This window comes from Pelobates fuscus, chromosome 1 (genome assembly GCF_036172605.1).
Source record: "Pelobates fuscus isolate aPelFus1 chromosome 1, aPelFus1.pri, whole genome shotgun sequence".
Lineage (NCBI taxonomy): Eukaryota > Metazoa > Chordata > Amphibia > Anura > Pelobatidae > Pelobates > Pelobates fuscus.
The window spans coordinates 178,085,314-178,146,261 of NC_086317.1; the positions used below are offsets into that span (position 1 = coordinate 178,085,314).

Below are 60,948 nucleotides of genomic sequence, written 5' to 3' on the forward strand. Positions count from 1 at the left end.
ATCACTAGCAGCCATCCCCTCTCCCCCATCACTAGCAGCCATCCCCTCTCCCCCATCACTAGCAGCCATCCCTTTCTTCCCATCACTAGCAGCCACCCCTCTCTCACCCCTATCACTAGCAGCCATCTCCTTCTCTATATGACTAGCAGCCATCCCCTTTCCCTCATCACTAGCAGCCATCCCCTTTCCCCCATCACTAACAGCCATCCTCCTCCCCCCTATCATTAGCAGCCACCCCTTCTCCCCACCAGCAGCCATCCTCCTTCTTCCCATCACTAGCAGCCATCCCTCACTCACCCTTATCACTAGCAGCCATCTCCTTCTCTACATGACTAGCGGCCATCCCCTTTCCCTCATCACTAGCAGCCACCCCCCTTTCCCCCATCACTAACAGCCATCCTCCTCTCCCCTATCATTAGCAGCCATCCCCTTCTCCCCATCACTAGCAGCAATACCTCACTCACCCCTATTACTAGCAGCCATCCCCTTCTCCCCCATCACTAGCAGCCACACATTCTCCCCATCACTAGCCGCCATTACTCTCACCCCTATCACTAACAGCAATCCTCCTCTCTCTGTTACTAGTAGCTATCATCATCTCTCCCTCCCATCACTTGCAGCCATCCCCCTCTCTCCCTCCCATCACTAGCAGCCATCCCTCTCCTCCTCTCATCACTAGCAGTATATGTCTGTTTATGTATGTCTCTGTATGCCTTTCGTCTGTTTGTCTCTTTATGACTGTGTGTAAATCTCTGTATGACTGCGTCTGTATGTCTCTGTATAACTGTGTCTGTATGCCTTGTTCTGTATGTCACTGTATGACTGTATCTTTGTCACTGTATGACACTGTCTGCGTGTCTCTGTATGACTGTCTGCGTGTCTCTGTATGACCGTCTGCGTGTCTCTGTATGACCGGTTGCCTGTATGTCTGTGTATGACTGTCTGTGGGTCTGTGCATGACTGGTTGCTTGTATGACTGTGTTTGTTTGTGTTCCTTTTATGACTACGTGCCTGTATGGTTGTGCCTTTGTGCATGTATGTATTTGTACCTGTATATCTATGTCTGTATGGTTTGGGAGGAAAAAGCCAGGCAAAGAGGCTCGTGGTGGGAGAAACAGACACAGAAAGGGGCTAAGGGGAGAAAGAGACACAGAAAGTGGCCGGGGGGAAGGAAAGAAAGAGACACACAAAGGGGCTGGGGGGAAGAAAGAGACACAAAAGGGCTGTGAGGAGAAAAGAGACACACAAAAGGGGCTGATGAGGAAGTAAGAGAAACACAAAGGTAGGAAGAAAGAGATATACAAAGGGCCTGGAGAGGGAACACAGAGTTTGCTGGGCCCCCGTGTGCAGCGGCTGGCTCTCTCCACCATACCACCGGACAACCAGGCGATCTTCCCCCTCCCTGGCAAGGTAAGAATATAAACACAAATTTAAAAAAAAAATTGCTTCCCCCCTATCATCCAGCACACACACACACACACTTCATCCAGCACACACACACACCATTCAGCACACACACACTGCATTCATTACACACAATCTGTACTTACTACAAACACACTACATTCATTTTACACACTCTGCACTCATTACAAACACAGTACATTCAATATACACACTCTGCACTCACTACAAACACACTACATTCACTATACACACTCTGCACTCACTACATTCACAATGCAAACTCTGCATTCATTATGCACACTCTGCACTCACTACAAACACACTACATTCACTACACACACTGCACTCATTACAAACACAGTAAATTCAATATACACACTCTGCACTCACTACAAACACACTACTTTCACTATACACACTCTGCACTCACTACATTCACAATACACACTCTGCATTCATTATGCACACTCTGCACTCACTACAAACACACTACATTCACTACACACACTGCGTTCATTGTACACACTCTGCACTCACTACACTCACTATACACACTCTGCACTCACTACATTCACTATACACACTCTGCACTCACTACAAACACACTACATTTATTATACTCACTATAAACACACTACATTCATTATACACACTCTGCACTCACTACACATTACATTTATTATACACACTACACTCACTACAAACACAGTACATGTATTATACACACTGCACTCACTACAAACACACTGCTTTCATTATACACACTTTGCACTCACTACAAACACACTACATTTATTATTCATACTCTGCATTTACTACAAACACACTACATTCATTATACTCACACTGCACTATATGCATAGGAGATGGAGGGGGGGGGGGGGGGAATCTTGGGTGAGTTCCCACACTTTTTCCCCCAGGACTTGACCCCTGGTGGAGGGTGACAGTGTTGAACATGCAGGGGTGTATGTATTGCCACACACAGATACACGCTTACACACACAGGTGCAGGGGTGTATTTGTGTGCAGTGTTGGCATTGAAATACTGGGATGTATGCACTGCCACATGCACAGGTATGCACACACGCTCAGAAACACACAGATACACTGGAGCAAAAAAACACTGACAAATAGATACACATGCAAAAGCAAACAGCTACACATACATACAGGTATATAAACACACATGTACACATACATACACAGATACAAAGACATACATATACACACTGACACACAAGTACATACAAACACAGACACATAGGTACATACAAACACAGGTACACATACTCTGACACACAGGTAAACATACACTATGATGACACACATACACATACAACGACATACAGACACAGATACATAAACACAGATACACAAACACAGACATACGGGTACACAAACACAGACACACGGGTACACAGACACAGACACGTGGGTACACAAACACAGACACGCGGGTACACAAACACAGACACGCGGGTACACAAACACAGACACACGGGTACACAAACACAGACACACAGACACACGGGTACACAGACACACAATTACATACAAACACACATACACTCTGACACACAGGTACACATGCACTATGACACACAAATACATACAAACACAGACACATAGGTACACATACACTGTGACACAGACACACATACACTATAACAGACAGATACACATACACTCTGACACACAAACACACATACACTCTGGCACATGGGTACACAAACACACAGGTACACATAAACACACAGATATGCACAATCTCACATACACAAGTACATATATAAATAATAATACATTTTTTCTTACTTTTGCTGCAGTGCACTGGGGTCCAGTGGGGGCTGGCTGACCTAAAGTGATGGGTGTCAGCCTTCTTTAGAATACCTCTTGTGTCTGCCACCTCCTCCTCTTCCTTCTCCTACCCACGGGGCTCTCTATTAGCTGGGCGGGAGGAAGTGAATGGAACTCACTCCTCCCAGCAGGCAATGCGATTCCAGCCATGATCGCAAGGGAGAGGAGCCCGGCCGCGGGGAAACACATTGTTAGGGGCCCGGCCGCGGCCCTCATGATTAAAGGGCCCGCAGGAAATATAATGATAGGAGTCTGGCCGCGGTCTGTCTGGGAAGGGGCCCGGTCCGGTGAAAAATTAAAGGGCCCGCGGGGCTCAAGGGGCAGATGCTTTGGGCCCCCCAGGAATAAATGGGCCCGGGGCAGCTGCCCCTTTTGCCCCGCGTTAAAGACGGCCCTGGGTAGAGCTAGAACCAGCCAGCTCTAGGTAAAACAGCATGCAGTGGTATACAATCCCCACTTGCAGGATATCCCTCTTGTTTTGGTACACAGTAGAATGATGGTAAATCACAACTGGATAACGATGAGGTAGATCATATGGAATGACAACAAAAAAAACAGCCAATAGTGCTCTCTATATAGATAGGTAAGTATCAATAAGGTAAATAAATACTTACAATAGAGTGAGCAGACTAACCGCTCTATGTATCAAGCCTGGGTGGCATAATCCCCACCAAGGATTTCTTTGGTTGGTTGTCCACAGTAGGTGATGGGTCTAGATGTCAGGTAAAAGTATAAAAATAAATAATAATAGGTTCTAAAAATATATGGCTAAAAGGCAGGTAGTGAGGTAGCCAAAAAACTTTATTTTAACAACAGCATAAAAACCACTGGAGGTATATATATATATATATATATATATATATATATATATATATATATATATATCAAAATACAGTTAGAATAAAATTACACACACACACATATATATATATAATTTTGAAATTTTTCAATTGATTTTTAATTAATTGTTATTTATTTTTTATAAATATATATATATATATACACAATATATATAGTTAATGTATATATTAAATATATACGTGTGTAATTTTACTGTAAGTGTATTTTTATATTAATATATGTATATATTAATAAAAATACATCTAGTATAACGTTATATATAAGATATGTATATACATATTATATATACAAATTGTTGCTTTTAATATTTTGGCTTTGTTTAAGTCCTCAATGGTGCTGCATTTTCTAAGGACCCTGAGGTATTGTCTGGTGGGTATGCCCTGCCTCAGGTGGAAGCTATCCCAATAAATTCAAAGCTGAACCTCCAAATTCCAAAGTAAATCTCAAATTTAACTCGTCATTCAAAAGTGTTACAAACATATTGAAATCCTCGAGAGTACCCTTCCACACAACCAAAATATAATTTATATATCTTAAATGTATCTGACCTTACAATCACAGTCATAGTAGCAATTACTTTCTCTAGCCAGATTAGGGGCTGCCCTGAAGAAGCAGCTAGCAGTTCAATTGGCTCTATGCAGTTACATCTAGACAATATCTATAAGTGATGGTCTCACTAACATTGGTTCCAGCTAGCCAGATTAGGGGCTGCCTCGAAGCAGTAGCTAGCAAATCTATTGGCTCCCTTTTCGTTAACTGAGGGGCTGCTTTGCAGCAGTAAGTAATAGTTAGACTATCCTGTTATCTAACTTCTGTTTACACTTATCTGTTACTGCTCCTTACAACCAAGTGCTATAATTTATATAGCACCTAGTATCCGTCTGAGCGTAATAGATATATTCGTTTAACATCTAACTCTAATTGTCTATCACTGCTTCTTATAACCAAGTGCCATATTTTAGACAGCACTCTGCTTTTTCTCGAGCTACTGAGCTGACTTTGTCAGGGTCTGCACACTTTACTGCTATTCTTATTAATTCTGTGTATCTGACCATTTGGGATATAGTAATAGGGGTAATCTTACTTCGACTGCTAGTCTCCCGATTGCTGTTATTGTCAATTTGGGGTTTACTGCCTTGTATTCCCCCATATATTCCTTCAACCTTATCATCAGGGAATTGATTTACCCTTTCATTTTAAGGTGACTTCTAGTCAGTAACACTAGTATTATTTCTATCTATAACTGGCTTCGTGACTACTTTCTATAACTTATACTGCAGTTTTAGACTATCCCAATTTGTAGACCTAGCTTGGTTCCTCTACTTGTTATCATGGCAACTTTTGCAACATAGTATTTAATCAGGCTTATCTTCTATTATGTCTGTATTCTAAAGTGGGAGAACTTACTGATACTTTCATAAGGTTCCAATAGTTTGTCCTATTTTATTCATTTTTGTTTCTTTTTTGCACCTTCACTACACTTTTTACACTATTATGTATTATTTTTGTCTCATATTTATCCTTATAGGGATTTAATACAGTTTTGTATTTATTTTTAAGGTTTCTTTTTCCAAGGTTGGATCAGTACTTTTCATTATGGTAATGGAATTGGTGTTGGAATTGTTTTTTGCAAGTCTGCTCTAAACTTCTTACTTATTTCTACGTTAGCTTATGCCCTAATTACCCTACAACCACTAAAAACCCGGTGACAGATTTTCTCTCATTGTGTTTGTACATTTTTCTAAATGTTTGTCACGACTAGTAATGTGGTCCAGCACGCAGAAACTATGTAAACATATACATAAGTAAGAAAAGGAAAATAATAGGATAGAGCGTAAACCGGACCTTAGAATGGCCGGACTAATACGCTAGAGACAGAGAATGGTCAAAGGGAAAGCCGAGGTCAAGGAAGCCAGAAAATACTCAATACCGATTAAACAAGCCAAGTCAGGGAAACCAGAGATCAGAATAACCAGGGAAACGCCAAGGATCAGGATACCAGGAAATCAGAAACACGAGAATAGCACTTTCAGGAAACCAGGAAACTGAAACCACGACATGGCAAAGTAATGGGGAAAGCTAGGGGTTTAAATACCCCTCTCTAGGCTATGATTGGTCAGAGGGCGACCTCTGACCCCAAAACGTGCGTGTGCGTTGACGTCGTGACGTCACGCACACGTTGGTATAATTCTCGGGGGCGGGGCTAGCAATAGACGCGACCACGCGGTCGGCGCCATCTTGGATCTGGGCGCGATGCCCGGAAGAACTACGTGCGCGGTTCCCGGCTCGCCGACGAGCAGGTAAGCTCGTGTAGTCGGAGCGGTCGTGCCGGTCGGGCACGACCGTGAGGCTCGGCGGGCCGGTGACCGCAACAGTACCCCCCACTCGAAGACCGCGCACCGGGCGGGAAGGACCCGGCTTAAGAGGAAAGCGGTTGTGAAATGACCGGATAAGACGGGGCGCATGGACCCGGTCAGCAGGAACCCAACAACGTTCCTCGGGACCATAACCCTTCCAGTCAACGAGATAGGACAAGACACCTCTGGATAATTTGGAGTCCATGATAGAATGGACTTCGTATTCTTCTTGATCACCCACTACCAAGGGCGGAGGAGGAGTGGATACCCTGGTGTAGCGATTGCAAGTAAGGGGCTTGAGCAGAGACACATGGAAAGTATTCGCTATTCTCATATGAGCCGGTAGTGCCAAAGAATAGGTCACTGGATTAATACGTTGGGTAACTCGAAAGGGACCAATGTACCGAGGGGCAAATTTCATGGATGGGACCTTAAGCTTGATATGTCTTGTGGAGAGCCACACCCTGTCACCTGGAAGATAGACAGGATTAGCGCCCCGTTTCTTGTCAGCTTGGACCTTTGCTCGGAATGAGGCTTTTTGCAGAGCTGAATGGACGGAATCCCAGGTATCATGAATCGATTCTAAACGGGTGTTCAAAGCGGGGATTTCTGTGTCTGAGAATGCAGAAGGTAAAACAGCGGGGTGATAACCCTGATTAACAAAGAATGGACTGTGATTAGAAGATTCATGAGTGGCGTTGTTTCTGGCGAACTCAGCCATGGGTAAGAGCTCATACCAGTTAGATTGATTGGCATTTATAAAGCAACGTAAATAGGCTTCTAAAGACTGATTCGCCCTCTCTGCTGCTCCATTTGTTTGAGGGTGATATGCTGACGAAAAGGAGAGTTCGACGCCCAATTGTTTGCAAAAGGAACGCCAAAACCTAGAAACAAACTGGGTACCTCTGTCAGATACTATGTTTTTGGGTACACTGTGCAACCGAAAGATCCCTCTCAAGAATATTTGAACAAGATCTTGAGCAGATGGTAATTTTTTAAGTGGGACGAAATGTGCCATCTTCGTGAATCTATCAATAACCATAAGGACTGTATTAAACCCGTTTGAACTGGGTAGATCCACAATGAAATCCATGGCCAAGTGGGTCCATGGAGCACTAGGTATGGGCAGTGGTTGTAACAGTCCAGGAGGTGACCTAGGAGGAACTTTAGAAACTGCACATATTTGACATGCCCCAACATAATCTTTGATATCGTTTCTAAGAGCAGGCCACCAAAATCTCCTGGAGACGGCTGAGAGAGTTTTATGGACTCCAGGATGGCCCGCTGTGAGGTTGTCATGGAACAAATCTAGTACCTTCTTTCGAAACTGAGGTGACACATACAGTTTGTCCGGAGGTTTTCCCACAGGTGCCTGAGTTTGATCTGCTATTATGGCACAGAAGAGTGGAGAAGACACTTCGGAAACAGTAGTGGCAATGAGGCATTCAGGAGGTACAATAGGATATATCTCCTGTTCTGGTACTTCATCTGTCTCAAACTGCCGAGAAAGTGCATCTGCCTTGGTGTTTTTAGTACCAGGCCTGTACGTAATTACGAAATTGAATCGGGAGAGGAACAATGACCACCTAGCCTGACGAGAGGACAGTCTCTTAGCGTCCCCAATATAAGCCAAATTCTTATGATCAGTAAAGATCAAAAGTGGCTCTTTGGAACCTTCCAAGAGATGCCTCCTTTCCTTAAGGGCAAGTACAATGGCCAAAAGTTCCCTATTCCCTATGTCGTAATTCCTCTCTGCAGGTGTGAGTTTGCGAGAGTAAAATCCACAGGGATGTAAAGGCGTATCAGGACTTTCTCTTTGAGACAGAATGGCTCCAACTCCTGTCTCTGATGCATCCACCTCTAGGATAAATGGTTTGGATGGATCAGGATGGGTCAGGACAGGTGCTGAGGAAAATAAAAATTTTAATTGTTCAAATGCCTCTCTTGCTTCTTTGGGCCAAGATATACAATTTGTTCCTTTTTTTGTTAAATTGGTTATAGGGGAAATCACGGAGGAAAATCCCCTTATGAATTTGCGGTAGTAATTTGCAAAACCTATAAAGCGTTGAGTAGCTTTAAGGCCCTTGGGTAATGGCCACTGTAAGACTGCCTCCAGTTTGCGAGGATACATCTGGAAACCATACGGAGATATAACGTATCCAAGGAATTGTATCTCCGTTTGGTCAAACTGGCATTTCTCCAGTTTACAGTAAAGGCCGTTTTGTAACAGGGTTTTCAGTACAATTCTCACATGTTCGTGATGTGTCTCTAGGTCTGGGGAATAGATGAGAATGTCGTCCAAATACACTAGAACGAACATGTGAAGGTACTCTCTTAGGACATCGTTAATAAAATCCTGGAATACCGCTGGAGCGTTACATAATCCAAACGGCATAACCAGGTATTCGTAATGTCCCATTCTGGTGTTAAATGCGGTCTTCCATTCGTGACCGTCCTTAATCCTGACTAGATTGTATGCACTTCGGAGATCGAGCTTTGTAAAGACTCGAGCTCCCTTCAATCTGTCAAATAGCTCTGATATAAGGGGAATAGGGTAGGCGTTTTTAATGGTAATCCTATTCAAACCCCTATAATCAATACAAGGGCGTAGGTCTCCTTCTTTTTTAGAGACAAAGAAGAATCCAGCCCCGGCTGGTGAGGAGGACCTACGGATATGACCCTTTCTGAGAGCCTCCTTAATGTATTCCTCTAAACAAAGATTTTCCTGGGGGGACAAGGCATAGATTCCTCCCTTGGGAGGCATAGTCCCTGGTAATAAGTTTATAGTACAGTCATAAGGTCTATGAGGAGGTAACCCTTCTGACTGGACCTTGTTAAATACCTCTTTCAAATCCATATACTGCTGTGGAATTTGTGTGGTCAAGGGAGGTGTAACAGGAACATTAATGGTGCCAATAGGTTGTGGGATTTGCTTAAAGCAGACACCTTTGCATCTCTCACCCCAACTCACAATCTCTCCTTCAATCCAATCCAAACGTGGATTGTGTTTAAGGAGCCAAGGGAAACCGAGTATTATCGGAACTGTAGGTGAAGATATAATTTGAAAGGTCATTTCTTCAGAATGGAGAATACCCACTGAAACAGTGATTTTCAGAGTTTCATGTGTGATGAAAGGCTGGGTAAGAGGCCTTCCATCAATGGCCTCGACTGCTATAGGTTTCTCTTTATGTCTTAAGGGCAGGAGATGTTTTGCAGAGAATTCTTTGTCTAGGAAATTCTCCGCTGCCCCAGAGTCAATCATAGCCTCACATTGAACAGTAGTGTTCTCGAAAGATAAGGTTACTTTGATAAGGAAACGGTTCTTAGTCAATTTAGGGGACATATACATCACACCTAAGGTCGGTCCCCGTACGTGCCTTAGGTGTGCAAGTTTTCCGGCCGAACCGGGCATGATGACCTTAGATGCCCCTTCTTGCCACAATACATACATAACCCCTCGTTACGTCTGTGTTGTCTCTCTGCCTCAGTGAGTTTAGCACTACCCAATTGCATGGGTTCAGGTTCTGGAAGAGGCGTTTGGCTACTCACCACTGGGTTAGAGAAACGAGGAGCTATGGACAAATTAGAGCGTCTGTTACGTTGTTTGTTTTTCTCTCTCTCTCTGAGCCGGTTGTCAATGTCTATCATGTAGGCAATAAACTTGTTAAGATTAACCGGAAGGTCTCTAGCTGCAGTCTCATCTTGTATATTCTCAGCTAAACCTTCAGAGAAAGCAGCCACCAGACCGCTATTGGTCCAATCAACCTCAGACGCTAATGTCCTGAACTCTATAGCATAATCGGCTACAGAACGACTGCCTTGCTTGATTCGCATAAGGGCTTTGGCAGCGTTCTTCTCCCTGCCTTTAGGTTCAAATGTAGCTTTAAAGGCCGTAAGAAAAGTATTGTAATCACGGGCTACTGCGTCACCACTTTCCCATAAGGGGTTAGCCCAGGTCAAAGCTTTTCCAGTTAATTGGTTCATCAGATAGCCTATTTTTGATCTATCTGTTGGGAATGAACCTGGGGAGGCCTCAAAGTGGTATTCAATTTGGTTTAAAAAACCTCTGAATTCCTTAGAATCACCTCCATAGCGAGGGGGCGGTGACAAGGTTATGGACGGTGGTTTATGTGGTACGGGAACCACTACAGGTGGCGGAACCACAGGTGGTACCGGAGGGACCTCTAAATAGGCAGTCCTCTGGAGCAAGGTCTGAAATGCCTGGGCAAATTGGTCTAACCTGTGGTCCATATCCTCCACCCTACTCTCACATGCGATCATATGCTTGCATAGTTCTGCAGGATCCATGGCCATGTCGTAATGTCACGACTAGTAATGTGGTCCAGCACGCAGAAACTATGTAAACATATACATAAGTAAGAAAAGGAAAATAATAGGATAGAGCGTAAACCGGACCTTAGAATGGCCGGACTAATACGCTAGAGACAGAGAATGGTCAAAGGGAAAGCCGAGGTCAAGGAAGCCAGAAAATACTCAATACCGATTAAACAAGCCAAGTCAGGGAAACCAGAGATCAGAATAACCAGGGAAACGCCAAGGATCAGGATACCAGGAAATCAGAAACACGAGAATAGCACTTTCAGGAAACCAGGAAACTGAAACCACGACATGGCAAAGTAATGGGGAAAGCTAGGGGTTTAAATACCCCTCTCTAGGCTATGATTGGTCAGAGGGCGACCTCTGACCCCAAAACGTGCGTGTGCGTTGACGTCGTGACGTCACGCACACGTTGGTATAATTCTCGGGGGCGGGGCTAGCAATAGACGCGACCACGCGGTCGGCGCCATCTTGGATCTGGGCGCGATGCCCGGAAGAACTACGTGCGCGGTTCCCGGCTCGCCGACGAGCAGGTAAGCTCGTGTAGTCGGAGCGGTCGTGCCGGTCGGGCACGACCGTGAGGCTCGGCGGGCCGGTGACCGCAACAATGTTGTGTTTTATTTCACGTAAATCAGTATTATATTATTATCATTAACACAATATCATTAGAATGTGTATGATGATACAGGCCATAATCTTCTTTTGTTTTGTCAGGAAAAGACTCAGTTACCAAAAAACACTATTACATTTTGGTAGAATATATTTCCAGAACAGTTAATATTGGAGAATAAATATGAATTTTATTAAAAATGAATTATTCTTTAAAAAAAGTGAGCATGGTTGCATATTTTGTATTAACACATATAGCCTTGGACTAAATTGAGTTGCTTGGTGATTGCGTATTTAGTTGGTTTTCTGTCTGGTCTCCTGGAGAGTGCACAGGATCCTTCTCAAATGATGTTTGAAGCCTTTTAATGGATGAGTCGTGACGTGTTAATGATACACCCCATAATCCCTGATATCCAACAGAAGGGGCTACTCGTTTGTCTAGGCAAAAAGATACACAAAGAAAGAATATTAGATACATTCAGATTTAGATATGTACCCCTGGTGGTATCATTAGTTTTAACACACAGCAGAAAAGTTTTAATTGAATTTAGTAGTAGCCACTACTTGATACACACATGTATGCTGAAGTCACAGAAAAGGAGAAATGTAATGCAGCCTGAGTGGCAGGGTCAGAATACCCATTAAACAGAGTGGGACCTGCCTATAGGCATATGTCCTCTAAGGGGTCACTCGCGGTGCCATGCAAACACAGAAATTATGTATTTTCTGAGTTCTGATGGACACACATTTATCCCTAACTTCCTGGTGCCTTATTATGACATCATATCATGTGGACCCCTCCCATTAGTCTCCTTTTATAGTGTCAACCCATGTGTAGCTTTTTGAGGATGTGTACAGGCTTGTGACATTACGGTCCTCTGCTTGAAAAAGACCTTTGTTGGTCGAAACGTTGCTTGGTGTTGCATTTTTTCCTAATAAATCAACATACGGTTTCAATTTGGAGTGCCTGTGGTCCTCTCTTTTTCGTGTATTATGCTGGTCCTGATCCGGAGCACCCTTGGCCGTTGGGATTGAGTGCGGTTCCCACCATCTACTTTACGCATTACGGTCCTCTGTGACCAATCACTACCCAATATAATATATATACTTCCTGGTTGTCCTTGCCCTGTCGTGGTTTTTGTTACCTGAGGGTGTGTTTATACAGAGTATTGGATTTTCCTATTTTCTGATCTTGGCTTGTGACTATTCTTGCTCTCTGTTATCCTGATCTTAGCCTGGCTATTGATTCCGTGTATTTCTGTATTCCTGACCTTTGCGTGTCTCTCATTTATTCTGTCTGCTTGCAGACATTTCATATATCTGTCTCAGGCACTAACTCAGTCACTCTAAGGACTGGTATGTGTACCTTTACTGTTACCTTTAGGTTTGCGTGTTAGGGTAACTACTCCTGCCAGTTGGTAACTGAGAATGACATCCACGTCAGAGGTAAACAGGAAATAGAAGGTACATATAACATAACAATGAACAGACAAAGTAATAACACTTTGCATAGTAACTTAAAGGGACACTATAGTCACCTGAACAACTACAGCTTATTGTAGTTGTTCAGGTGAAATCTATAGCTCCCTGCAGGCAATCTAATGTAAACACTGTATTTTCAGAGAAAATACAGTGTTTACATTGATTGATAGGAATACCTTCAGTGGCCGTCACTCAGACGGCCACCAGAGGGACTTCCTATCATGTATGGCCCTAAAAAGGCCATGTACACGTCAGACGTATTAAAATACGTCTGACGTGTGCAGGAGAGAGAAGGCACTGTGTGCGCGCCTACTCTCTCCTGCCTGTCAGCAGAGGAGAGGGGGCGGGCAAAGACCATGAGCTGAGCTGTCAGTCACTGTAGGCTGTGTAAGTCAAGTAAGGGAAGGTAATGGCTGCATAAACAGAAACAAAAGTAATTTAAAGGGACACTATAGTCACCAGAAAAACTACAGCTTATTGTATTTGTTCTGAAGAGTATAATCATTCCCTTCAGGCTTTTTGCAGTAAACACAATGTTTTCAGAGAAAAGGCACTGTTTGCATTACAGCCTAGGGATAACTCCACTAGCCATTGGTGCGTCCTGGGGCAGTGCTACACACTGTGCAGTATGCCATTCAGTGTCTCCACCCTCGACATGCATACACTGAACTTTCCTCATAGAAATGCATTGATTTAATGCATCTCTATGAGGAGATGCTAATTGGCCAGGACTGTGTTTGGCTTATACTGGCTCTCATCTGCCTCCTTGACAATCTTAGCCAACCCAATGCTTTCCTATGGGAAAACATTGTAATTGGCTAAGATCATCAATTCTGATCAGGGGCAGAGCCATTAGCAGCAGACTGGAATAAAGGTAAGATTTACTACATTTAGGGGACGAAAAGTGGGGGACGACGACACTTGGGGGCTAGATTGTGTTTTTAATACTATAGGGTCAGGAATACATGTTTGTGTTCCTGACCATGTAGTGTTCCTTTAACTCCCAAATTGCAGAGAATGAGACTGTAGGGGCATGATTTACACTAAAACTGCTTCATTACGCAAACGTTTATGTGCTTAGAGAATTACTTTAAATGATAAGTAACATTCATAAAACCCGGTATTAATTAATTTACAAATTACTGAAATAATATCAATAGGTAGATTAAATTATATTCATCTATAGATACATTTGTACAGATGTGTAAATAAATACTAAAGAACATTTGCTTTAGTGATGTTATAAAAAGGTGATTGGTCACACTATGGCGTTATTGTGGGAAATAAATGTCTCACCTCCAGGGGATATAGGATGCATTAATCTATTCATTTGAACATTCCAATGGCGAACATTTGTACTAGCTTGATGAAGCTTCCTCTGAGCTACCTGTAATTAATAAAAAGATAAATGTGAGACCATCAAAAAAGATGATAGACATCAACATTGCAGGTGCAGAAAATATGCATATTAAAAACAATCGATTTTAATATTTTGCAAAATTGGTCACATAATACAACCTGATTTCCACAATATACAACATCAAATACATATTGCATCTGGCAGAGCACACCATAGTTATTTATTGCTACCCTAGTTTTTAAAGAGTTTGATTTTATTTAATTTGAAAAATCTATTTTAATGTGTTTTAATCATGTCACAACTAAAACAGCATGACTTCCCTAACTTCTATTTTCTAAATCTGAATATAGGTAACTTCACATACATCTACCACGTCTATCGTATTGAATGGGTCCAGAAAGGAGTTCTATATCTTTTGTAAAAAAAAAAAGAGTAGAAAACCACCACAACACATGACACTAACATATCTTGTATACAACAGCTCAGCACTGAAATCTACAATTACACAAAGATTTATAATTCTTTAAATATACATTTTTTTGAAACTTCAAAATGGCCCTTGTAATCTTTTTGTAACGAAAATATACCCCAACTCACAGGATTCAACTCAACAAAAGACAACACAGAGGAGAGATACGTCTACCGGACCTTAGAATGGCCGGACTCGACGTATATGAGAGGAGACAGAGTCAGGAACGATCCGAGGTCAAGGGCACAAAGAGACAGCGTAAACTAGGACTAGCCGGGGTCTGGTACACAGTAAACAGCAAGCTGGCAAACAGAACAGATAAGGATAAAGAGAGAACGTAGTCAGAAACAAAGCCAAGGTCAATACGAAGGAACACAACTGAACACAACAAGTGCTAAAGGGAACTGCAACAGAAACCACGATAGGGCAAGGACTAAGGGAAAAAGGTGAGTATAAGTACCTTCTAAATTAATGTGATTGGCTCCTGTCATATCCACACCCCCAAAAGGTAAGTGTATGGGGAGTGTGGCCTTTTGCCAATTTAGGCTCCCACTGTTTCTTTAAGAGCGCGCCCGAGACCCGCGGCGCGCTCTTAGATTCAGGCGGGACACGTGACCGCTTCTCGCGGTCACTGCCCGCCTTCCTGTTGCAGCCGTCGGATGAGCCGCGCACGGCTCGTGCAGCAGCAGGACCGCGCGCGGCTCGAAGAGAGGACCGCGGACGGCCCCTGGATAAGGTAAGTAACGCTACACTTTTACACACCAATTTGAGACACGCAGTTTGTATATTATAGATATTTGAAAGAAAGGGAGTAACAGAGAAAAATAATCGACAGATCAGATCAGTAAATTTTGAAAAACAAAACAAACAAACAGCAGAATTTGCAGTATTCTGAGATGTGAAAATTGCAGTTAAAGCTACCTAATTATGCACAACTCTGTGAATTTATATATAAGCTCATACCCAGCATAAAGATAGAGTGCATATATGAGGATAAAATCAAATTAAAACTGCCATTTCGAAATCCACGTTGAGTCCACTTGGAAACAAGGTTTCTAAGTCACATATCCACCTCATCTCGCATTTGCTCAACATGGACTCCAAATCGCCACCCCTCCAGTGTCTCTGTACATTCTGGATACTGAAGAACTGCAAGGCGGTGGGATTACTATTGTGGTGCCTTAAAACATGTAGAGACACATTATGGTTAAAAAAAACTCTCTTTATGTTGTAAATATGCTCACATATCCTTGTTTTCAGGCATCTAGAACTCTTACCCACATATTGGAGACCACAAGGACACGTGAGCACATACATAACGCTTTTAGAATGGCAAGTGATAAAGGATCCTATTTCAAATTTTTCTTGTCCTGAAAATGATTTAAAGTCTTCAATTTGGTTTTAGGTTTAGAATTCTTACAGGCAACACAGTTACCACAATAGTGGACACCTCTGTGTGTACTAATAAAATCTGTATTTCCATTATCAATAAAACTTGAGGTTAAAATCTGTTTCAGGTTACGAGCCCCTCTGAAAATTATCCTAGGTTCATTTTCCAAGAATGGGGTCAAATCAGGATCCTGTTTTAAAATATGCCAGTTTCTTTTTAAAATATGTCTCAATTCCCTATGATTGTGTCAGGGTACCTGCAGTCTCTACCTCCGAAAGAGGTAGAGACTTAGCTGTTCCTCCATCCAGACGGCCTGATGGCTCCCTTCCCCACGGTCTATCCGGTCATGCAAGGCCGGCCGCGAGGGAGTGACTGCCTTTTACAGCATCTAGGCAGGAAGTTGTCATCAGGACACTCCTCCGGAACGACCTGTCACTCAATTGCTGCAGGACCAATCAGGACGCCTCGGAGGCGTGGTTACTGCTCTGAACAGGGTATTTAACAGAGCTTCGTTCATTAGCTCATTGCCCTGTCGTGGTTCTAGCTTGTTCTAGTCACTCAGTGCTTGTGTATTCTATTATCCCTTTTGGTTTTGACCCGGCTTGTTTACCTTACTCTGCTTATCTCTGTTACCCTTGATTCGGCTTGTCTCTCGCTTACCTGTCTTCTGTTACCCTCGACCTCGGCTTGTCTTTGACCATTCTATACTGTACTACTTACGTTAGTCCGGCCATTCTAAGGTCCGGTATACGTATCTGGCTACTGTTTGTACTCTGCGTGTTGGATCCCTGTCCCGATCCTGACATTACGACAGGGCCAATGGATCCTGCAAGTACAAACAGTCAGCTTGCTTCTCCTGATCCTAGGTTTGAAGCCATGGATCACAGAATGGATCAGATGGCGCTTGCGCTACAGGCTCTATTATCTCGTGCCAATAACCCACCAGAGGAGATACATAATACCCCTGTTTCTCCTGTCGGTTCAGGTCTAGAGGTAGCCACAGTGGGTGCTTCTTCTCGCATTACCCCCTCAGTACGCTATGGTGGGGCTCCTGAGAAGTGTCGTGGTTTCTTAAACCAAATTAGTATCCATTTTGAATTGCAACCTCGCTCTTATCCTACAGATAGGGCAAAGGTAGGATTTATTATCACCCTACTTATTGAGAAAGCTCTGAGATGGGCCAACCCATTATGGGAGAACGATAACCCATTAGTTTATAACTATAACGCCTTTGTAGCTGCTTTTAGAAGAACATTTGACCCTCCAGGTAGGAAGGTTAATGCAGCCAGATTACTGTTGCGTCTGAAACAGGAGAACCGAACACTGGTGGATTATGCACTAGAGTTCAGGTCTCTGGCGTCAGAGGTCAAGTGGAATGAGCAGGCGTATATGGATGTATTTTTGAATGGCTTATCTGAAGTAATCCTTGATGAGGTTGCTACCAGAGAACTCCCTGAGAATTTAGAGGATTTAATTTCGTTCATCTCTCGTATAGATGAACGTTTAAGAGAGAGACAGAACACTCGAGAGAGGAACCGGAGACCTTCTTTTAGGTTAGCCCCCGCTTTTCCAAGTCCTGACTCCACGGTATCTTTGCTTCCTGAACCTATGCAGATAGGGTATACCCGCCTCTCTGAGGAGGAAAGACAGTACAGGAGAAGAGAGGGTTTGTGTATGTATTGTGGAGCTAAGGGTCATTTACTCTCGAACTGTTCTAACCGCCCGGGAAACGCTCGCACCTAAGTCTCTCTAGAGGACAGGCCTTGGGTGTTTCTATTTTGTCCTCTACTCCTAATTATAAAGATCACAGGCTTCTGCTACCAGTTTCCTTAACTTGCGGGAGGGAAGTAGTAAGGGCTATGGCTTTGATAGATTCCGGTGCTGCTGAGAATTTTATCGACCAAGCATTTGCTAGTAAAAACAATTTCCCATCCCAGCTAAGGGAGACACCCTTGGCCGTTGAGGCCATAGATGGTAGACCACTACTAGACCCTGTTATCTTTCGTGAGACCATACCCATTGAGTTAAATGTTGGTATCCTACACGTGGAGAATTTATCTCTTCTGCTCATTTCGTCTCCTTCCGTTCCCATAGTTCTGGGGTACCCATGGTTGAAAGAACATAACCCTATTATTGATTGGGAGTTAGGGGAGATACTCTCGTGGGGCCAGGGCTGCCAGGATCGGTGTTTGTGCAAGGTTTCTCCATTAGCTAATATTAACATACAGGAGAATCCTACTCAGTCCACAGAAAGACAAATACCAGACCTTTACCTAGACTTAAGGGCAGTGTTTGACAAGAAGAATGCCGATTCTTTGCCGCCACACAGGTCATTTGACTGTAAAATTAAGCTTCTACCCGGGACTATGCCTCCGAGGGGCCATGTATATCCTTTGTCTGTTCAGGAAAACTCGGTTCTAGAGGAGTATATTCAGGAGAATTTAGAAAAGGGATTCATCAGGAGGTCTTCTTCCCTGGCTGGGGCGTGGTTCTTTTTCATTAAGAAGAAGGATGGCACGCTGAGACCTTGTATCGATTACCGAGGCTTGAATAAAATAACTGTCAGAAATGCCTATCCTATCCCACTGATTACCGAGTTATTTGATCGTCTTAAGGGCTCCAAAATCTTCACCAAGTTAGATCTCAGAGGGGCTTACAATTTGGTGAGAATCCAGCAAGGTCACGAGTGGATGACGGCATTCAATACCCGGTATGGCCATTACGAATACACTGTTATGCCATTTGGACTATGCAATGCTCCTGCAGTATTTCAAGAGTTGATTAATGAGGTACTTAGGGAGTTTCAGCATGATTGTGTTATTGTTTACCTGGACGACATACTAATACACTCTAAGGAGATTGAGACTCACCATAGACAGGTCAGAAAGGTGTTACACAAACTTCTGCAACATGGTCTATACTGCAAATTGGAGAAGTGCAGTTTTGATCAGTCTCAGGTAGACTTTCTTGGGTACGTGATTTCTGGGGAAGGTTTTAAAATGGATCCTGGTAAACTCCAATCTATTTTAGACTGGCCTTTGCCCAAAGGACTCAAGGCTATCCAAAGGTTTATTGGTTTTTCCAACTACTATAGGCGCTTCATTAAGGGTTACTCCTCTATCATTGCGCCTATTACCAATATGACCAAACAAGGGGCTGATACTAAGTTCTGGTCTGAGGAAGCTCTTGGTGCTTTTAAGACTCTCAAGGAACTTTTTGCCTCAGCTCCCATTCTAGTTCATCCTGATACGACTCTGCCTTTCTTGCTCGAGGTCGATGCTTCTGAGACAGGAGTTGGGGCTGTTCTGTCTCAAAGGTTAGGGGTGGATAAACCGTTACACCCTTGTGGTTTCTTCTCTAAAAAAATTTCTGGGCCTGAGAGCAGATATGACATCGGGGAGAGGGAACTGTTAGCGGTCATTAAGGCTTTAAAGGAGTGGAGACATTTACTGGAAGGGACACTACACCCTGTTACTATCCTAACGGATCATAAGAACTTGTCTTATATTGGGGAGGCTAAGTGCTTGTCCGCCAGGCAGGCTCGCTGGGCTTTGTTCCTCACTCACTTTAATTATGTACTTACGTATAGACCTGGTTCTAAGAACTCTAAAGCCGATGCTTTGTCTCATCAATATGAACCATCCACTATAACTGAACCACTTCTGTCCTCCATAGTTCCTAAGGGGAATATCATCGCGAACACGAATCTCAGGATTCACTCTCCATTGCTTTCTGAGATCATGAAGTTTCAGCATTTGGCACCCAAACAGACTCCTGGGGATCGACACTTCGTTCCTGCCGCTCTCCAACTGGAGGTGCTACGCTGTCTCCATAACAGCAAGGTGGCTGGGCATCCTGGCATCCGCAAGACTTATGCGCTGGTCTCTAAAGATTTTTGGTGGCCTGACTTACGCAAGGATATTAAAGAATTCATCGGGGCATGTGAAGTTTGTACCGAGACCAAGCTACCCCATTCGCTTCCATGCGGATTTCTGCACCCTTTAGAGGTTTCTGAAAAGCCTTGGTCCTGCCTGGCAATGGACTTCATTGTTGATTTGCCTATCTCTAAAAAGCAGACTGTCATCCTCACTGTGGTAGACAGATTTACCAAAATGGCTCACTTCATTCCCTTACCTAAACTCCCATCTTCGCCCGAATTAGCGGAGATATTCGCCAGGGAGATTTTCCGTTTGCATGGGATACCTTCCCAATTTTCTCTGAAAGAGGCTCCCAATTTGTTTCCCGTTTTTGGAGATCATTCTGCTCCCAACTAGGCATCAAATTGAATTTCTCCTCTGCCTATCATCCTCAGTCCAATGGAGCTGCTGAACGCACTAACCAAAAAGTTGAACAATATTTACGTTGTTTCGTTTCAGAACACCAGGACGATTGGGTCGGTTTGATTCCTTGGGCGGAGTTTGCACATAACAATCTCATTTGTGATTCTACGCATTCTAGCCCTTTTTTCTTGAATTATGGCTTTCATCCTTCCATCCTTCCTTCGGAGTCTTCTTCTCAAGGGATACCGTCGGTGGATGTTCATGTTGCCAATTTAAGAGAGTTGTGGGATCAAACTCGACAAATCCTTCCGCACAATTCTACGCTGGTTAAAAAACACGCTGACAAACGTAGAAGGGCAGCACCGGTGTTTGTTCCAGGCGATAGAGTATGGTTAAGTACTAGAAACATTCGGTTAAAAGTGCCGTCCATGAAGTTTGCTCCTCGATATATTGGACCTTACAGGGTACTGTCTCAAATTAACCCAGTTGCGTATCGTTTAGCGTTGCCTAATGCCTTACGCATTCCTAATTCATTTCATGTTTCCTTGCTAAAACCATTAATATGTAACAGGTTCTCCTCCACGATCGCCCCTCCCCGCTCAGTTCAGGTGGAGGGTCAGGAGGAGTATGAGGTCAATTCCATCGTTGATTCTCGAATCTCCCGGGGGAAACTGCAATATCTGATCGATTGGAAGGGTTATGGTCCTGAGGAGAGAAGTTGGGTACCTCAGGAGGAGGTGCATGCTCCCCGTCTCCGCAGGGCGTTTCACTCTCGATTCCCTTCTCGCCCTGGTGTATTCCGCCCGGTGGGCGTATCTGAGAGGGGGGGTACTGTCAGGGTACCTGCGGTCTCTACCTCCGAAAGAGGTAGAGACTTAGCTGTTCCTCCATCCAGACGGCCTGATGGCTCCCTTCCCCACGGTCTATCCGGTCATGCAAGGCCGGCCGCGAGGGAGTGACTGCCTTTTACAGCATCTAGGCAGGAAGTTGTCATCAGGACACTCCTCCGGAATGACCTGTCACTCAATTGCTGCAGGACCAATCAGGACGCCTCGGAGGCGTGGTTACTGCTCTGAACAGGGTATTTAACAGAGCTTCGTTCATTAGCTCATTGCCCTGTCGTGGTTCTAGCTTGTTCTAGTCACTCAGTGCTTGTGTATTCTATTATCCCTTTTGGTTTTGACCCGGCTTGTTTACCTTACTCTGCTTATCTCTGTTACCCTTGATTCGGCTTGTCTCTCGCTTACCTGTCTTCTGTTACCCTCGACCTCGGCTTGTCTTTGACCATTCTATACTGTACTACTTACGTTAGTCCGGCCATTCTAAGGTCCGGTATACGTATCTGGCTACTGTTTGTACTCTGCGTGTTGGATCCCTGTCCCGATCCTGACAGATTGTTGTTATAATTAAAAATTAAAGAAACATTGTTTGTTTGTGTAGAATCCTTCCTGAACTTGTACTCTAAGAGGTTATCTCTATCCAATTCCCTAACTTTTTGAATTTTAAAAATATCAGATGGATATCCATGTTCTAAAAATTGTTCTTTTTAAAAAAATGGCCTGTTCGTTATATTGGGCAACATCTGAGCAATTCCTCCTCAATCTGACAGCTATTTGTGTGGATATAACTGTTCAAATCCACCTTTTTGAAGAATGTTCGGGTTTTTATTTTATCCTTTTCAATATAAATCTTTAGATTCAGAAAACTGACTCTTTGTTCATGGATTTCATGAGTCAACTTATTGTTCCACAAGTTAGTGTTTAAAAAGGAGAAATATTCTAACACTAAGGCCCTGTTGCCTTTCCAAAAAAAAAAAAAAAAGATATCATCAATGTAACATTTATATAGGACCAGGTTTGCAGTCCAGCTATGTTGGGAATGTATAAAAAGAAAATTCCGGGTGGGCCATAAAAAGATTTACATAACTGGGTGCAAATCTAGTCCCCATAGCCGTGCCTCTACACTGTAATTAAAAATCACCTTGAAACCCCCAAAAATTATTATGTAGAATAAAAGAGATGCTGTCTAGTATAAAATTAATTTGATCTTCTGGAAAAGTAATATTGGTTTGCAGAAAAAAACAAGTGGCATCACATCCATTGGAGTGTTCTATAGATGTGTAGAGACAACATCGCACGTGACTAATAAAAAATCCTTATCCCATTTAAAATTCTTTAAAATATTTAAAATGCTCATGGAATCTTTCAAGTATGATGAACATAATTTAACAATGGGTTGGAGGTGGGTATCTACGTATTTGGATAGGTTAGATGTTATTGACCCTATCCAGGAGACGATAGGTCTACCAGGGGGGTTCTGGGCATCATTATGTAATTTTGGCAGAGTATCTATAACAGGGATTTTGGGGGTTTGCTATATTTAAAAATGTATACTCTGTAGGGGTTAAGATACCTTTTTAGAGTCCCTTATCTAAGAATTCTGTATATTTCTTCCGATGGATTGTGATTTTGTTTTTTATAAGTATACATTAAGGTCCTCCTTGATATAAGTATATCACATTGTGTGGTGGTGTTTTTAATTACTTTGTACTTGTTTTTGCACTTAGTCACGAACGCTGGCCAAAGTTAGTGTTTTTATTCGGTTTTTGCATTATATATATATATGTATGTATGTATATATCTCAAAGTACACGTATAATGCAATCACATATATGCATTATATATGTATAATATATTATAACATGCTTTAACTATTTTATAATATATTATACTTATATAATATATGTATAATATATTTAATTTATTATTATTATTATTTTTTTTACAACATTTTAGCTGGCTGGAGGACTGCTTGACAGCTCAGACAGTCCCCCTGCTGGCAACTCCATAGACTCCTATTGTGACCATGTGATCATGGTGATCACATGGCCCTGGAGGGCCGGAGATGCTGCAGGGGGACTGCTGGGCTTCGCCGTGGATCGCTGGTCCAGGTAAGTAAATGAGTCCAATTTGCAGCGGACATACCAGGTACGTCCGAGCTTGTTAACGACCGTTTTTTGACGGACGTACCTGGTACATCCAAGGTCGGGAAGGGGTAGAAAACACAATGAAAAATTATAAAGTGCAATAGAACTAAAATGCCTAGTATGCTATGGGCTAGGTACAGTGGCGGAATTACCATGATGAAAGTGGTCGCAATCGAGACCGGGCCCGTCACTCTAGGGCCACGGCTGCCCTGCTGAGGCACAGGGCAGGAATAGCCCCCCGGACACCGGGAAATTTTGTGGTGTGCTGGCATAACTTCAAGGGTGGTGCATAGCCACAGCGACTCGTTGCACGCAGTCGCCAAGTAACCGGCAGGAGGGGAGCGCACTGAGAGCAACAAGCACAACCTGTCAGATTGGGTATGGTGATCCACTCTGTCAATCTACGTGGAGGTGAGGTACAGGAGGGGATGGGGATGAGAGCAGTGGTGTATCCTAGTTTTGTGCTGCCCTAGGCATGACAAAACTCAGTCACTCAGGCAGCCACTAGTGGCTGCCCTGCTGAGGCACAGGGCAGGAATAGACCACTGGGACACCGGGAAATTTTGTGGTGTGCTGGCATAACTTCAAGGGTGGTGCATGGCCACAGCGACTCGTAGCACGCAGTCGCCAAGTAACCGGCAGGAGGGGAGCGCACTGAGAGCAACAAGCACAACCTGTCAGATTGGGTATGGTGATCCACTCTGTCAAGCTACGTGGAGGTGAGGTACAGGAGGGGATGGGGATGAGAGCAGTGGTGTATCCTAGTTTTGTGCTGCCCTAGGCATCACACAAATCAGTCTCTCAGGCAGCCACTAGTGGCGCTTCCGCAAAAGCAGCAGAGTAAATCTCTGCTATTTCTATCAGATGCACACAATCTGCATCCACAAATATTGTCAAAAATATCTGTTTAGTACATATCAATTTAATGATAATGGTTATATACATACCACATTTAAAAACAAGTCTGCTTTTTTTCCTAAGCAATTCATGAATAGCCCTATTAAGGTATATAAAAATAGGTTGTTAAGGAAATTAAAAGTATAAATTCAGATAAAAGTAGGAATAATTTAAGTTTCCAACAGGTTAAGGCTATAAAAGAAAAAAAAATAAGCCCTGGTCTCAAACTACTACTACTACCCCATGGCAAAATATTAAGACACTCAATATACCAGTGGAAATGAATATGTAAAAAAAGAGTTAATTTACCCTTAAAACACTGTGCAGTAAATACAAAGAACTATAACAATCTACATGCAGATAAAATAAAACACATAGAAGAGTATTGTATGTACACCAGTATGTGGTTGCATATATTGCACTCACAGGAATATAATTGATTGCTTTCCTTTTGTTCTATATATATTTATTATTATGGTGCATACATATATATATATATATATATATATATATATATACACACACATACATACATACATACATACATACATATATATATATATATATATATATATATATATATATATATATATATATATATATATAGAACCTTGTTGAAGTGCACTCGCAGCACTCAGTAGTATTTCTAATCGTGCTTATTTATTGAAGCATTAAATATTACAAAAAAATGTCGACGTTTCAGTCCTATCTGGACTTTTAAACTATGAAAAAAAATACCTAAAGGGAGTTTCAAAAACATTCAGCAACAGAAAATATTTAAATTGAAAATGGTAATATATTTTGTTATTATAAACACAAAAGCAATTGTAAATTCTCGCCACTGGTCTATGTAGTATATTTGTAACCACCAACAGTTATCTACTTGTATATGCACAAATATGTTGATGTATATCTCTTGGCTTGACTTTGTGAATAAAGATTTAGGAAGCGGACTGTCCACGTCTGCCGCAGACTTGCTGGTGGCTGACAAGGTGGCCGCAGCAGATCCGGCTATGGCAGCTGCATGGGAATATCTAGTCTGACTTTGATGCCACAATATCACAGTCCTTCCTCTGTTTCGTTTTATTTTCAAGACCTGCCCTGCATGTGTTCTCAAAGAAGGAGACAACCCGACGAATGGTTTGTTTCCAAGTCTCACAACTGGAAGTTAGAGCAGACCAGGGAGTTTGGTCAATGTAACAGGCACTAAGGGATTTCTTCACAGAGTCCTTGTACCTCTTCTTTGGTGCTCCTCTGTTGTGACCAGTGGCAAGTTCACCATACAGCACAACCTTGGGTAAGCAATAATGTTCCATCCCAGAGACATGCCCTGCCCCTGCCTGTTCAAGAACTGAGCTTTTATTGATGAAGTAATTCCAATCGATGTTAAGGGTTATGCGGAGGCAGCGCTGGTGAAAGCACTCAAGGAGTTGTAGGTGGTGGCAAAAGGTAACCCATGACTCAGAGCTGTACATGAGAGTCGTCAATATGACAGCTCTATATAAACTGATATTTGTGCCTCTCTTTAGATACTTGTTGTTCCAGACTCTGTCATATAATCTGCCAAACACTCTGTTTGACTTGGTCAGACTGTTATTTATCTCTTTGTCTTGCCATCTGAAGAGATTATGCACCGAAGGTAGCTGAACTGATAGATTGTCTTGAGCTCAAATTCGTTAATTGTGATGCGCAAACGATGGAAACCTTCATGAAGAGTATGCTGGTGGAGGACTTCTGTCTTCTTCAGGCTGACTTCTAATCTAAAGAACTCAGGAAACTCTGCAAAGCAGGCCATACATGCTGCAGGGTGTCAGGGTTTACCTGAGTTGGGAGTCCAGCAGGCAGAGATATATACTTACCCTTGCAAGTAAACACAGGCCGAGGTGGTCAGGTAAGAATTCACCTGGCCTGTGAGTTGGTGCACGGGGGCTGTGCAGGATAATTCTCCAAGTCGCAGTACAGGAACAGATAAAGCAGGAGAATCGTAGTGGGAAGCCAAAGGTCAGAGGATGCCAGAAATCAGAATATACTAAACAACAAGCCAAGGTCAGGAGTAAACTGGGGCACACGAAACAGCAATACGGTCAACAGAGTCAAGGAACTGACCCTGCCTTCTGGGAGAGGCAGGGTTATATACCTGGCTAATGAGATCATCAATAGCAGGTGTACCTGGAGTAACAGGAGTAATTTCAATACATGTTCAGCCCCCAGTGCTGGATACAAGACGGGGCTAGATACTGACATACTGAAGCTGAATAGTGGCTTAGAGGTAACATCGCAGCCCCAGGACTGCAAGGTACCCAGGTTCAAATCCACTACTGGGCACTCCTGGGGCTACATCGTTTGGCACTCTGGAAGTTCCGGTGGGAAACAAGGGCAGCATTGTTAATGAAGAGCTATCTGATGAGCTAGTCCACCATCTTGGTGTGGGCCCTTAGTCACGTTTAAATAGACAGCCATCAATGCGGTAACGGATGTAGACAGCATCCTCTTCATCTATAGTGGCTGTTGAAGCATCAAGCTGAAAAAGCTGATTGTGACAAGAACACACTCCTCAAGCTTTGTTTTGTGAAGGGTTTCAAGATGTTGTTGCAGTGTTCGACTTGGCCACGCTGATCTTCGTGTAGCTGAATAATCACATTGAGGAACTTCCTAGGCATGCCAAGATTTGCCAAATACCTTTTCTGCTCACAGTGTCAAACGCTTTGGTGAGGTCAACAAACATCATGTACAATCCCTTGTTCTGTTACCGATTTTCTCTTGGAGCTGTCTGAGAACAAATACCATGTCAATGGTGCTCCTTTTAGCTCTCAAGCCACATTGGCTCTCTAGAAATAGTTCTTTGGCATGGGTGGATACCAGTCTGTTCAAAAGTACCCCTGCAAGGATTTTCCTACGCAGAGAGCAGTGATATTATGGAGGTCCTTTGGTAGTTTGCCTTGTTCCAAATAGCAAGCAAAGAAATCATGAAGTTCTGTGTGTAATGCTGGACCCACCATACCTCCAAGCTCCAGGTGAAAATCCATCAGCTTCTGCTGCTTTGCCTCTTTTCAGCTGCTTAACAGCCTAAACAGTCTCTTCAAGAGTGAGAATTTTGTCCAACTCTGTTTTTTCTTTGCTGTTGTGGGACGCAATGGAGTGCAGAAACTTGGACCATGTGGTTGGTGCTGAAGAGAGACTATAAATGTTCCGATCACCGGTTCAGAATAAATGCTTTGTCTGTGAGGGGTGTTTGACCGTCTGCACTGCGCAAAGGACTCCTAATATACCTAATATACACAAGTATGCTAATATATATCTACAAGTATACTGATGTATGCTGATGCTGAAAGGGTCATCTTAAAAGCAATAAATCTGTTAATTTGTGTCATGTCTGTATGATTATGTAAATATTTAGTAGTGAAACTTTTTGAACCTGCACATCTCTATCAGCTCTCTCTCTGTTTTCCCGTACATCCTCTAGTTGCTTCTGGGCGTCATGCAACTCTTTACTCTTCATCTCCATCTCTTGCTGCAACTCTTGTTTTTCCCTCTGTGCGCGTTCCACATACTGCATCTGTTCCTCCCTCATTCTGAGCAATACTCGCAGTTTCTCCTCCTCTTGCATCAACAGCCTGTGTGCAGAAATTAAGTAGATTTATTTAAAAAAGGAAGGAAAAAATAATCAAAATAAGATACTTGATGATACTTTTTTAAGGATGTTTATTGTGCAATACAGCAGTATGAAGGTGTGATTCTCTTATTCAAGTAAAAAAAATTGTTTGATTTATGCTACTAAGACACTGTATGAAAATTACTTATCTGTGAGAACGAGCCATATATTATATAGAATCATTTATTTGAAATGGTCTTAGCAACTGGGTATAGTGTTAAAGAAACACTCCAAACACCTAAAGCCCTTAAAGGCACACTGTAGGCCTAATAATCATTTCATCTCAGTGAATTGGTTATTGTTCCTGGACTCCCTTGGTGCTGTCCCTGAACTAAACCATTTTCGAGCAGTTTAACACTGAATTAGGTTCTCTGTCAATGCATAGTCCAGCCCTTACTGGAAATATGGCTAAGGCAAAGATTACACACTTCCTTCAAGCCATACCAATTTATACCAGCAATGAGCACTGAGATAGGCTGAAAGTGGTTAGCTGACACTCGCAGCCAATCACACACACCCACTCCATTGCTGCTCAGGCTAATGCTTCCTCATTAGCACAGAGGAGATGGGCTGCTGAGGACTCTCATTTAGTATTAAAACATTAAAAACAAGTAAATGCTGAATGAAAGGGCAGCACGAGGGGACTGTATACACAATAATCCCTTCAATGAGATGAAGTAGTAACAGTGTCTACAATGTGCCTATAAGCAGTCTGAAAGCTGGGAGAGAGTTCTTCCTTGCTTTCTCAAAGCGAAATACAATGCATTTCACAGAGAAGCATTGGATTTAATTCTTCTCTATGAGAAGTATTCTACTTGCTGAACATGGTGATTGCAATGCATGCACTGTGTTGCAATCAGTGGATTGACCCGGGAGATCCTCACTAGTGCAGAGCAGAGCTGTAGTGTAGAAACAGCTAGATTACAGGTATGTAACTTGAATGTGGGGTCATTAAATCTAAATAGACAATTGAACACCTCAGCATGAAAAAAACATGTATTTAATTATAATGCTGGAGCATTCCTTTAATGTTGCATTTCAAAGAACTTTGTTTATTTTTCTGGAAATGTTGTTGCATACATATGCATATGTATATAGTTTGATTTATATATCAAAAGCTAAGGTGTAATGCATTTATTAATCTAGCACTACATGTCATTAAAGCTGGCCTGGGTATATACTTGGCCTGGGCACGTCTGTATTCTTCCTCATCACGGCGTGCCCTTATTTCTTGAGTCAGAGCTTCCTGAAGATGATCTTGCAGTTGTTCCAGCTCAACGATTCGTTGTCTTTGCCTTGTGGCCTCCATTTCTTTTAGTTGCATCTCCGCTTGCATTGAGGCACGTGCCTGGTGAAAGATCAAAACATTTTTTTTCAAGTGTAACTTCTTTGGAATTTACATCACTGAATAATACAATGAAAAATCACCTATTGTCACGTGATTTGTTTCATTGACACTGATTCTGCGTCATTTTTAAAAATGAATGCAATCTTACCTTTGTAGTCGCACTTTCTGGCATTGTGACACTAGGCAATATAAATTCCTCTGTGCTTAACATTTTATTGCAAGTGAAGCTTTATTTTCTAATTTCTATTAAAGGAAGGGACACTAAAGTCACCAAAACAACTTTAGCTTAATGAAGCAATTTTGGTGTATAGATCATGTCTCTGCGGTCTCACAGCTCAATTCTCTGCCATTTAGTAGTTAAATCATTTTGTTTATGCAGCCCTAGTCACACCTTCCTGCATGTGACTTGCACAGCCTTCCTAAACACTTCCTGTAAAGAGTAATGTATTCTAAAGTGTACACTTCCTTTATAGCACATTCTGTTTAATGTATAATTTCTTATTTCCTGCTCTATTAATAGCTAGACAGAACCTGCATGAGCCTCCTGTATGTAATTAAAGTTAAATTTACAGAGAAGGAGTTAAAAACTTTTAAAATAAGTTACATCTTTTTGAAAGTGAAAACATATTTTTAATGCAGGCTGTGTCACTCTAAGCCAGGGGAGGTGTGGCAAGGGCTGCATAAACAGAAACAAAAGTGATTTAACTCCTAAATCACAGAGAATTGATCAGGGAATGATGTTTGCTATGAGAAAGAGGTATTGATTTGTATGGTTTTTTTTTAACAAATGCCTACTTGTTAAAGGAGCACTATAGGGTCATGAACACAAACATATATTTCTGACCCTGTAGTGTTACAACCACCATCTAGTCCCCCTGGCCTTCTCTTGTCCCCTAAATATAGTAAAATATTACTCGTATTCAAGCCTAAAGCTGCTGGCTCTGCCTTTGTCTGCCTCAGACCTGCAAGCTGTCTGCTGACATCATCAGAAGTGTTGTTCTAAACCAATCACAATGCTTCCCCATAGGATTGGTTGAGACTGACAAAGAGGCAGATCAGGGGCAGATCCAGCAGAAGTCAAACACAGCCCTGGCCAATCAGCATCTCCTCATTAAACCAATGAATCTCTATGAGTAAAGTTCAGTGTCTGCATGTAGAGGGTGGAGACACTAATATGTTGTGATGCACACTAGGCAAGACTGCTTAAGGAAGCAGCTCTAACAGCCATCTGAGGAGTGGCCAGTGAAGTTATCACTAGGCTGTAATGTAAAGAAAATACAGTGTTTACAGCAAAACGCCTTAAGGAAATGATTCTACTCACCAGAACAAATTCAATAAGCTGACTATAGTGTCCCTTTAACTATAGGGGATAAGTAAACAGTTCCCTTTGAATGGAGTAATTAGATCTCTGCAAAATAGGAAATAAAAAGCAGATGCACACCAATCCCCCAAAACATTCCATGTCTTGGCTGTTCTTTTGTGCTATTGCTAGCAAACTTAACAACAAATGCTTAAAAAGACTTAAACAATCATAAGTGCTTGCTAGCTACTGTAATTACCAGGTAAACCATCCAACAACTAGCACAACGTCAATATTCGTTTTGTAGGTTAGGAACAACATACCTTGTTAATGCTGTGGGTTAGAATCACAAAAATCAGGATTGTGTTTTAATAGTAACATAAACTACACTCTCAGAAGACCATCCGATCATCATGGAACAACAAGATCTTAATTGTTATTTCATAATTTATATAGTGCCAGCAAATTCTGTAGCGCTGTTAATGACTCCCATTATACTCTAGGTGAGCCAGTAATGATGATAACAGCAACCAGTGATTAAACTTTGCCACTTTAGTGACAACAGCTGATGAGAAAAAAAAATTTGTGACAAAAACCCATAAACAAACCCTTCGATTTGTCTATAAGCATTGTGCTGTATGTAAAGAGGGTGGGAAGGCAGTTGGAGGCTGGCTTTTGGACTATGTGGTAGTGGTGGAACATTAGATATGAAGTTGATCTCCTGTCCAGACCCACATAGCCAACAACTATAGAAGAACAGAAACAATCAAAAAAATAAATATTGAGGTCAATGGAGTGCAAGAGAGAAGTGTAACATTAACATTTACTTTTGAGGATATTAAACCATAATAGGTTAGATGCAATATACTGGTAATTGTTCCAAATGCTAAGGCATCTCCAACAGTTTGTCCCACCTGCTGGAAGCTGATGTATTTTATTTTTGTACAAAAAAAAAAAGTCTATCTATCTATCTATCTATCTATCTAATCTTTAATTTCCTTATCTCACCTCTTCTGCTTCCCTGAGCTGTACCGCCAGTTGCCTCTGCATCTCCTCCTGTTGCTCTTTGTGTCTATTTTGTTCTTGTTGAATTGCCTCTTCTGCTCGCTTCTGTGCCTCCCTCAGATGCTCTAGTTCCTTTTGTTGCCTCTCCTTCTCATTCTGCAATTCTGCTAGCCTTTGAATTTCTTGCTCCCGTGCTGCTTTACGCTGTTCCCGTTGCTCTCGTTGTTCTCTGCGCCTGCTCTGCAGTTCACGATGCAAGGAGCGGGAACCAGACTGCTGAAGACGTATTGCAGTTTGAATGGCTGCAAAATAACAATTAAATAGGTTAATAAGTAAGGTTGCATATTTTAACATAAAATACATGTTAACTTTTGTTATTTTTAATCTTTATTTTTCTTCTTTATTACGAACATGTGAATTATAATCTAATTCTTGTCACAATAAAGTCTATGGCAGGAATAAAGCGCAAGATGCCTTATTAGATAGCTCATAAAATAAAAGCCATCAACTCTATTGACTCCTTTATGCTACCTATATTTTACAAAACAAAAGCTGTTTCATACATTTCCCAGATACAAATTCATCTAACACCTTTAATTGGACAATCATGCCACCTCTGGCTCCATGACTTCGAGCTCCTCAACTCAAGACACCAAGTCTATCTCTAAAGGCACATGTGTGTAATGTTCTTTTCCAATATTATCTCTAACCACACAAGATTGATTCAGCAGATCCTGGGAGGTACATCTAAACCAAAAAGTAAATGGCCGTACCAAGGTAAAAAACAAACTAATTTCACAGCTGTCAATGGAAGGCCATGGTCCTGTTAATCTGTATTTCCGCCATATATACTTGAGATAAATTGAGATTATTTGAAATAGATATGAACTCCAGATTGTTTCTTCCATTTCAGAGACACATGCTACATCCTATTATTTCTTATTTATTCAGGGCTGCCCTTCTGCTAATCTTGACTAAATTGAGAGCAATTCCAATTAATAATGCTGTTACATATAGCTCTAGTATCCTTCTGCCTCAAAGAAAGATGTAGCAAAGCACACAAGTCAATGCAACTCTCTTTCATATATGCACCTTAACTTTGCACCCTCCTTTTATAGGGCTGGGTTGGACATAACAAATGCCCAAAAATCGAATCTGTCTGAGTATATATCACAGGTCCTTAGGGGATATATCTCTTATGACAGTATTAAGTGTTTGTAATATTTTATCTTTACCTTACATTTGTCCCTTCCCTCCTTCATATTTTAGCCAATCTACACACAAGAAAATATCTCCTTGTATGAAGTTAGAAGGTTAAAGTATTCCTAACACTATAGTGTCCCTCTGCCTCTGCGCACCCTTTATCCCTAAAAACTCTTTAACATTTATCTTAATTCCAGCACTGTCACGGCAATGGGTGAAGATTAATGCGCATGCATTCAATCTTGGTTGAACCACAACTTGTGGAATTTGATACATTTTTATCCCCTAGCACTGACACCAATTGATGCTTAAAGCATTGTGTGTTACACTGTGTTGCACGGATCAACAGTTACACTGGGTATTTAGTTACATTTGGCTAAAGCAGTTCATTACTACATCCAAGCAGGGATTTTAATAAGCACAATTTTATTTATTTTTTATTGTTTTCCCATCATTGAAGTCTAATAAAGTGTGAACCACTGATTTATTACTTTTGAATTTTTGTCTGCATCTTCTCCTTTCTTTTTCTGATCCGGCTTGATGCTGGATTGGAAATTAGTATGCCCTGTTAGAATTTGTATGTTTTTTTTTTAGTATTCGGCTACTGCCTAAATCACAATAAGCAGCAGAGAATCTCAAAGTCCATTAGGCTTAAATAACAGCTTCTACATTCCATAACATTGTTCTAATTTGACACAGTATGTTATCAGAACATATATATACCTGTCACCCATTCTTGTCTGTGTTTTGTGTCTGATGCACTCATTTCATGGGTTTTAGTGGTTGTTTTGACACAGAACATGCAGCGTCTCCCATCCCTATCAGGAAGTATCTATGAGAGAAAAAAAGACACACATATTTCTAGCAAAAATACTTATGAAGAGTATACTATGAAATGTATTAACATAACTCATTTAGTTATCCTACATAAACAAATTAGACTTACTCTGGAAAGTTGGAGTGCAACCACTCACTACAAAAACAACAAAAAATCTAATCCAATTTTACCAAGGTAAGGTCATTTTTAATCCCATGCTTCACGTCTGTATCCAACACTCTACCAAAGAGTTCACTAATTGTACCTTCACTACAAAATAAATAAATAAATATTATGTAAATTAATATTGTGACAGAGGTCCTGTACTCCAACTGAGTACCTCCGCCAGGTCCTCTTTCTGGGGCCCTGGAACACGCTGAAGCTTGACTGGGGTCGCTAAGGACTTCTTCCACCCTTGACCAGGCTACAACTCTCTCATTCCAGGCAGGTATTGTCTCCTCTGCCTGCAGTGTTTCCAGCTACTGCCTTTACAAAGGCACTTGTGATTCTCAGGCCTATCTCTTTTTTAACGTGTGCCAGGAATCAAGGACCAAAGCATCTCATGATTGTTAACTGTCAATTTTCCTCGCATATTACTTCTTCTTATTATTATTGCATATTACATATTATTAAGTAATATTACTGTTACAGTATTGATTTGTGTCACCGTTTAGAGTTTACATTTGCAAGTCTATATTAAACACAAATATCCTGAATAAGTACTCCATTTAAATTTTTTATACTTTTTGTGCCTTCACCACTGATTCACCCACAGAACTCTTAAATTACTTGTGGGTTTAGAATCAAATCAAACCTAAATGAGTGTCATTCATTTTAAGATTTTGAGATTAAAGGAAAAGTGTTACTACTTACCTGGGCCTCTACTACACACTTGAACTACTTAAAGAGGTGGGTGTTACACTTCTTTGCTCCTCCTCAGCAGTTAGTTGCTTTGCCCTTCTTGGGGACAGTTCCTCAAGCAGGGCAAACCTTCTCCATGATGCAGACAAGCTGGCTTCATTGCCAGCATGCCAGCATCTGAATGGAGTAGTGTACCATCACATGTGCACTGTGGTTGCTATGGGGGTCCTCCTGTGAGAGGTCTCTTCTGCTCTTCCTGTCTCTCAATTCTTTGGTATAAGTTTCTACTAAGGAATTAAGAGACAGATTGGAAAAATAATATTTTAAAGTAGTTTTTCCCCCCCAATCTATACATTTGCTTGCAAAACTGCAAGCTGAATGTATAAAAGGAATCTGACGCTCTTTAGAAATAACTAAAGTAACTATGGGTATGACAGCTTCCATAAAAGCTATCGTTTGCTTCATGTATGTTTACCTAATAGAAGTTACTCATAATAAGTGATTGCATGTGTACTACACTTCTGCATAATTGAATTATAGAGAGCACTCAAGTTCCCCTTAAATGTTAGGTAAGAGACCAGAAAACAGTCGACCTAGACCATTGTCTGCATGTTTTACTGCACTACACAGATAAAGTGTCTGACTTTGAAAGAAAGGAATGCAAGTCCAATCAATTACATGTAAATACTGTAAAGCAGACACCCATACCTGCACCAAGATTAGGATTGCAATTAGACAAACACTAGAATTTCTATCCAAAGTGCTTCAATGACTGAAGATAGGTACTCGTATTAAAGGACCATTACACACAAATTTAAAAAAATAAAAATAAAAGTTGAAATTCACAATTTTTCCTCCCAATGAATACATGCATGTTTATTTTACGCATGTATTTATTGGGGGTATATCTTAAAAGAGCTTGCAAATACTGCATTTCTTTTGAAGTGCAGCCTTTGCAAGCCTTTCCCTTATACCTGGAAGAGACTTGTGGCGAACAGAACCTTGCCACAGGCTTTTGGAAGGGCCTGCTTGCCAGCCTCCTGCCAAAAGAATATGGGCTGGGTCAGCGACTGTAAAGACCTATATTTTATTCCTGCTGGTTCCCCTGGTTCAGCACTTTCCATACGCTAGCTCACTGGCGGCTGTTCACATGGATAAAAACTGTGAATAGACTTCAGGCCGCGAATGCCCTGGAACTATTTTCGGCACGGAAACTTTGCGGTTCCCGGACGGTCCCCAGAGGCATTTATACGCGATTCTATGGAGCTGTTTTGGGCATGGGACCATGCGTGCAGTCGGCCAAAACCATGACTTTCAGGAAATTCCTGAGCCTCTGAACCGATGTGTGTGATTTTGGGATATGTTGTTCACCTAGATCAGGGCTATCAGGGGATGTAACTTTTGTGGGGGTTTTGTATGTTTTAAAGGTATTTTGGGGGTTTTATAAAAATGTGTGTTTTTGTGTCTGGAGATAATTGAGTTAATACAGTACTTGACTCAATTATCATCCAGGTACAGAGGAGGGATTGACCTAGTTTGTATGGGAGCAAAGAAGCGACCAAGGGTGACGTACTCCCACACAGCAACCTGGGACAGACAGGACAGAGCCTGGCACCGGAGACTACCTGACCAAGAGGAGTAGGAGCTGTGCGAGGGGAAAAAAGGGGGCGGGTACGACCTATGTCACATGGTCGGCCGGGTTGCTATAGCAACTACCATTCCTCAAACTCCATAGACAAGGAGAAGAGGGAGGGCTTAGGAGAGACCCCTTACCTCTCAGGATTATGGGAAATGTAGTACAGGGATGGGGGAATATAGAAAGGAGCATTTACAAGATAATGAGAAATAGAATAGGATTAAAACTATGGATACGGTTAAGTAATAAGGAAGGGAGGAAAACAAACATATTAAAAATACGAGGTAAATAGACATTGAGGACATATGAATGTAAAAACACATTGGTAAATATAATTACAGACTGATTACAATATTTAGGATATTTAAGAGTACCATATGATATAAAGGTGCTAAAATACGAAATTTTTAAAACCAAACATAGGTACTTGGTTAGTCTTCCCTTGGGGGGAAGATATGTGAACCTCGCCATGGGATTTTGGAGGGGCCTCCTTGCCAGCCTCCTGCTAAAAGACTATGGGCCAGGTCAGTGACTGTAAAGACCCATATTTTATTCCCCCTAGTTCCCTTGGTTCGGCACTTTCCACAGAACTGAACGCTAGCTCACTAGCGGCCATTCGCATGGACCAAAACCGCGAATAGACTTCAGGGGGATTTAGCCGCAAATGCCCTGGAACTATTTTCGGCATGAAAACTTTGCGGTTCCCGGCCGGTCCCCAGCGGCGCTTAGCAGCGATTCTATGTAACAGTTTTGGGCATGAGACCATGTGTGCGGTCGGCCAAAACTATGACTTCCAGGAAATTCCCGGACCTCTGAACCGATCTGGGTGATTTTTGGATATGTTGTTCACCCAGATCGGGGCTTTGTGGGGGGATTGTATGTTTTAAAGGTATTTTGGGGGTTTTATAAAAATGTGTTTTTGTGTCTGGAGATAATTGCGTTAATACAGTACTTGACTCAATTATCATCCAGGTACAGAGGGATTGACCTAGTTTGTATGGGAGTGTCCTGGATATGAGAGCCAATGTGATTGTGTATTTGTTTCTACTGTGGTTTGCTCTCAGGTCCAGGGGGGAGTGCCCTTGCATGGGGACTGTCATAAAAAGCCAAGTGTGGCCCCATTAAAGTCACTTCACCCTCAACACGCAGCCTCGTCTCGTGATTTTAGGGAACAGCTATACCAGCTATACCTGCTTCGAATTGCTATACTGGCTATAATCACTAGCTCCTGTAAGAGCTACACAGCTGTACCTGCTAGACTCTCTGGAGTAGGAGAGGTCCACTTACTGGAAGCTTGATACTGGGCTTGGGTCTAGGGCGGGTGGTGGACAGCGAGTGGCCTTTTCCTGCCAAGCAATTTTCAGTAAAAATCAATCCAATGTTTGTACTCTTTATCAGGTCCAAGATATTTTTCTAGAAAATCTCAGGAGCAATGACATATATGCCAATGTGGGCTTTTTCAATGTGGCTCTTATGCTTAACTATCTGCCTGCAGCAGTACATGTCAGGATAATGTGTACCCAGCATGCAAAATCTAAGACAATTATGTGAAAGATAATTGAACATATTACAGGTCCTTAGAAGTGGCAATGCTTAAAGGAACACTATAGCGTTAGGAATACTGAAGGTTCATTAGCAAGTGATCAACCAATAGTGAACCATCACCTAAATCATCTACTGCACTACTTGGAGGAAAGACAACTTGCATATACTTCCAGACGTAGGATAAGGGCTATGGGTGGCTACAGCCCATAACTTTACATTTCCACCCTAAAGGTTGTTTGTGTTAAATTGTTTCATTGTTTCATCTTTCAAAATTCAACAACAGTGTCTCCTTTTACAGCATTTGAAAACATATCCATTATTGGTGGTTATAGAGTGCAAATGGTTGTGCTAAATGAAAAATACTGCAACGTACAGCATGTGGTCGATAAAACATAGTGTGGTTCGTCTGTACCAATCTAGTTTAAGGTAGGTTAGGTCTTCTTACTGCAGGGGTAGATACCTAGTAGGTTATGTGGGGATAGCTATGCAGCGTCTATATTCAGGATGGATAGGCTTGTGGCACATCGTATTATTATAGGAATAGTAACCTGTTACATTAACCTTTAGGCATAATCATATAGCGTCACGCGGTTCATAATTGATTAATGAGAAAGGTAGTGCTGACATGTCGTAACATAGTTGTGAAAGCATGTGATTGCCTACGTAGAGGTGTGTAGATTCAAGCGGGTGGGCATTATTTTAGAGTGAGCGTGTGCCTGTTTTGTAGGATGTTACGTATGGTGGGTATCAGTAAGTATGGAGATAGGCATTTGAAAGACCGTTGTGCAGCGTTTTTGGGTGCAAAGCAGTTCATATTTAAACATTGGTTAACAGTCCATTACATTATGTAACAAAACTGAAAAGGTAATAGTTGAGCTTTGCGTTTGGTCCTTTACTACCTTGTAAGGATAGGTGCGGAATTATTTAACTCTTGTGACTCATTATCTGTTTATGCCAATACTATTTCTGTGAGGTTCTACTCGCGGTTTGTTTTACCCGTGCTGGTGTTATGTTGTTTACCTTAACTAGCGGCCTTGCTTTTAGGGACGGGCAATCCAACACGTTTCGGTGGTCATCCTCTCAAGAGCATGTCATGAGTGAACCCTGAGTGTGTTAAGGTGGGTGTCTGTTGGTGTTTCGTGCAGGGGTTTATTTAATTGGCCAGTGTCCTCTTCGTGGGTCTATACTGGCCTGTAGTTCTTCCTAGTTCTGTCCGGAGTTCGGTTCATCGTCAATGACTCTGGGTAGAGTGTGGGTCTTTGTTTCCTTAGGGCATTGAGCGGTGCGTCTAGTTGTTACTGTTATATGGGTATTCAGTCGGGTGGTTGGGCGTAAGAGGTGTGGGCGAATGTCGTGACCTAAAGGTTGTTTGCTACTGAACAGGTAAACTTATTCCCTGTCACCACCCAGAAATAAATCTCTAGCATCAGTCCCTGTCTTTTCATATAAATCTTTCCAAAAATGCTTTATTATTTGCAGGTTTATGTTGTATGTATGAAAATACTAACCTCAACTCCACAGTCTTTGACTATATTAATACTCCCCTTCTGTTCTTTACATTCCTCGCTAACATAGTAACACAAGGAACTGGGTTTCAGTATAAACCAACGCTCAGTCCACGTCCTCCGTAAATTGCCTTTCTTAAGAAGGTAGCCCTGAAAAAAAAAGATAACCAGTTATTATTATTATTTATTAAGTGCCAACAAATTCTGCAGAGCTGTACAACAGGTGGACTAACAGACAAGTATTTGCAACAAGACAAGTGAACGCACAGGAACAGAGGGTGTTGAGGGCCCTGCTCAAACGAGCATACATTTCAAAGGGAGTGGGGTAAAGTGGCACAAGAGGTAAGGGTAGGATATAATTCATTCAGACACATGAGTAGCAACACTGGTGGGTGGAAAGATGAGAAGCTCTGTTATGGACAGGTTAAGTTTAAGAAAGTGAGCAGCCATCCAGTTAGAAATAGCAGAGAGGCAGTCACACACACAAGTCAAGAGGAACATCAAGAGATCAGAAGAGGAAAGATAGATTTGTGTGTCATCCACATAGAAATGATATTGGAAGCCAAAAAAAGCTGATGAGTTTACCAAGGGAAGCATTATAGATCGGGAACAGGAATAAACCTAGGACAGTACCTTGGGGAACACCAACACCGAGGGGTTGTGGATAAGAGGAAAAGCCAGAAAAAGAAACATTGAAATAATGCTGGGAGAGGGAGGAGGAAAACCAGGAAAGAGCAGAATCACGTAGCTCAAGATTATGTAGTATGATAAGAAATTGGTGATGATTAACAGTTTCGAAAACAGCAGAAAGGTAAGGAGAATTAATGAGTAGTAACCACTGGATTTAGCATAAATTAAATAATTGTAAACATTGGTCAGGCAGTTTCGACAGAGTGATGAGCGTGGAATCGGACTGTAGTGGGTCAAGCAGAGAGTTGGATTTCAGGAATTCGGTCAGTCTAGCATACACAACTCTCTTGAGGATCTTGGAAGCAAGATAGGGTGGCAGTTGGATGATGAGTTAGGGTCAAGGTTGGGCTTTTCTAAAATCATGGTGATGGTTGCGTGCTAGAAGGGTGAAGGAAATATGCAAGAGGAGATGGAGAGATTAAATATTTTAGTGAGGGGCAGAGCAAGAGGAAACAGAGCGTGAGTGAGATGTGAAGGAATAGGATTGAGGGAGCAATTGGTGGGGCTGGAGGACCAAAGCAGAGTCGAAACCTTTGCTGGCATTGTGGGTATTAGTGAACATAGAACAGAGGAGGGAGGCAGGTTGGGTGAGATATTGGTTCTTCGTAGAGAGTGGGTATGAGGGTTTAGAAGTACAAGCATAGCATACATTTACAGTGGAGGAAGTAAAATGCAGTATGAGACTTTCTCCTGCAGCATTTAGCAGTTCTGGAGCATTTTTAATGTAATGGGTCAGTTTAGTGAGCCAAGGTTGTAACCGGGGTCACTAAAATTTTTTAAGGTTCTATGATATCTAGTTCAGAGGAGAGGGTGGAGTTGTAGAGGGAGGTTGCAGAGCTAGGGCAGATGAGCTTTGAGATGGATAGAAGAAGAGTTTGGTGGAGAGTTGCTGTAGGTCAAGACAGTGGAGGTTTCACCAAGATTGATGTACCAAGGATGGTATGATTTGGGCAAGGGGTGAGCAGAGGAGGTAAAGGGCCCTGGGTTGGGAAAGACATCATCAGCTGCTAGAAGCATGATGAGTGACAATGACAAGAGTGAGAGATAGTTTTGTATGGATGGGGCCAAGATGAGATTGTTTAGGAATGTTTGGGAAAAAGGATATAGGATTGATTTGGAACATTAAACTAGGAGTAGGGAGAGTGAGGATGAAGTGTGAGAGGTTAAGAAACTTTAGGTGTGTGCTGAATTTAGGTGGGTGAAGGGCAGTGTGGGAGTGCATCTGAGTTCTGTTCAGGTGTGAGGCAGGAAACCTTTAACTCAGGCTGTGGGAGAAAGATAATAGGGCCAAATAGGCCTGCAATAAAGCTATGATGCATCTATACACAGATGAGGTGACGGTTAGTCAAGCAAAACAAACAATTGGGGTACAGAAATTACAGAGAAAATACATTAGAGATATGCTAATAGGTGAATAACACAATTAAATAATCAAGACAAATATATGCAGTAGGGATGGCTAAACTAAATTTAGCGTACAGGACAAGACATAAAGGTAAAGATAGAAACAAATGATATATATACCCAGGTTGTAATAGAGAAAACAATGTTAAAATAACAAACTAGTGGAGAATAAGAATACATAAATAAATGAATAAAATATATACAGGTGGGTAAAATACAATGAAGTGAAAATGTGCAGGATACAGTTACATCAGATGATAACTAAGTAGATTTAGTAGAGACATGTGGATTTTAGGAAAGGGCAATGTTAATAATAAAGAAATTTAATGATTAATCATAACTAATTACCATTGAGCTCACTGACAATAGATGCAACCACAAACCTTGATTCTCATATGGATTGCGTGCTAATTACAGAACCATGAACAGACATACACAGACACAATAATGTAATGAACAGATAGGCAAAGTTTAGGATTTAGGATTTTCATTGACATGGGTGATATGCAGACAAATAGTAACGCCTCCTACCTGTTTCAACACATCCTGAATGACTTCTTCATACAAATCCTGAATAGCCATGCTCAGACTTTCACGACTTATCCCCTGCAGGATTTTTGGTGAAGCCACTAACTCAAGGAACTGCCAGACGGACAATCCAGGAGACATAGTAGATAAGATTTCTCCAAAATCCATTTCACCAACTTCTAAATGGGTCATCGCCAATAACTTTTGCAGTATATATTGCACCTTTAATAGTAACAGTTATACATTACAAACGGTCAAATGAAAATCTGTATAAAAAAATATGCAAGTATAAACTAAAGTGTAAAATCGGTACATAATTTTAAGGAAAAGAAAAACGTACAAGATAGCCTAAAGCAGGGCTTGACAAATCCGAGACGCCAGATCGCCACGGCGACTAGAAATTTCGCTCTGGTGTCTGGGATTTGCCAACTCTCTAGCTTTGACGGCGGCCGCCATGGGGAATACTGCAGGCGGGCGGCCACCCTGAAGAGCATGGAGGAGGCAGCCGCCCGCTGGAGGATTATGGGCGGTGCGCAAGGGAGCAGAGAGGAGCTACAGGCAGAGTACTGCTCCCTCGCACACAGGAAGAGTGCAGCCCCACTGGACACCAGGAAAGACCCTCTCAGCTCTCCAAGAGGTAGGGAGGCTGAGTGGGTTTCAATTCAAACAAAAATGTGTGTGTGTATGTGTGTGAGTCTGTCAGAGTGTGTGTATGTGTGTGAGCCTGTCAGAGTGTGTGTGTGTATGTGTGTGAGCCTGCCAGAGTATGTGTGTGTGTCTGTCAGTGTGTGTGTGTCTGTCAGTGTGTGTGTCAGTGTGTGCGTGTGTGTGTGTGTGTGTGTGTAAGCCTGTGTGTGTCTGTCAGAGTGTGTGTGTGTGTGTCTGTCAGAGTGTGTGTGTGTGTGAGAGTGTCACAGTGTGTGTGAGCCAGTCAGTGTGTGTGTGTGAGCCAGTCAGTGTGTATGTGTGTGAGCGAGCCTGTTAGTGTGTGTTTTTGAGCCTGTCAGAGTGTATGTATATGTGTGTTTGAGTGCCTGTCAAGCGTTTGTGTGTGTGAGCCTGTTGTCAGCGTGAGTGTGTATGTGAGCCTGTCAGAGTGTGTGTGTGTGAGAGCCTGTCAGTGTGTGCACGTTTAGGTACCTGCCACCTCCAATCGCATGTGCTTTTACTCACCTTTCTTCCCATTTCCCACGCCGTGCCAGATTCACCATGGCTGAGATGATCAATCTTTATGATCTCAGCTAAGGCAATGCTTTCCCTTAGAGATGCATTACATTAATCAATCTCTATGATGAACATTCAGCGCCTCCATGCAGAGCTTGGAGACACTGAACCAGTGACCCAGAACTCTCTAGTGGCAATCTGAGTGACTGTCACTAGAGGTGTGACTAAGCAGCAATGTAAACTCTGCCTTTTCACGGAAAAGGCAGTGTTTACACTGAAACGCCTGCAGGGACAGGCTATAGACACCAGAACAACTACATCAAGCTGTAGTGGTTCTGGTGACTATAGTGTCCCTTTAAGAATTGCACTTTCTCGTTGAAAATTACTGGCTCCTAACTTTTTAGCTGGCTCCTATATTCCAAACAAATTTGTCAAGCCCTGGCCTAAAGAGGAAATGATAAGCAGAGGCAGCTCTCTAATTAGGCGATTTAGGCGGCCGCCTAAGGCCTCGAGCTGATGGGGGCCTCGCGGCCGCCTAAATCGCCTTAGGGCAATGTGACAGGTCGGGTCCTCGGTCAGAGACCGCCGGGTGCGAGGCCCCTCCTATGCCTGCCCGGGAGAGAGCCAGCCTGTCTGCAGCTCCGCCGAGTGCAGAGCTGCAGACTGAGTGGGTCTCGCGATCTCACCCAATCAGAGCGTTGCCGCGGGTTACCACGGCAACGCTCTGACTGACTGAGATCGCGAGACTAAACTCACCACGTGGTCTGCAGCTCTGCACCCGGCGGAGCTGCAGACTGTAAAGGGAGCCCACCGGACCACCAGGGAAACAGCCTGGCCGCCCACTGGACCACCAGGGAAACATAAGGTACCCTCTGCCCCAGCCACCCCACCACCCTCTGCCCCAGCCACCCCACCAGCCACCCCACCACCCACAGCCACCCCACCACCCTCTGCCCCAGCCACCCCACCACCTGTGCCCCAGCCACCCACAGCCACCCCACCTCTGCCCCAGCCACCCCACCACCCTCTGCCCCAGCCACCCCACCACCCTCTGCCCCAGGCACCCCACCACCTGTGCCCCAGCCACCCACAGCCACCCCACCTCTGCCCCAGCCACCCCACCACCCTCTGCCCCAGCCACCCCACCACCCACCCCACCACCTGTGCCCCAGCCACCCACAGCCACCCCACCTCTGCCCCAGCCACCCCACCACCCTCTGCCCCAGCCACCCCACCACCCACAGCCACCCCACCACCCTCTGCCCCAGCCACCCCACCACCCACCCCACCACCTGTGCCCCAGCCACCCACAGCCACCCCACCTCTGCCCCAGCCACCCCACCACCCTCTGCCCCAGCCACCCCACCACCCACAGCCACCCCACCACCCTCTGCCCCAGCCACCCCACCACCCTCTGCCCCAGCCACCCCACCACCCACAGCCACCCCACCACCCTCTGCCCCAGCCACCCCACCACCCACAGCCACCCCACCACGCTCTGCCCCAGCCACCCCACCACCCTCTGCCCTCCTACCACCCCACTACCCTGTCACTGTCCCCCTACCACCCTCTGCCCCAGCCACGCTACCACCCTCTGCCCCAGCCACGCTACCACCCTCTGCCCAGCCACCCTACCACCCTCTGCCCCAGCCACCCTACCGCCCCAGCCACCCTACCACCCTCTGCCCCAGAAACCCTACCACCCTTTGCCCCAGCCACCCTACCACCCTCTGCCCTCCTACCACCCCACTACCCTGTCACTGTCCTCCTACCACCCTCTGCCCCAGCCACCCTACCACCCTCTGCCCCAGACACCCTACCGCCCCAGCCACCCTACCACCCTCTGCCCCAGAAACCCTACCAGCCTCTGCCCCAGCCACCCTATCACACTCTGCCCTCCTACCACCCCACTACCCTGTCACTGTCCTCCTACCACCCTCTGCCCCAGCCACCCTACCACCCTCTGCCCCAGCCACCCTACCGCCCCAGCCACCCTACCACCCTACCACCCTCTGCCCCAGAAACCCTACCAGCCTCTGCCCCAGCCACCCTACCACCCTCTGCCCTCCTACCACCCCACTACCCTGTCACTGTCCTCCTACCACCCTCTGCCCCAGCCACCTTACCACCCTCTGCCCCAGCCACTCTACCACCCTCTGCCACAGCCACCCTACCACCCTCTGCAACAGCACCTTATACACACAATGCAAACCCTATTTTTAACTTTAGATGTTAGTGGGGGCCTCATGTTTGAGTTTCGCCTAAGGCCTCACAAAGTCTAGAGCCGCCACTGATGATAAGAGTATCTAAGTGAGTCCCCTTATGGCTCTTGTACTATTACAGCAACCCTAAAGTGGTCTTAACAAATAATAGGTAAAATATAACTTTTAATTCAATTAGTTAAAATAACTATAAGTGAAAAAAGGAAATAACGCTAAAAAGCTGAGGGGAACAAAAAAAAGGGGGAAATAATTGCTAACCAGTGTTCCCCTTGTCGGCTGATAGCACCTGTAGCACAGGGTTACAAGTGTAGAGAGACTAAAGGAGATTCTATCAATGTCACAATATTGTATCCCTCAACAGTCCACCCATCATCCTGTGCCACCGTGGCAGCAAAAGCTCCTTCCCCTAAGTTCTAAAGATAGTAGCCGAACTTGCAGAGCGACTACCTGTCTATATAGGTTAAAATAACGAAGCAGGGTGGCTAAACCGGGGAGAGAGTAATGTTATTGCGGCTGCTGCATAATCCCCTGTCAAACCCCTCCACCCACTGCTAATAGCTGTCCCGACGTGCGTTTCGCCGAGTATCGGCTCTTCCAAGGGATCAATAAGTCAAACAATACTTACACTATGAAAGCAACTCCACAAAAATATACAAAGAATAATGTTTATAATATTGTGCACAGATTTTGCACAAGCAGCATTTTAAGGGGCTCTGCCCACATCTCTTAAGGTTCCCTTAAGAAAGAGATTTAATTTAACTATTATCTGTTTGATGTTTGTTAATCGAAAGTAAATTGCCAGACAAATTATGGACATAAGCAGTTATGACTGCTGCTTAAATGCAAAACAGGTGCTTTAACAACAATCTACAAAAAGAACATATCTGTTAACGGGCAAAAAAAAATCAAACCTTTCTAAAATAAAGATTTTTAGATCAGAACGTTTTGCACATAAGTAGGATTGGAAGAAGTTAGATTCAAAGTGTGTAAATGGGATCTTTGTTGGATATTTCAAGTACAGTCAGTCATTCTTATCTAATGTATTATTCAGACACCAGACATTATGACATTTATTAAAAGCAACCTGATCAATGAAGGTGGCATGGTCCTAGATTACTGTCCCACTAACAGGATAATAGCAGATATCATGACCAGGCCTGCACCGAAGTTCAGATTAGAAAAGTTCTTAAAGGTTCACTATAGGGTCAGGAACACAAACATGTATTCCTGAGCCTATGCACCCTGTTCCAAATTATTATGCAAATTATATTTTTCTCATTTACCTAAATAATTGATGTAAATAAAGTCAGCATAATGCTCATGTTATCAACTATTAAGAGTACAATTCAAATTTTATTGATAAACCTCCTAATGATAACAGTATTTTTTTTAAAACATAAACTTCCAATGCACTGTTCCAAATTATTACGCACAGTAAGTTTCAAAACACTTTATAGGTTGTAAAGAACTGAAAATTGGAATTTGTTGTGTTTGCAGCATATTTACTGAAATCAAAAGCTATTTCAATTAAATTTATAACAACATTTTAACTTTTTAAACATTTTAACAGGTCACGTTACATTTTAACGTAGAACCCCTTATTTGATAGCAGCTTCACAAGTCTTGCATCCATTGAACTTGTGAGTTTTTGGACAGTTTCTGCTTCAATTTGTTTGCAATATGTCAGAATACCCTCCCGGAGCTGCTGTTTGGATGTAAACTGCCTCCCACCCTCATAGATCTTTTTCTTGAGGATGCTCCAAAGGTTCTCAATAGTATTGAGGTCAGGGGAGGATGGAGGCCACACCATGACTTTCTCTCCTTTTATCCCCATAGCAGCCATTGATGCAGAGTTAATCTTTGCAGCACGAGATGGTGCATTGTCATGCATAAAGATGATTTTATTATGGAAAGCAGGGAAGAAAGTGGTCAGTCAGAAACTCCACATCTTTACACCTTCGGGGACCCTAAAGGGGCCGACCAGCTCTTCCCATGATTCCGGCCCAAAACATGACTCCACCACCGCCTTGCTGACGTTGCAGCCTTGTTGGAACAGGGTGGCCATCCACCAACCATCTACTACTACATCCATCTGGACCATCCAGGGTTGCACAGCACTCATCAGTGAACAGGACTGTTTGAAAATTAGTCTTCATGTATTTTCCTGCCCAATGCAGCCGTTTCTGCTTGTGAGCATTGGTTAGTGGTGGCCTAATGGAAGGTTTATGCACAGTTGCAAGACTCTGGAAGACTCTACACCTTGATGTCCGTGGGACTCTAGAGGCACCAGCAGCTTCAAATATCTGTTTGCTGCTATGTAATGGTATTTTAGCAGCTGCTCTCTTGATCCGATGCATGGATCTGGCAGAAATCTTCCTCAATGTGCCTTTATCTGCACGAACCCATCTGTGCTCTGAATCGGCCACAAATCTCTTAATAGTGCGCTTATCAAGCTTAAGTTTTCGTGAAATATCTAATGTTTTCATACCTCGTCCAAGGCATTGAACTATTTCACTCTTTCAAGCAGCAGAGAGATCCTTTTTCTTCCCCATATTGCATGAAAATGGTGCTCTGCTTAATAATGTGGAACACCCTCCTTTAGTAGTTTTTCCTTAAATTGGGCTCACCTGGCAATCTCATTATCACAGGTGTCCGAGATTGTTTTCAGTGATCAAAAGAGCCGTGAGACACAATGCCATCCATGAGTTAAACTGAAAAACAAAATATTTAATCTTTGTGACAGTTAAATAGAATTTGCATAATAATTTGGAACAGGGTGTAGTGTTAAAACCACCATCTAGCCCCCCTGGGCCCCTCATGCCTCCATAAATATAGCAAAACCTTACTATAATACTGCATGCTGTTTGCTTCAAAAAAACAAGTTGTCTGCTGATCATCAGAAGTGGTAGCCTGATCTAATCACAATGCTTCCCCATAGGATTGGCTGAGACTGACAAAGAGGCAGATCAGTGGCAGAGCCAGCACAATTCAAACACAGCCCTGGCCAATCAGCATCTCCTCATAGAGATGAATTGAATCAATTCATCTCTATGAGGAATGTTCAGTGTCTGCATGCAGAGGGAGGAGACACTGAATGTTTGGATGCATTTTAGGCAGCAATGACCTAGGTAGGATCTCTAACAGCTCTCTGAGGAGTGGCCAGTGAAGTTATCACTAGGCTGTAATGTAAACACTGCATTTTCTCTGAAAAGACAGTGTTTACAGCAAAAAGCCTGAAGGTAATGATTCTACTCACCAGAACAAATTCAATAAGCTATAGTTGTTCTGGTGACTATAGTGTCCCTTTAAGTTATTTGTTTGGATTGTAACTTTTTCTAAACCTAATGTTTGATGACCTGCAAGGCCTCACAGATGGCATGGCGCATGTGAAGGCAGACCACAGTTACCTGCTGGCGGCACAAGCCACGAAAAATGCCACACTAGAGTGCTAGACCACACAGCTGGGACAGATGGTGTTCCACACACAGGACCTTGACAATAGAGGCCGCAGTCAAGACATTTGCTTGCGGGGCCTACGAGAACAGAAAGAGTCACCTGCATAGCTCTGCCAGATCCTCATTACGATTTTTAATGACCTCCTCCACAGACCAGGGTAAACCCCAATTGAATATGTTAGGGTGCACAGGGCGCTGTGGTCTAATGGCCTACCTGATAGCCCACTGAGAGACATCATCTGCTGCCTCCAATATTATGTGTGGTGACATTCTGTCATCAAACTAATATGGTGACCAGGGGTCATGTGACCAAGCTCATGTATGCCTTTTCTCACAGTGGGATAAGCTTTACCCTTTGATATGGACTAGAAGGGGACATCTCATATGCCCAGCACCCATTGCAACTACTCCCTGACCTGTGCCTGGGAACATTGGGGTACCGAAGGGCCTTGAAACCACTTACCCATGCCCTGGCCTGCCAAAGGATCTGCTACCACTGGATATTACACACAAGGCTACTGATGTTCACCTCGGAAGGTCCTTACTTGTTAAAAAGCCACAGAGACTTTGTGTAAATTTCGGATGTGCTGCAGTTGCCACAAATAAATATTAAAATGACCAGACCTATTATCTTTTTACCACTCAATGGGAAGGATACCCACTGGGACTGCACAGCCCCAGCGGGGATGTCACCACAGGCTCGATTCCACTATACCCAACACTGATATGACACGTTAGCTGACCCAGCGCCTTGCTCTTTCCGGGCCTAGCCATGGACAAAAACACATTTTCTTACAAAGGTTGGTCTATTATGTTCACACAAGTGGGGCCTCCAACTGCCACCTGGAGAGGTATCACCCCAAACTGTGACTCTGCTATTGGGAGAAGCCGGATGACCACTCAAGACTGCACGGGTTGAGCTCATTGCGACCTAAGCCAGGAGGGTACACATCCCCAGGGGCTCCCTAGAGAGAAACAAGAGACATGGAAGATAGACCCCCGAACACCAATATACACAGGAGCTTGTCCAACTGCCACCCTAAGACCTGTGGGGTGTCGAGGCCCATAAACTAAGGCACCCATGCACATATCATAAGGGACGGTACCCACATGAGAGGCACTGTTCTGTTTGGTTCTTTTTTGAGTGGCCTTTTATTGTGGCCAGCCTTAGGCACACCTTTGCAATAATCATGCTGTCTAATCAGCATCTTGATATGCCACACCTGTGAGGTGGATGGATTATCTTGGCAAAGGAGACGTGCTCACTAACACAGATTTAGACATATTTGTGAACAATATTTGAGAGCAATATGCCTTTTGTCTACATAGAAAAAGTCTTAGATCTTTGAGTTCAGCTTAGATCTTTGAGTTCAGAAATATGGGGACAAAAACAAAAGTGTTGCGTTTCCTCAGTGCATCTTCACAATAATATTTGTGTAGAGTGTATGAAGAGAAGAGACAGAGGTCCGCAACAATAAAACTCACAGCAATAAAAAGAAGCACAGGAATGTATCACAGAGCTCCCCTGCATGTGACTGAGTGGGGTCTATGCATTGTGCGCGAGTGTGTGGGAAAGCTGGCTGAATGTGATATGGTGTGGTTGGCTGAATGTGATGCATGGGGTGTCAACCAGTGGCGTATATACAGGGGTCGCCGCTGCAACTGGGCCCGTCACTCCAGGGGGCCGCCCTGTGGATCCCTGCGACCGCCGGAGCCGCACGTGTAGGGGCCCATCGGGTGGCCCAAGCTGTTAGAGCCACCGATGGCTATGGATTTCCAGGTGGCCGGTCAGCGCTTTAACATGAGATGATACCAGCAACCATTAGGAGCCGCGTGGGAGGAAGAAAGGAGTGAGCCAGAGTGGGAACTCTGACTCCCATCATGCTGATCCAACACTGGACCCCAGGGAAGTCACCCTCCTGCATCTAAAAGGTAGGAAACAGGGGGGTGACTAAAATATTTTGTATATATGTGTGCGTTTGTTTGTATGTATGTTTGTGTGTCTGTATGAATGTTTCTCTGCCTGTATGTGCGTATGTATGTGTGTGTGTGTCTGTCTGTGTGTGTATGTCTGTGCATGTGTGTGTGTGTTTGTTTGTATGTATGTGTGTGTCTGTATATAAGTGTCTCTGTGTGTGTTTTTGTATGTATGTGTGCTTGTATGTGTTTGTTTGTATGTATGTATGTAGGTGTGTATATATGTGTCTGTGTGTGTGTGTATGTGTGTGCTTGTATGTATGTGTGTTTGTATGTATGTGTGTGTCTGTATATATGTGTCTCTGTGTGTGTTTGTATGTATGTGTGTTTGTGTACAGTGTACATACAGGGGTCGAAGCTGTGACCGGGCCCGTCACTCTAGGGGGCTTTGCCGCCCTGCGGACCCCTGAAACCGGGTGCCCACCGCCATGTGTTGCGGCTTGACCTGTGCGTTGTAACCACTGTGAGGCCCCCAGATCAGTTTTCTCACCGGGGCCCCATGGATAGTGTGTACCCCCAACCTTGCTTACATTTCTGAAGAGAGGGGGCATGATGCCTGGTTGTCCAGTGGGGATATATTCCCCATATTGTTCTGGGGGTGCACCTGGTCTAAGAAAGAGATGCTAAGGAGGATAAACTGAGAGACAATACCCTGTGGTTTCACAGGATCCAAGTAGGCAAAGGCAATGGTGGTGGTCCTGGGAATGCTGCTTACTGGCTCAGATAGCTGCCGACTAGTATAAACACCTTCTTCCAACTTTCTCTCGTTGAATGTGAATGTGACAGAGCATTGCCATGGTTTCCTGTAGAAGCGTTCTGACCATGAGGGAACATATAATGTGATCTGCACCCAACAGTGGTGCAGACTACATCTTCTCTATCTGCAATGTCACCCCTTTCTCCCCTGCCGGCCTTATGGCAAATCTCACCCTGCTCAGAGCAACAACTTTTATGCTATGCCCATCAGCATGTAGAAGTTATATGTGCCCATGGGTCTGGTAACCATACATGTAAGTCTGTGTTATCATCATCTGTCTGAAGTAGAGCCCCAGATGCATGTGTTCTCAGAATTTTATCATATGCTATTCATGACAAAAAAAACTATGTTTTGACATTTATGGTTTCAAGGTGAAAGGCTAGATTTCCAAGGTAATATGTGTAAGATTTGGCTGTGAGATAAAGCACAGTTGTACAATTTAAAGTGATGCTGCCAGTTTAAAAATGATAGATTCTTAAATCCACCTACATTTAAACATAATTAACATTAATGTAGCAGTATGAAATTACACATAACAGTAAAGTGTAGCTTATAACTAGATGCCATCCCTAAAGGGACACTCCATTGCCCAGATACAAATAAAACAAAATGGCAGATCTTTTGTCTCGAGCCTTTGCAAGCCTTCCCTGACTTTCTGTCGCTGTCAAATTACAGACTTCCCAATGCAGCTCAATGAGAGGTCTTTGCAAGGCCAATTATAATAGCAAGCATAATGGGATAGGAGTTTTCGGAAAGCGCTTTTCTGCCACATTATTATACTCTCTGTATTCCTAATCAGAAAGTGACCAAAAAGTGATTGTTTTGGTCACTTTTGTCATGGTCTTGTAATTTTCATTGTAAATGAGGAAAGTTTAGAGGCCCTTTTGCTGTATTAAATTGTGAAAGAATCTTTCTAAAAGCGTTACTATGGTTACTATGGTTTATTATGGTACATTTTTTATTACCAGTTCTTCTTACTAAGACACATGCATATCTCTATTTATCATTTTTTAAAAAGAAATATTGATTTTCTTTAACAAATACTACCATGAATAATGTAAAATGTTGTTTATTCTGGGATATATATATGTATATATATATACACATATATATACATATATATATATATATATATATAAAACGCGGTAATTTTGAGTCTTTTAAATTGTTTAAATGCACTATTACACACTACTATTAAAATGGATTACATTGACATCATGGGGAAAATAAAAAAATAATACGTTTCAAACTGATAACTCTGTTACATTTACTTTATCTCCTTGTAAAATTTATATTAAGGGGGCACTCCAAACCCATAAAGCACTTTCGTTTGAGGACTTGCTGCTGGATAAAAGCAGAGTTTTTTAATATTTTTTTTTATTTGGGGTGGATTTATATTGAAGGTTGGTTTTAACGTTGGACTGTTCCTTCAATTATTGAAAGCAAGTTATTGGTGATATTATGGGCAATTACACAGATCTTTGATATCTATGGTCTGCTATCCAGAGTGGTGTCATGTTTCAGACTGGAGGCGAGCTGTTCTGTATGATGCATAGATCCCTTCCTGCTCTATTCAAAAGTTTCCAGTATACAGACAGCAGAAAGTCAAGACACAAAATTATATACTGTAACCTGCTGCAGTTTATGCATTACAGTAATCATGGATGCACCAAAAAGCCCTTAGTGGGTGCTGGGTAGCACATTAACTACGGATTGTACAGGCGCAATATAATTATGGATGAGAGGTAGAAGGAGCTCATTGTGCTATGGGAAGACTGAGAAGCACCTAACTCTGCACAGTGCAAAGCTTAACAGGCAGCTATTTAGAAAGTCAGCTGCCCAATACAGTGAATTTAAGAAAAACAAACAAAAGTAGCAAGTCCTAGCAGCGCCTTTAACTTGTCGCCCCACTCCAGACCCAGGCTTTGTCAGCCCATTTAAAGGGACATTATGTGTTTGCTACCTAGTAACACCTCTAGTGGCAGTCCCTCAGATGGCCACTAGAGTTGCTTCCTATCTCAATGCTGCACATTGTGCCATGGAGGTGCTGAACACTTCCCATAGAGATGCTCTGATTTAAGGCATCTCTTTGAGGAGACGCTGATTAGTGCAGTGCGGCGTTTTGCAGCACATGTGCAAAAGTCTCCTAAAGCTTTTCTATGGGAACGCACTGGATTGGCTGAGATCATCAAGTTTGGAGGCAGAGCCAGCCACGGCGAGATACCTTTTCACTGAAATCTAAGTGGGGCTGGTGACCTAAACAGCCACTCTAGTGTATTACTAACACTACTGTGTTCTTTTAAGAATCCCTGGATTTACTTAACAGGCTTACCTCCCTCTACCACTTCTTTCCTGTGATCATTAAAACAAACTGTTAATACGTGTTAGCTAGATGCTCGATTGTTGATATGTCCCAAAGGTAAAGTGCATACCATTTGTATCACATTTTCTTATTGGCTCCCAATTTTCTTTTTCTTTTTTTTATCCTGTCTGTTCTTTTCCAATTATAAATGTATTTACAAGAAATAAATGAAAATGTATTTAAAAAAAATAAAATTTACTTATGTGAGGACCGAAAAAGATTGAGGAAATCAAAAGGTCCTCTTTTCTGACTCTAAAAATAAATAAATTAAGATTATTTGAAAAGCAGTGGTCTGATAGCAGTCTGTGAGTTTGTTACACACACATTGTACATAAAGTTTCATCAGGGAGTTTCATCCTGCAATAACTGAATTATGTATATAATAAAGGCTGTTAAAGGCTTAAAAGAGGGAAAAAATGTTTTAAATAAAAACTGATTACAGCAAGTATTGGCCTTGACACAGTACTGAATATGTGCGCACACCATTGGGCACACCAGGCAAATGCCCTGTGGGCCGCGATTGCCATGGGTCGAGGCCAGCAGGGGAGGTCACAGCGCAGGCCCTGCTGTTATCCATGTTTGGCCAGAGGATAGATTAAAGATCTCCCTCACCGGCCCCCTATGCACACACTAGATTCCTTATAGGCAAAGACATACTACATTCCCTAAACACACACTCTTTACAACCCCTACACACACTACATCACCTATACACACACACTCTACAGCCCATATGCACACACTAGCTACATCCCCTATACACACTATGCCCCCTATAAACACACTCTCTACAGCAACCAGCCACACATACATTATATTACACCACAAACACAACATGACTGAAACCAACCGATTTACACAATACCACACCACAATCCGCTCACTCTACACACAGGCAATCCCACAAGCAGGCTCTAAATACATGCACAAAACTCTTCCCTGGACCTTTTGTCTCCTGGTATCCCATTTATGGAAACACCAGAGACAAGTTGCAAGCAAACACAGAGCAAGCATATTATTAAACTTGCTTGTGCTGTGCAGAACAAATACAGGGCCTTTTTCTCATGCTAGAGCTCTTCAGCGGAGCTTTGCGCATGGTCTGTCCTGGAAGAGCATTTGAACATGCTCACTTTGACAGGGTGTGTGCTTGTCATTTGTGATGACAAAACACACCCTATCTGGCCCCGCTCCCTTCTCAGTGGCCCGCTGTGATTAAGAAATGCCCAGGCTGAATTTTGTCCCCTGTCCGGCTCTGAATAAGTGTATTTTAAGGTGACTCAGGACATAAACCCTTTCCTTGTAATTCTATTGTACAGTTATATTAATTATATTAATTTTTGTGGCATTTTTAGAACTGTATAACTGTAACTTAGTACATGTTTATGTACTCAACTGTAATGAGTCGGCCGGGGAAGGTGGAGTGCAAGTATTGCACCCCTCAAACCATAATTCTATGAAGGTCCTTTTACCATTCCAATCACTTTGCACACCCATCTGGTCAGCTCTGCCATACAATCTGCTCCCTCTTCCTATACAGTCTGTTCCCTCTCCCTTCGACGTTGCTCCCACACTCTGCACCCTTTCTTTCTCTCTCTTTCACACTTTATCAGGCTTACTGAATTCATCAAAACAGTCCCAAAATTCAAGGCCTGTCCCATCACCTCAAATTTGTTCACTGGTGTCCCACTATTGAGGACACCAAGGGATTGTCATCATTAGATGTACTCACTCTATGTTCAGGGCAATAGGTACCTGTAAAGAGCACTGAAAAAGTGCTCCATGCATGTTCTATTCTCAGTGAGCCAGCCTGGATGACTGAAAGCCAGCCTGGCATGCATTCACCCCAGGATGACATGCCAGTAATTTTGGCAGATTTGCACCCTTCCCTTTAGGTAAAGCCAGTTAATGATAGCGTAACTGGCCTACCCCCTTTATCCCCACAATTCATTCCTTAACTTGCATATCCTGCTCTCCACAGCCTCCTCCACGCAGTTCTGGATCACTGATGCTGTTTGGGGATGTGTTGATCCACCATGTCCCTGCCCCCTCTATGCACAGCATTCTGCTGCTGTGCATCACAAGGTACTAAGGAGGCTGGAGCCCTCTGTCACCCTCCTTCACTAATGGTGACTGTGCACAGCCTACTAGTCAGCATGGACTTAATCATGGGCTTAATCATGGGATAGTTGAAAGATGTCCCTCAGCTATTATTCTACCCCATTTGGCTCATTGTGTGAGATCATAGGCGGCTGCCTAATTGGCCAAACACTGGAGATGTCTCTGAGTACAAGTGCTATGGTGTTGCAGCTCTGATGCTGGTGGTCACCAGCCTGCCTTGTGGCACACAATCAGCCTGCCACTTGAGGACAATTGTCCGCTCACTACACCACTGAGTAAAATATTTTTTTTTTTTAATTAATAAAACTAAAAAACTTGTATTGCCTTTCTGTGCCCATTTTCATGAAGCCAAACTTTCAATTCATCATTTGACATTACATGTATTAGATAGGGTACCAATGCTAAGAAGAAGTGGCAATAAGATAAACTAACGTTAAAGAAGGTACACCACCTGTATAGATTTGTTAGTATTCGCATGCACAATTTTATAAATTATAAGCAAAATATAGGCTCATTGTGGGTACTACTTAATAAAAGGGGCACACTTATATTGTGGGAACGATTTACTAAATTGTGTGCACACTGTACATCTTCTAAGTGGAAAAAAACATGTTCAGCCATATGCTGTTTCAATCATGAAAATCATTAATAAAGATTGCTGCAAGCTAAAAAAAAAAGTAGTGTTACTGACAATTGTGATGGCTTGATTAGTTCTGACTGCTACAGATGCCTGAAATTAATAAAATGAGTATACCAAAAATTAGTTGAAAAAAAAACCTGACATCTTAAATTTTATTTCATTTTGATGCCCTATCCCAAAATAAATGGGTGCTTATACATACACTTTAGTTTATACAATGCTATCTACTTTTCCCCTAGAAGTACAAAAGTTGTATTTCCTGCGTAGCTCAAGTTGAACTTTGTGAGGTCCACCTTGTGCACAGAAATTCTGGAAAATTAAGTTTACACAACTATCTCAGACTTCCCAGGTCCAACTGCAGGACACATCACGTTTCAGACTTCATCTTGCATTTCTGCAGGCACCCAAAGCAATGGAACACTTTTTAAAACACAGCTTTCTTTTAAAACGATGCATGGGTATTATTGAACTAAAAGGACCAGTGACCAGAAACGAGCCATTGACTATACAGTTTCAACCTTTAACAAACTGAACAAATTCTAAAGCACAATACACATATATTTGCTTTACCTCATCGGGGACCATAATGAGAGGGTACGAATCTTCAGATAGATAATTAAAGAGACACCATAGACGAAAGGCATCTTTTGATGGCAGCACCGTTCCTTCTGGGTGATAGTTCTTCTTTGCTGTCAGAGTCCAGCACAACTCATGAAAGTGTTCCTTTACAAACGAACCATCAACTACCTGATTGTAGATGGATAAGGGTGGTATTAGCAGTGTCAGAAAAAAAAGTGTTAATGTAATTGACAAGAACATTGGAATGAGAATGCTATCAATGCGGGAGAGAGGGAGAAAGAAAAAGAGAGAATTCCTTTTTGCAGTCTTAAGTTATAGGATGATGAAAAAAGAGGAGTGAAGAAGATACAGGTTAATTATTTTGAACATATCTCCTAAGTAATGGAACTTAAATTGTATAAAAAAAAAAACTTGGAGAAGACTAAAAGTAACACAACAATCCATGCCCAGTCAAAATTGAAAGGGCAAGCAGAGCCTGAGCATGGTACTTAGATCTGGATCCTTTGGAGAATACAGTGTCTAGCGTCTTCTCCAGTAAATGGATTAGATCATTAAATGTAGGCAAATTAGCAGGAAGGAGATAGTTCCCCTTTAAGTAAAAAATCTCACACGTACAAGTGTGTTTTATAGGTGGAGCATAAAAACGATGCAGGGATATTTATCAGTATTTGTAATTATCCTTTTTTTCCCCTTTCTTTCTTTTTTCTTTGATTTCACATGTGTGATATGCACCGTTTTTATATAATTTTGTCTTCCTTTTTTATGGTATTAAAATTATTGTTATTAGTTTGTATTTATACTTTTTTGTTTCTTTCCTGATAGACAAACAGAAGCTTTCAGATCGATTTTCCACCTAGTTATATAAATACTTTTTTGGTATGTTTTAAATAAAAAAAATTGTGTTTAACCCTCAAGTTTGGGATACGAGATTGTGCTCATCTCAGCATTGTAACATCATTACACTCTAACATCTACTCCCTGTTTACTTCTACTTTTTGTCTTGATATTTGAAAGTAAGAGGAATTTTATTAACCAGGGTCCCACCTTTTCCAATATATACTGGTTTAGATAGGGCATGTAACCCTGACTAGATACAGGGCCATCATCATCATCACGGAAGTGGTCTTCGAGGGCAACTGGATCATGAGGTATGCAGAGCACAGTGTACAGGTTGTGGGACAGCACCTGTCAAAGAGAAGAGTGCAGCTCATATTCAACACTCACAATAGAGATAAGACAACATGGCTATCAATATGAGACAGAAAAATAAGCAAGCAAGCTTATAATCCATTTCTAATAAAAAAGAAAAATTTAATAAAAAAAACGAAGGAAACACAAAGCACATAATAAGCATAGCTGACATTGTACACACTATATTGTGCAGTATTTTCCCCCCACCCTTACCACTTCCGTTTCTCTTTGCTATTTCCTTTTCTGCTGAGGTTTTCCTGCTGTTTTATGATTGAGTGTAAGAAACCATATTCATATATTAAAATTCATATTGATATACACTGACACATTTTCAAGGACAATGAGCAATACAAAATATACACAAAAAACAAAGGACTAAACAAACATATACATACATACATACATATGTAAATATACATAAATACAACAAATGTTATATAAACACATGCACAAATAACACAAAGCAATTCATTACAACACACACGTACACACATAAATGCATACATATGCACCAATTTGCATATCACAAAACACAAACGTCTTGGCAAAGGTCTTTTTGCTGAAGTAGCAATGTTTTGTAATTGTTGCATACAGAGACAGACCAACATAGAAATGGATGTACATAAACATACACATTTAAAATAGATGCCTAGCACAGAAATCTTATCTAATAATAAGAAAAGGGAACATAATAAGATAAGCTTCAAATAAAGCACAAACAAAATAGGAATGAAAACACAAAAACAGCAAATAGGCATACACAAAAAAAAAAAAAAACCAACAACCCATAACTTAATATGTAAAAAGAGATGAGTAAATAATTAAATAAGCAGAGTGAAACATTACATGCACTCACCTTGAAAATATATGTATATAGCTGGACTATAAAGTTTACAATAGATTCTCTTTTAAAACAAATTAATTAAAACACAAAACTTAATTTCTATTTATAATCCCTGATAATGAATAATAATTCAATGAGAGACACGGAAATTAACAGTCATGTAGACTAAATATAATTGCTACTACAACTATATTTTACCTTCTTGGATACTTTCTAGCAAAATGTGGATCTGTACCGTCACCTCCGTCACTTTCTGTTCCCTTAAACAAAATTATCCATCACCCTGCTTTCTAAGCTCTGTGCTACTTTTTTTCCATTGATCTAGTAACATTTAGGGATTAATCACAAAACCTTTGTGTTTTATAAAAATGTACTCAGCCAATACAACTTGGAGGTTTTATCTAAGAAATGTGTGTGCAACAATTCAAGTCACCAAAACTTGCTGTTTAGTGAATAGAACCCCTGGCTCGCTACCTCTTTATCATTTACTCCTAGTTGTCCTGTTCATCGATCAACAATTTACTGATTACCTTCAGTGCCTCATATTCTTCCGTGTACTAACAGTGTTATTCACTAAAGTGAGAATTCAAAGTGAATTTTAAATTTAAGGCCAAAGAAGTAGAACTGGAAGTATAACTGACTTAGAGAATGTTTCCATTTCGGCTACTTTTGACAAAAGTTTGAAATTCACTTTGAATTCTCCCTTTAGTGACTAGTAAAATGTCTTATCCTGCATACAAGAAAAATATCTATGATTCCACTCACCTTAAGCTGGGATTTTGAAACCTTCCCACTCTTCTCTGTGTCCAATGAAGTGAAGGCATACCACACTGATTTCAGGAGCTCGGTCCTCAGGGACATGCTGTTCACACACACTCCTTTAACAAACTCACACAACTAGACCATATGAACTATGCCACACCACAAAAAAACTTTGCTATTCAGAAAAACGCCTTAAAAGCACTTAACGTACGAGAAAGCTGCAATGCTGTACAGAATTCAAACTTTGATAGTTTCTTAACTTGAAAAAGAGAGGTATTTAAATTCCTATTTAATTCTGAATGAATTGAATCTCACATTTGTAATTAAAAGTAAAAATGGGTACTTACGCAGCGATCACCCAAATTGCATATGTAGTAATATAAGGCCTACAGTGGTCTAACAGTTTACAGAAAATTAACAATCTAGCACAAATACCATAACCCCCTTCATATGTACATATTGTGACACACCTCTACTCCCCAATATACAAACACATACACAAATTACTAGTACTCCCCCTCACATACACTCTATCACACTATGCTTTGCAATGATGTGCTCTGACAGACACAGACACCACTACGACATGCTCTATTGCACCAGCTAACACAACCACACATGCATTAGTACAAGGGGAAACAAAGCAAACCCAATGCTTTTCTCAGAGACGTTTTCAAAAACGTCTACCACTTCCTGCTGACACAGCCACCCAAGAACGAGGAGGGTTAATGTGCACAGAGATGTACACCATCTCAATAACGGTGTCGTAATTCTCATTGAAAACTGTTACAGACTGAATTCTTTTACAGCACTGTGTTATTTAAAGATTTGAAATACTCAGCAACATTACATAATTAAGCATACTGATTGTAAGGAAATATTATGAACACTATAAAAATAATTCAGTGTAATCCTTATTAGTCTGTAGCAGTGGTTTCCAACCTTTTTGAACCTTGGAAAATTTTGGAGGTTCGACATAATAATATATGTGGTTTTAATCCCCAGTTCACCTCCTCTAACGTTACTCCACAATTGCAATGTGTGACCTTATTTTTCTCACATTGAGTTTGTCTTATTAAAGACTATGTTG

General features: G+C 42.3%; 1 protein-coding gene across 3 annotated transcripts; it reads right to left on the reverse strand.

The window, feature by feature from the left end:
• Window positions 1–11,600: 11,600 nt before the first annotated feature.
• DEF6 (DEF6 guanine nucleotide exchange factor) lies at window positions 11,601–60,485 on the reverse strand. Of its 3 annotated transcripts, none has more exons than XM_063453074.1 (11): window positions 60,206–60,485; window positions 58,106–58,246; window positions 57,053–57,229; window positions 41,791–42,009; window positions 39,169–39,315; window positions 33,525–33,633; window positions 31,602–31,900; window positions 29,127–29,293; window positions 27,709–27,907; window positions 14,208–14,298; window positions 11,601–11,867 (listed from the first exon to the last, which is right to left on the reverse strand). In XM_063453074.1, the coding sequence occupies exons 2-11, from the start codon at window positions 58,136–58,138 to the stop codon at window positions 11,695–11,697; spliced, it is 1,614 nt and encodes a 537-aa protein (XP_063309144.1). In that variant the 5' UTR covers window positions 58,139–58,246; window positions 60,206–60,485; the 3' UTR covers window positions 11,601–11,694. The 3 variants fall into 3 exon arrangements, with proteins under 3 accessions (XP_063309144.1, XP_063309143.1, XP_063309147.1); XM_063453073.1 differs by lacking the exon at window positions 60,206–60,485 and adding an exon at window positions 59,862–60,192; XM_063453077.1 differs by lacking the exon at window positions 60,206–60,485 and adding an exon at window positions 59,627–59,666.
• Window positions 60,486–60,948: the final 463 nt, after the last annotated feature.

Coding starts and splice junctions, on each gene's coding strand:
- DEF6 (XM_063453073.1), bottom strand. CDS start 59,957: ATGTCCCTGAGGACCGAGCTCCTGAAATCAGTGTGGTATGCCTTCACT. Junction 39,316..41,790: donor TTCAGGATGTGTTGAAACAG/GTAGGAGGCGTT, acceptor TTTTTTTTTCAG/GGCTACCTTCTTAAGAAAGG. Junction 14,299..27,708: donor GAGCTGATAGAGATGTGCAG/GTTCAAAAAGTT, acceptor TATTAATTACAG/GTAGCTCAGAGGAAGCTTCA.